General features: G+C 41.2%; 1 protein-coding gene and 1 non-coding gene across 2 annotated transcripts; both read left to right on the top strand.

The window, feature by feature from the left end:
* The first annotated feature begins 15739 nt into the window (after positions 1–15739).
* LOC148094093 (U1 spliceosomal RNA) lies at positions 15740–15901 on the top strand. Its single transcript, XR_015713674.1, has one exon. It is a non-coding gene; the product is annotated as a U1 spliceosomal RNA (small nuclear RNA).
* Positions 15902–29727: 13826 nt separating this feature from the next.
* SPESP1 (sperm equatorial segment protein 1) lies at positions 29728–35243 on the top strand. The gene is made up of 2 exons (XM_016198237.2): positions 29728–29797; positions 34243–35243. The coding sequence occupies exons 1-2, from the start codon at positions 29728–29730 to the stop codon at positions 35241–35243; spliced, it is 1071 nt and encodes a 356-aa protein (XP_016053723.2).
* The last annotated feature ends 25705 nt before the right edge of the window (positions 35244–60948 follow it).

The following is a 60948-nucleotide window of genomic DNA, read 5'->3' as shown; positions in this document are numbered from 1 at the left end:
ATACCTGAGCATTTTAAAGTCAAGAAAAAGGCATCTTTTCTTGGTTTTAATCTTGCATGGAGATCTTACCACAAAGGTTCAGGGAGATAGAAAGAAGTCATGCTCAGCATCTTCTATGAGCCCAGCTCCTAAGTTTTTCAAAAATCTTTATTTAGCCTATTTGCTTTGAGACTGGGGGCAGACTGATTTCCATGCATCCATACTTCCTTCCCGCCAGTAAATGTGGTATTGCCTAACACTGTAGTGCCTTTGCCTGCCCTGGGTCTCCTGGTAGAGTGTGTGGGGGGAGACGGTATAAGTAGGAGGAACCCTTGGAGCCTTTCCCTTTCTCCTTTTGCCAGCCCCTTTCACTCTTCATGCTCCATTGGAAAGACCTTAACCACTCTTGAAGCCTCCCTGATTCCCTTCTCCCAGGTGAGATTTCCACATCTGTCCCTTAAACTCCTTCTTCTTCCCAAGACTCAGGTCAAATGATCCAAATGTCACCATTTCAAATTCACCAAACCAAAGACAGAGCTTCACAGCCTACAAACCAGCTTTTGGTCCTTTTTGTGGATATTGGCTAATAGGATCTCCAGCTAGTTACTTAACCGGACAAGTTAACCTCATATATCATTTCCTTCCTGAGACCTTTCCTGTCCTCTCCCAGAGAATAAACTTTTCTCACTTGGGCCATCACGGCTCCTTGGCACCTTGGGCCCACACCGCTTAGAGCAACTCTCACTTTGGACCATGATGATTTGCTTACTTTTTTGTTTGTTTGTTTCTGACAAGATTGTATGTTCTTAGAAACCAGGGATGGATATATCAGGGTATCCCTAGCATTGACCATGATGCCTATAAGATGTTCCCATCACTTGTTCATTGTCTCGAAGCAAAAGCAATGCATTTTGAGCCTTAAATTTCTCCCTCACTGAGAAACTCGTCTTTAGAAGAGTCTCAAATAATATATGTAGATACCCCCACCTCCTACTCCAGGTATGGACTGGGCTTAGTGACACACTTTCAGAGAGTAGAGTGCAGGAAGGAAAAAAACAATAGCTTTACAGTGTAGAAAGCTTGCAAACACCACCTTAAGCAAGTGATGAAGATTAGCATCATCAGTGATGCCATGTGGATATCAGGTGCCCCCAGGTAGGAAGTGATAAGAAGGGCACTTCACCTGTGTTACCCTTCCCTCACACCTGTAACCCCAGTTCAACCATGAGAAAATACCTGACAAACCCCAATTGAGGAACATTCTATAAATACCTGACCTAGCCTCCTCAAAACTGTCAAGGTCATTAGAAAAAACACAAAACAAGGAAAGACTTGAGAAACTCTCTCAGACCAGAAGAGACTAAGGAGACATGATAACTGAATGTAATGTGTGGATCTGATAAAATCTAGAGTTTACTTAATGATAATGTGCTAATGTTGTCTTTTTAGTTCTAATAAATGCACCACGGTAATTTAAGAAGATAATATTTGGGAGGAAAATCTGGGTAAACAAACTATATTATATTTGCAACTTTTCTGAAAGTCTAAAATTATTCCAAAAATAAAAGTTTCTTTTTTGAAATTACTGCCCTATATGCTACACCCTCTGTAAAGGCCAGAAGGGTCAAACATTCTATCTAGGTATAAATGGAACCCAGTCAGTTTGATACTATGCAGTAGAATTGAGCAATTAAAGCAACATAATTTGTTTTTACTTTATATCGATTATAATGGTCTGTGGAAGCGAATGCCAACTGCCTGCATATCTATTCTTTACCAAAGACCCACACTGGCACTTAGTTGAATGGCTACCTTTGCTCCCTCCCCTGTAGCCTGGGGTGGCTCTGTGACTAACCAGAAGGTCAATGCTATGGAAACATGAGTGTTTGGCATTTCTGGAAAGTCTCCTTCAAAGGAAAGGGAGGCTCCCTTCCTCTTTGCTGCTTCTGGTAGGAAAATAGGACGGCCCTGAAGTGGGACACCAAGGCTCATGGAGCCACAGGACAGCATGAGCTGGGTCTTTGAGGAAGTCTTGGAGGTGTCACACCTAATCTTCAGTGATACCTGATCACACATCCAGTTTTACAAAATGAAAAAAAAAAAAAAATCTTAAAAAAATGAAAAAGTAGCCCGGCCGGGCATGGCTCAGAGGTTGAGAGTCGACCTAGGATCCAGGCGATCAGGGTTCGATTCCTGGTCAGGGCACATGCCCGGTTGCGGGCTTGACCAATGACTCTCTCATCATTGATGTTTCTATCTCTCTCCCTCCCTCTTCTTTCCTCTCTCTGAAATCAATAAAGATATATTTAAAAAAGAAAAAGTTCATGTTTTTAAAATGAGGGAAAACATAGGTGCATATGGAAGAAAATAAAAATGACCAGTAATTCCACCTCCTAGAAATAGCTTGGTGTGACATACCCAGTATCATTTATGAGGTCAATAGATACACATTCAGTTTTAAAAAAACCTCTTAGGAATCTATACATTGAATTTTTTTCATCTTACTTTCAAAAACTTAATATTCTATCATGGGTACTTTTATATATTTATTTTTTGAAAATATTGTTTGAAGTTTGTGTAATATGCATTATGGTGATGAATGACTATGATGAGTATGAATTTGGTGGTACACAGACTTGTGTTCAAGTCTCACTTGGGCCACTGACTGTGTAACCTCAGACAAGTGCCACCTCTCCATAAAATAGGAGTAAATGGAGGACTTGCCTTTCAGAGTTATTGGGAGAATTAAATGAGTTAATGCCTGGAAAATCTCTTCCACTGGGCCTGGGTCTTGGTAAGTTCTTAATAAACACAAACTACTCTGATAATTATTATCATCTTTAAACAATTCCTTTTTCTTGGACAGTTAACCTGTCAGGAGCTGTAAGAAATAGAAACAATATGAGAGAGCTTAGAACAGAAGGAGTTTAAAGCAGGGAATTGGTTACAAAGGTGATAGGAAAGCTGAGAAATAAAATAGGGCAAATTAAATTACCCATGAATTAGCAACAGCAAGAAGGCATTGCCACCGTTAGGTGTAAGAAGAGAGGGAAAGGCAGTGTAACCAGAGCCCAGGTCCAGGGTTACCTGGTAGAAGCTAGAAGCATGGCAGAGCTTCCTACAGAAGCTCGAACTGTGGAGGAAATGCCATCGGAAGTGAAGAGGGCTGGGGGAAAAATACCTGGATTCTCCCTTCTTCCCACTTTATAATCTTCCACAACCTCCCATTGGCCAAACCCATCTAGGGGCCTGGGAAATGGAATCTTCAGGGCTCAGCTTTGAAATAGAGAGTAGTGCAGGGGAAGAGGGTCTGGATGGAATGGATCTTATGGAAACAAACCCAGCACTGGCACAGTCCGCCCCTCTTAGTACTCAGCATCCACGCTCACCCTCCCAACTGTATTTAATAACCTCTTCTGCACACACTTTCTCCCTCTTCCTCTGACAAGAGGGACTGCAAATACCATCAGGCATTATGTTCATCTCAGGTCCCTGATCTACAGGTGGATTTCAGTGCTCTCTGTCTAGTTTAGATGTGGCTTCTCATGGCCTGGTGAATTCATTGTGAAATCAAGCACCAACAACACTCCTCATAAAATGCCAGGGGAACAAAGGGGGGAAAGATATCGATGGTTAATATGCCCATAAAAAGTATGTATAGATCTTTCAGGTCTTATTTCTTAACTGGTCACAAGGCCATCATTAGTGTTTTATTACTGGTAAAATATCCCTTTATCACTGATATTTTATTCCGCCACCCATTCCATGGTTCTTAGCACCTTGGCCAGTTGGGGTTATCTGCTTGATGAAAATACCTTCATACCTGAATGGTCTGAGTCCTTGTTACTCCATGGCTTCATTGGGTTACTTTAGTCTTCAATTGACCTTTAATATTGAATCTGCAATTACTATTTTTTAAAACTATTTCCCTACTCTAAGGCAATATTTCTCTATTCTAAGTGGCACCCCAGTGACACCCCTAGGTGCCAGATATGGTCCTTCCTGCACTAGATGTGTAGCAGCAACATAATTTCCCTTGATTATTGACACCAATAACTGCAGTACAGTTCTCTTTTCTCAACTTGTCAATTTAGTGGCCTTTGTAAAAGGAGAATTAAAAAATAATCCAGATAATTTCTGATTGCTTTTCAAAACAAATACTGTAGCTTTCTGCTCACAGCCTGGCATTGAACAGTGATAAACAACTATACACCTAATTATAGGCTAAATGGGTATTTCAAGTATATTATTGGATGTATAATATTGGCACCAAGTTTTGGCAGCCTTTCTTTCATGTCTTATTGATGAATCAGATAGAAGATACACAGAACACCCCAGCATTAATTCTCATTCACCATTTCTAGTATGTTTTTTAACTAGGACCTCTTCGTGGAAATAAAGTCTGGAGACGTTCAGAAATTTTAGCAACAATCTGCATACAACATCTTGTATACATTTATGTCAAATGTGATCAAGATTAAATAATTTATACACTCCGATTGACAGCAAAGGTTATTTTGAATTTTCTTTACAAAAGAGAAATTTCTCTCATGCCTCTTTTCTAAACTAACACACACATGGAGCTATTTAAGTGTCTTGACTTATACTGTCATAACTAACATATTAAGGCTTAACATATACTTGACGTGATACTGATGGTTAACAGTAGTGTGTGTGATGTATCTCTTGTAGTCGTCTTGATAAGTCTAAGCCTTTTTGTTTGTTTGGTTTGTTTGTTTTTTAAATATATCTTTATTGATTTCAGAGAGAGGAAGGGAGAGGGAGAGAGAAAGATAGAAACATCAATGATGAGAGAGTCATTGATCGGCTGCAGCCCGCAACCCGGGCATGTGCCCTGACCGGGAATCGAACTCTGATCGCCTGGATCCTAGGTTGATGCTCAACAGCTGAGCCACGCCCGGCCGGGCGATAAGTCTAAGCCTTTTTGGCTGATTATTTGATGGTTGCTGTCTTCAGCCTTGTAAATGGGCAAGAGATAGGTCAGGTTTGCCCTTTTTGTTCAATTGTGCTTGCTTTATTAGTGTTATCTTTGATCCAAGGCCGTTGAAGGCGCAACTTTACAACATTTTGGGAGGTTACATAAGTTAAAAAGAGACAATATAGTCTCTGAATCCATATAATCTAGAGACTGTAAACGGCCTTGTAGTGTCATGAGCTGGAAGAAAGGAAACTCACAAGGCCACCATTGTCAGCTGCTCTCGGTGGTAGAGCCACCTCTCATCCCTCAGCTCTCTGGGCCTCCCCTGGATATGACATGGCTGCCACATTGACCTTTTGGATTTCTTCTTTTGAGAAGTGCTTCCTCAAGACTTTGTCCATTTTTCTACTGGGTTTTCCTTTTCTTACTGATTTGGATTGATGATTACTTAAGAATTCTGGCACTTTTCTAAGTGGACAGGCACCCATGGACACCCCAGTATGACCCATTGGAAAGGAGATACAGCTTTCCCATCTCTGGAGTCACCAGCTATGCTTCTTTTCTCAACATGTCACTGGGAGGAATGGATTTTCTATTATGTTTTTATTATTGATTTCTATCTTAATTGCATTATAGCCAATTCTTTGAAATTGCTGAGATTTGATTTATGGCCTAGCGTACAGTCATTTTTGTAAATATTCCATGTGTGATATAAAGGATGTATATGTTCCAGATGGTTGTCGCAGGTCCATACATGTGCATAATGTCAACTGTGTTACTCATGCTGTTCAAATCTGTATCCCTTATTGATTTTTTTGTCTGCTTGTCCTATTAATTGCTGAGATGAGTATATTAAAATACTCCATTGTAATTACAGATTTGTCTATTTATCCTTATAATTCTGAACAATTTGCTTTACATATTACAAGACCATGTTATTAACCCAGCTTGCCATCGCAGGGAAGCAAAGCCCCTGTATCTGCCTGATAATGTGTCTTCAGCCCAGGTATCATGAAGCTTTTCCTTTCATCTCACATTATAATCCTATTTCTCTCACTTTACAGAAGGAAGGTAACTCACTCACCCATTTCACTTTTTACTATGCTCTGGAACACCAAACAAAGGGTACTCTGAAGTATTATTCGTATTAATCATGACACTGTAAGTGGAAGGCAAGGCTTTGTGTTTTCATTGGTTAGACATAGTTGTGTGAAGAGCGCAACGTAGCTTTAGGTCACTATGGGATTTTTTGACATATAACTCAAGGACATTTAAAGAGTTGAATTATTGCATAACAAAATTCCTTCCAGCTGAGCCCACTGATATATGTAAAACATGTTTTCTAATTACTTACATATATAGAAATTGAAATAGGAATATAATTTATGCTGAACCCTGTCTCATTTTAATAATCAGTAATATTTTTCAGATATATGAACTAACTGAAAATCAAAACCACAGCCATTACATTAAGAAATACATATATAATTTAATATACTGTAAATATATTTAATATAACATTTAAAGAAATATAAAAATGTATAATTATGGTGTTTTAATTAATTTCATATTAATAATAATTGCAAGGACAACTCAATCTAGAATTTTTAAAAAACATTTAGAGCTTCTTGGTCACATGAGATTTCAAAATTAAAATCAATTTTCCAATGTTTTAGTTGAGGAAGGATGATAGGTAATCAGGTAAAAACATTTGAAATATAAAGGTAGATTTTTATGGAAAATTATGAGTTCAAGGAGGAAAAAGAATGATGCAGAATTTTTTACTGTTAAAGGTAAGTTAGTCACATATGTTTTGAGTGGACAACAACAACCATCAGATTGCATGGTATTTATTTTCCATTGTGTACATTCAAAAGAACGATGTGATAGATTTCTTTTAAAATGTCAATTCTGCAACTTGCAATTAATTAATAGCATGATAAAAATCTTTGAGGACAACTTTTAAAAAGTGTAAAATTCTTTTGGGTAATATTTAAGCAGAAGCAATGAGAAGTGTCATGCTGTCCCAGTCCACATCCTGCCTTTGGGGCATTCAAACCCCATGGGATGTGAGGAGCCCTGCATTCCCTGGGCAGAAGTTTCCTCCCTCAGTAGAAGTGTTTCAGAGTCTCAGCACATTTACCACCTGGGAATTCTCCTGATCCTCCCCTTTACATCTAGGTGACGGTACTATAAGCAAGGGCTGTCCATTGCAATGCCTCCTGACCAAGAATTTTCCACCATCCATGTGCTAAAACAAACCGTGCAGCCCACAGAACTATGGGGTTCAGAACAAGTCACCCCAAGATGTGCCTCTGTGGTATGCAGTTTTTTCTGAGCTAAAGTCACCTTTAAACCTTGGGCTCAAGAGAAATACTTCTGCCCCTACTTAGAAGAACCTGAATTAGGGACCTTGCCCGTGATAAAAGATTACCAGGGATGACCTCTATTGACCTACTGTAGGGCAGGACGAACTTCTAAGAACCTGCTCTTATCATCCTGCAATGACCCTTTGAAGCCCCCAAGGCACCTTACCTCTCCCCTAACTCAGGATATCTTATATACCCATGTTCCTTTTCTGTCTCTCAACCTTTGGTGCATGTGGGGTCTCTGACTCTCCCACGCATGCGGGATTCCCATACATATGTATGTATTAAATTTGGTTATTTTCTCTTGCAAATCTGTCTCATGTCTACGTGATTATGAGACCAGCCAGCCAGAAGAACCCTGAGGGTACAGGACAGTTTGTTCCTGCCCCACAGAGCCCATTCAATGTGCAGCAGAGGATTAAAACCTCATGTTGCTTCACCCAGGTAGGGCAGCAACCACAAGGGACACCCTGTGCCCACTGCTCACGTCCATGTTTTTATATCACAAAGCAGTCTCAGCTCGAGACCCATCCTCAGTTTAGCTGCAGATCATATGCTTTAAACAGAAATGGCAAGCAGAAAAGCTTTGTTTAGATACCCTGGACTGAGGCAAATCTCACTTAGAGAGTGAGGGCTATTCTTTATTATTGTTGAATCACTGTTCATATAACCATCATGATCTTTGATGCGTTTGCTGTTCAAAGCATGTGTGTGTGTGTGTGTGTGTGTGTGTGTCCTGCAAAAGTAAAATCTGATAAAGAGACTGGTGTCTAAACTTTTCACTACAGAGATGAACTTATCAAGCAGGGAGAGTTCTTAGGTTGCTGTGTGTTCCTGGAGCTGCTGGTGTTGTTTGGGCGCCGCCTGTTGGCCAGTAACCTTCCCTGTCTCAGAAGTTCCTGGCACTGGTCGTGAGTTTCTTAACCTTGGCTACATGCTAATAATCACTCTGAGATTCTGATTTAAAAGTTCTTTGGGACTTTTGGTTTCTGGTTCTGAATGTAAGGAGCTCAGAAGCCGCCACTCTATCTTAACAAGTAAAAAGCTTAACAGACTGAAAAGCCAACTCTTCTAGGATCTGTAAGAGAGGTTAGAACACAGGGCACATGGCTGCCCCCATGACTGCAGAGGCTGGCAGGAGATTTCAGAGAGTAACAGCTCAATGGAGTGGACACTTGTGAGCAGAAACCAGTCCAGGAGCCGGTGCTGAGCAGGAAACCTGGACAATAGTTGATGAACTGCTGGAGGCTTAGAGTTGGGAACTCTGAGAGTTCAAGACAGACACGGGGGGAAGGGAGGAGCAAAAAACTATTGTGAGATTTACCTACAGGAGCTGACCAGATTTCCACGGTAAACATCAGAGACAAATTTTCTCATGCTTCTGGCAGGGGGAGGAGGAAAAGGAGCCACTTGAAAACATGCCGGAGCACTCTGTTCCTCTCAACACCTGCCCTCAGGAGAAACCAGGGAAGCAGGGCCTAAGGTGTTGGGGTATTTAGCAAAGCCCACCCAAAGAGGGGGAGGGAAATGCCCAGCTCCAGTCAGCTCCAGCATGGAGAACAGAAAATGCCCAGCTCCAAACCACTCTAGCCATCCTCTCGCCTAAGAGGGGAGAAAAGGAAATTAAAAACACTTGTGAAGTTCACAGTCCAGAGGCACAGGCTCACCGAAAGACTGAGGCACCATCATGGGACTGCAGAATGCTTCCCCTCCCCCAGCACACCTCACCACTGTATTACCATAGGCCAATTTACAGCAGTTCCTTTTATCTGGTACATCATGTCCAGCTCCCAAGAAAAAATTACAAGGTATACCAAAGGGCAAAAATTTGAAGAGAGGAAGCATTAGAACCAGACACAGCAGGGATGCTGAAATTATCAGCCAGGAATTTAAAATAACTATAATTAATATGCTAAAGGCTCTAATAGGTAAAATAGACAGCATGCAAGGGCAGATGTGCAATGTAAGCAGAGATGGAAATACCAGGAAAGAAACAAAAAAAATGCTCAGGATTAAAAACACACTATTATATGGGACATCTGTAATTCTTTCAACAACAAAGATAAATTAAAAATAAATAAATTCTGTTATAAACACACACTATTATAGAAATGAAGAATGCCTTTGATAGGCTTACTAATAGACTGGACATGGCAGAGAAAAGAATCTCTGAGCTTGAGGATGTCTCAATAGAAACCTCCCAGACTGAAAAGCAAAGGGAATAAAGACTGAAAAAGAAGTAGAACAGAATATCCAAGGATTGTGGGACAACTACAAAAGGTGCAGAATACAAGTAATGGAAATACCAGAAGCAGAGAGAAAGAAACAGAAAAAATATTTGAAATAATAATGACTGAGGATTCCCCAAGTTAATGTCAGATCCCAAACCACGAATCCAGGAAGCTCAGAGATCACCAAGCAACACATATGCCAACCAACCAACCAACAAACTACACCTAGGCATATAATTTTCAAATTACAGAAAACCAAAGATAAAGAAAGAAACCTGAAAGAAGCCAGACGGAAAGAAACACTTTACCTATAGAGGAGCAAAGATAAGAATCACATCCAGCTTCTCTTCAGAAACCATGCAAGCAAGAAGAGAGTGAAATATTTGGTGTTGAAAGAAAAAAAACCAGCAAAAAACACCCCATTAACCTAGAATTCTGTACCCTGAAAAATTATCCTTCGAAAGTGAAGGAGAAATGCCTTTCTCAGACAAAAGTGGAGGGAATTTGCTGTCAGTAGATCTGCCTTGCAAGAAATGTTTAAAAAGTTCTTTAGAGAGAATGAAAATAATATAGGTCAGAACTTGGAACTACATTAAGAATGAAAGAACATCAAAGAAGAATTAAGTGAAGGTCAAATAAAAACATTTGTTTTTCTTATTCTTAACTGATCTAACAGGTAACAGTTTGCTCAAAAAAATAATAGCAATAACGTATTTGATTGTGATGCTTATGTCTATTATATATGCTTATATATAGTAAAATGGTACTTGAGAAATCTCTGTACCTTCCTCTTATTTTTGCTGCGAACTTAAAAACTGCTCTAAAAAATGAAGTCCTTTATTTAAAAACAAAACAAAACAGGTCTATGGTAGGGATGGACACTGGTATTGTTTTTTAAAAAAACTCCACAAGTGATTCTAATATGCTAGGGGGGTTTCCTTTAGGACTAACAATTGATGGTGTTCTTTGATTCAAGTCACAAAATTATTATTGAGCTCCTTCTAGGTGCTAAGTACTGTGATAGAGATGAGGCGCGCGCACACACACACAGGACCTGTCCCCTGTCCTCATGTACATTACAGATATTAACAAAATAAGTATATAATTTTTCATTGTTATTAGAGCTAAGAATAGGGCAACCTGAGCTCATCTGGAGGTTAGCAAAGGATTACTTGAAGAATTGCCTTTTGAAGTGTGATCTGAAAAGTGAGTTGGAGTTAACTAGGTCAGGGCATTATACTGAACTTCCCAATTAATTGCCTCAGGTATCCTTGCCCTTATTGGGCAAATGGCCCATGAAGTTGGAGGAAGGCCCTCCTTGACTTGACTGTGGCCTCTTCCCCAAGTGAACAAGCATGTCCCTGGATGTTTTAAGATGATTACCTATTCATTTCATTGCGTTAATATGAGAAAGCATTAAAAGCAGGAAGTTGTTGATTCTAGGGAGAGTCAAAGGTGTGTGGGTGAAGAAAGTAGAGGAGGGAGACAAGGCGAAGAATTGAAAATCAAAGAAATGCAACTTAAGAAGTGCCACATTTTATCAAGCAGACTGACAAAGGTAGCTAATACACAGTGCTGGTGAGAATGGAAACTCTTGTCTCTGACCCAGCAAATTCACCGCTAGGAAGTCGCCCTAGAGGATTTTAGACATAGATATGGAGAGTCTAGCAGAGAAAGCGAGCATGGCTGGGCTTAAATAATCAGGATCCTAGCCTCTTCTGGAGGAGAGGTTTGTTTCTTTCAGAGGGAGGAAGAGAAAGTATTATGTGCGAAGTTGTCTCAGTGCCTGAATTTCCATTGATCATTCCATGTAGGATTATGTAAAAGCAGATCCATGTGTATAAAAATTTCTATATAAAAACTTCTCCCATTCTTTTAATTTTATTTGAATTCAGTACACGTAATGAGTACCTTCTGATGCAAGGCTTTGGCAGGGATGAAGAATTGCATTATGATGAGAATGGGTCACACCCAACTCTCCGCCCAGGAACATAGTCTAAAGGAAGGCTGACATGTGACAAATTCAAATACAGTAATTATAACAAAGTAAATATTATATTATAGGTATAAAACGTGTGTTTAAAAGAGTCATGAGAAGGAAAAGCACAATAAACTGTAATTGGTCAGAGGGAGAGATAAGCAGTACATTCTTACCATGCCCTCTCCTCAGGCTTCTGGATTAAAAAGTATTATTAGTTCTTAATGTTATAGGAACCATACTCGAGAACACTGTTAATTGGCTACTTTTCATTTTTCAGATTGCCTATTCATAACTCTTGTCCTTTGTTCTGTTTGAACTTTGACTGCTTCCTTGCTTCTACATATGAGGCCTTTATTTGGTAAAGATATTTACCATTCATCATATTTGCTGCAATTTTTCCAGTTTCTAGTTTGTCTTTTAATTTGTTTATTGTCTCATATAGACTTTAAACATTTTAATGTTGTTAGATCTACTGCCATTTTCCCTTTAGTTTCTAACATTTCTTTTAAACTTAGAAAGTTATTTCCCCATTTAGAGAGATTCTGTTTAATGAATACAACCTTATAGATATGTAATTGTACATTTTTCTATTTATGGCTTGATGTTTACGTATTTAACTCTTTGATCTATCTACCTAGACAATTTTGGTATAAGCTATGAAAACAGAATCTAACTTATTTTTCCCAAATAACAAACCCGTGGGTTGAACACTATATTGAATAATTCCTATTTTGTGTAATTATTAGTAAGTGAAGTTATAATGTCACCAAGACCTTCATGTTGCTTCTTTTTTTAAAAAAATATATTTTTATTGATTTCAGAGAGAGGAAGGGAGAGGGAGACAGAGATAGAAACATCAATGATGAGAGAGACATTGATTGGCTGCCTCCTGCATGCCCCCCACTGTGGATCAGGACCACAACTCAGGCATGTGCCCTGACAAAGAATTGAACCATGACTTCTGGTTCATGGACTGACACTCAACCACTGAGCAACACCGGCCGGGCATCCCCCCATGTTGCTTCTTTATAGCTGACCTAGGAAGAACAATTCTGCCAAAACCTAAATTGCTTTGGTCTTGATATATTATGTTCAATTTTGTTGTTTCCTTTCAGGTAAAAATGAAGGCTAGCTTTTTCTTTCCTCCCTTATGTTCCTGAATAACAAACGAGAGATAGACTTGCATTTTATATTACTGAATATTTTGCCTATTTCATTTTTAAAAATGTTTTTATTGATTTTTTTAGAGAGAGAGAAAGGAGAGGGAGAGATGAAACATCGAGGAGAGTCACTGATCAGCTGCCTCCTACACACCCCCAACTGGGGATCGAGCCTGCAACCCAAACATGTGCCCTGACTGGGAATGGAACCGTGATCTCTTGGTTCATGGGTCAATGCTCAACCACTGACCAGCACTGGCCAGACACCTATTTTATTTTTATTGTTGTTATTAATCCTTACCTGAGGATATTTTTTTCCATTGATTTTTAGAGAGAGAGAGAGAGGTGAGAGAGAAACATCAATGTGAGAAACATCGATTGGTTGCCTCCTGCACACACCCAGACTGGGGCCAGGGATCAAATCTGCAACCCAGCTATGTGCCCTTGACCAGAAATTTGAATCAAACCCACAACCCTTCGGTGTGCAGGCTGACACTCTAACCACTGTGCCACACTGGCCAGGGTGCCTATTTCATATTTTATAAGCTAACATCACTTAATTTTCACTAATAGCAATAAATTTTGACTTGTTTGCATGCACTATTCTAAAAATAAGAAAGCCAATTTCTTAAATTACTATAAGTGAAATCCTGACTGATTCTAGTTTAAAAATGTACTCCTAAAGGGAAGTTCAAAAAAACTTTTTAAAATCAATTCACAAACAGAAAAAATAAATAACAGCCAACATGTCTATTGAACTAATGGATCATGAAGAAATAAAGAGAAGGTATATTTTGTTGTGGGAGGAGGGGGACAGAGGGCCACCTGCCCACAGACAGTGCCAGAGTGGGCTGGCCAGACGTTCCAGAGAAGCAATCAAATCCAGTGAGAACCCAGCAAGGCCGGATTCTTGATGCTGCTGGTGTATGTTTCTTAACATATTAAAAACTCAGTGGTGAAGACATTGTCTGACTCTAGGTACACCACTGGGTTTAAATACCTTAAACGATGCCAAAGAAGGAATATATGCCAAGTTTACGTGAGCCCTCCAGCCATTCCTGTATGTCAGAATTGAGCAAGTAGTCAAGAGGCCACAGGGGCTAGGATTGAGTTAAAAAATAATTCAGAGTGAAGATAGCAGGGTTATATTATCAGTTGAATTATGAATACATTATTAAAATATTTCACTTTTCACACATCTGACATCTTGAGTTTATTCTTCTACAAATTAGTAAACGAACAAGCCAAATTGTTCAAGCTAAATTGTACAACCTTTTCAAAGATAAGAGCAGAAAATGTTCAGAAACTTCATTGAGGGCCTCCTGCTAGCTAGACCAGAATGTGTTCAATTAAAGCTAGAGTTCAACATGCACCCTAGTTTACCATGCTTTAGTAAGAGATATAAATTGTTTGTGTTGACATTATATTTTATGTTCCCTCCCCATGGGGAAGAAAACCCATAAATTCCCATCCTTGAAAGCAGAGAGTAGTAACATGTGCTTCAGATATTGGTATGATTCATCACTAAAGGGTAGAGCTAGCCTGGGAAGAAAATAGAAAGGTGTGGAACAACCGATTTCTTAACTGGACACATAAAACATCCTGGACATGTTCTTGTCATTAGCAGCATAATGGACCACTGTGTCACAATGCCTAGTGTCTACCTAAATATTGGACCAAGGGAGTAGAAGAATGTACCAAAAAGGGAAGGAAGCTGGTAAGGGTGTGGTGTCAAGCAAAGTCCCACAGGGGGTTTCTAGAAACAAGCGTAGGGTGACTCTTAAGAGTTATCCCCTTGGGGCAAGGGAACTGAAGCATTTATGCCTCTGCACCCCTCAGTCATCAGTTAAGAACTACTGTTTGGGATATAAATTCCCAGGTACTTCAGGCTCTCCCTGTGTACAGGCTTAGAAGCCTCCAGCAGCCTTACGGAAACCCTTTGACAACACTGCAGATACTAGCTGTCAGGAGTGAAAGCATGCTAAAAACCAGTGTGCACAAATGTGGTAGAGGGATACAAGGGATGGCTGGAAAAAAAATATACATACATACATACATATTGGACCAAAATGGAACTGGCCATGCAGAGCAATATAAAATCTTCAAGTGCCTGCTATGAGTCTCTCCCCAACCACTGCTTTTAACTCTTGGGATTATTTCTTGTGTGGGTCTCACCTCACCCATGAAGCCTGTAGGGATGGGGGACAAACCCCTGAAAATTCCTGATTCTGATCTAGTTCCCAACATGCTTTGCTATGTGCTCACTGAAGAGCATCCCAGAGGGGCCCGCAGTTCACAGAGGAGCTAGGTGGAAGGTCTCACAGACCTTCATTTATACTTGGAAAAAAAGAAATAGACAACAACCATAGCTACTTCTGGCCTTTTGAAAAATAGATTATTTTGCCACTGAACTTCTAGATCCAGGTCTTTAAGACTTTGAATTACAGTTGAAAAGAGAGCAAGGACAGATGCTGAAAGATGATTGTGTGGTTGTGGGAAGTACTGATGTCAGAGTCAGAAAAACAAAGTTTCTGCTGTTGTAGTTTCTGATTGTATGATGTGGGGCAAGTCACTTTACTTATAGACATAGGACAAAACCAAAGTTTTTAAAAGTTGATGTTAAAGCAGATACGTGTAAATACTAACATATTTAGCACGTCCTTTCTGCTATATGACAGTTTCTGTAATAATCAGTGATAATTTTCTTGATTTGTTCCTTAGTTTTATAACAACTATTTAAAAAAGAACTGATACACATTTTAAATATATTTCATGTATGAACTAAAATTTGTACTCACTGACAAAAAATTATACCTCACAATATATTTTTGAGACATATATCAAAACTGGCACATTATTTCACTGTTTTCAATTTTAAGTACAAGTAAAAACTCTCAGAGGTCACCAAGAATGATGGAATTGAATTAACCTGGGCTCTGCTTCCTCATCTTTACAACTGTGCCCCATCACTGCCTACATCAAATCTGTCTAAACGCAGGGATATGTCATTTCACAAGAGCTGGTGGCACACACTACACCAAAGAGCTCGGACAGTTGTGAAACGTTTGAACTCAACCTCAAAACAAAAGTGCAGAGGAGATACCATGATCACAAAGGTGGTTTTCCCAGAGTGAGTCTTATCCATCGCACTCCCATGTGCTGACCCCTGCGATTTCCCCAAATGTGGGGAACTCAACTGCATAGTTCATGGTAGTGGGGGACTGCATTCTCACTCTCCCATTTTATAAAAAAGAAAAAAGTGGGTCAGGGCCAACTGTATAGCTGGGAGTTCACCAAATTAGCCCTCACAAACAGGGTGATGTTTACCCAAGTATAAGTGATAAACCAATGTGCTAATTCACAGCTATCCTTACCTGTGCAGTGTTAACTGCTATTGTTTAGAACGTTAGACCAACCATATTCTTTTTTTCTTTTTAATATCTTTATTGACTTCAGAGAGAGGAAGGAAGAAGGAGAGAGAGAGAAACATCAATGATGAGTCATTGACGGGCTGCCTCCTGTGCGCCCCCGACTGGGGATGGAGCCCCGCAGCCCGGGCATGTGCCCTGACCGGGAGTCGAAGCTCAACCTCCTGGATCCTAGGTGGATGCTCAGCCACTGAGCTGCGCCGGCCGGGCCAACCATATTCTTTTCAGGGAGGAGTATTTTATCATTGCCATTTATTGGAATGGTCAACGAGTAGTGATAATTAAAAGCAGATCACCTTTCAGTTTATTATTGTATTAAAATTCTCTTCAGTGTCCCCCAGTGTCTGCACTAGGGGCAGGCTTACTTTGCCCAGACAATTCTCCCTCCTGAATCTCTTGCATTTTGCTCTTTAATGGCTAGATGACCACTGACTACCCCACCCCCACCCCTACCCCCACCCCCTCAGGGCCTATCATGGCCCAGGCCTGGCATTCACAGAGGGCCTTACATTTAGAATTTAGCCATATTAACTATCTGAGGCTATTCCTGTAGTCATAGGGATAGACCAACAAGAATGAAGAAGAAATAACTTTATATGCCCTTCTAGTCCCAAGATATAGCTAAATGGATGTTAAGGTCACCAAGAATAATCTGGAGATTGCCAAGGACTTGTTTTAAAGTTTGACTGATAATCCTGACATTTAGAAATAAATAAGATAGGAATATTTAAAATCATGTTTTCTTAAAAAAAAAAATGGAGGAAGATGTCCACTTTACAATTTTTAACTTGTGCCATTACTGAACTGCTATGTGTAAATTAATATTGTGAAAAATTCTGAAATTTTCTTGTGAATAGCTCAAGTATAATGAACTGTACATTCGAGGTGTTTTAAAATGAGTTATTTTATTACATGTAAATGTTAAAATGTGCCATAATTTTTATAACCATTTTGACATTTCTACAAAATGACAAAGTGATAGATGTAGTTGAGCCTGTTTGCATGGCTAGGGTGACCAATCCTCTGGGTTTTCCAGGATGCAGGACTTCAGTGCTAAAACTGGGACAGTCCTGTCTAGGCAAACCAGGATGGTTGGGCCACCCTGCCTAAGCCCTTCAGAGTACAGCACACTCTGATCTCATAGGATGTCTGATTTCTCACCAGCTGAGCCTGGGAGTCTTTTCTAGAGAGGAACAGAAGCTTGTGATTTCCCTTCATGCTCAAACAGGCACTCACGCTAGGAGCATTCAGCCAGAAGCTTGGGTGCCTCCATACACCACTGCCCACTCCTCCCCAAACTGACGTCTCTCTAACTCTAATAGAGCATTTATTGATGACAACAACAACAAATGCAATTATGTATATGCCACAGTAGTGTTTTTTACAAACTGAAAACAAGATGAATGTAGAAATTTTTAAGTTTCTGGCAGAGATTTTTTTTCAAAATCACCTGGAGGCTGCTGCCACACCCAAGTGATGTAAATTCATAAAGCCCTAGGTTTGGCATTCCAGGGCTGAAATTCAAAGTATCCAAGACTGTTGAGGGATATAGACTTTTGAATATGTAATGAAATAAAAGATTTGGAGAGTATATGGTCCAGCTAAAGCTGTACCCCCTGCGAGTTAAATAACTAAAAAATCAATATACAATGTTACTGACAACCAAGCTATTGCACTGTGGAGGTTTTGTGCTGAAACAGATAGTAGTAAAAGAGAATGATGGTGTTTTTCATGCATCATATGTTGCCTTCCAACCAATGGCATGATCTGGGGAATCCATAAATAATGATTTATGGCAGGACCCAAGCCTTGAAATAAAGTCATTTGTGATCAGGTTTGATGAACATCTTTGCCTGTTGTTATTTAAAAAGCAATAAAAGACTTCTAGACCTGAAAGATAATCATCAACATGTTAAAAGAATAAATAGGTTACAGAAACTTCATTAACTGAACCACTTAAATATTGGCCCTTTGCAGCACCAGGAAAATTTAAACTGCAGTGTCAGTCAAAACAAAGGGCACTGTAATTCATGAATGATTGAAAATGGATCACCTGTGTGAAAATGGAGACCCAAATAAGAAAGTCCTCCCCGACAAGGGCGTGGTTTGAGCACTTATATCTGTGTTTGTGGGAAGGGAATTTAGTACAGTAGTCCCCTGTTATCCTCAGGGCATATGTTTCAAGGCCTCCATGGATGCCTGAAACAGCAGATAGTACTGAACCTGATATATACTATTCTTTCCTATACATACATACCTATGATAAAGTTAATTTATAAATTAAGCAAAGTAAAAGATTAACAATAACGAATAGAACAATTATAACAATATACTGTATTAAAGGTTACGTGAATGCGGTCTCTCCCTCTCAAAATATTGCACTGTAGTCACCCTTCTTCTTGCTGTAATGATGTGAGATATGATGCCTCTGTGATGAGATGAAGTGAGGTCACTAATGTAGGCACTGTGACGGAGCGTTAGGCTGTTATAAGGGTTACTTGAACACAAGTATTTTGATACCACAACAGTTCATCTGATAACCGAAACAGCTACTAAGTGACTAATGGGCCGGTAGTGTACACAGTGTGGAAACGCTGGACAAAAGGATGATTCATGTCTCAGGCACAACAGAGCAGGACAGCGAGAGATTTTATCATGCTACTCAGAAGAGAGTGCAATTTAAACTTATGAATCGCTTATTTCTGGAATTTTCCATTTAATATCTTAAGACGTCAGTTGATTGTGGGCAACTGAAACTGCATAAAGTGAAGCCCCAAATAATGGGTGACTACTGTACAAATGTTTTAGAGGGAAATTTGGCCCTATATACACAATTTTAAATATGATGTCCTCTGATTCAACAAGGCCATTTGTAAGAATTTGGTGTGCTGAAATATTGGCACGTTTAAAAAAATATATGAAAAAGGAAAGCTCATTACTAAATATAGTATTTGTGAAAGTGGAAAGTTGACAACCTAGATTCTAGCAAGAGAGTTAAAAATTTTATTGTAGATTCATACTGTGACTACTATGCGGCCATCAGCAAGAAGGAGGTTAATTTACATGCACTGAGTTGGAAGTAAGTCTGGGATCTATTGGGGAGATGATAGCAAGTTGTAGAGCAGCATGCATAGTATAATTTTATTTTATAAAATAAATGTAAAAGAGCAATCTGAATACACATTCACATGTGTGCTCATAAATAATTCAGGAAATACTATATTCACAGCAAACTGTTAAGAATGGTTAATGCTTGGGAGTAAGAGTGCTTCATTTGAATTTTTTAAGATGTATTTACATTACTTTTTGTTTTTTAAGGCAGAGATTCTTTTAAGAACAATGGAGCATGTTGTCAGTTAGGTTCTGACTCCAAAAATCATTGTGTTCTCTCTTGCACTGACCACATCAGAGACCAAAGGCAGTGGTGATTGTATGTAAAAAGATACCATGGATCCTGTAAGTAAAATCAGGTCTCTCTATACCATCCCAAGTACAGGGATTAAAAAAAAAGAGCTATCCTACTGTATTTTTGGCAAAGCTTTCAATTAGGTAACACATTAAAGTCACTTATCAAACAAAGATAATATATTACTTGAAGAATTAAAATTACATATTTGTACCTATTCATATTGTTCTATTTTAAACTTGGAATATAAAGAATGCTTCTTCTCCTTCCCTAAGTTATTTCTCACTTCCTGGGTCTCCCAAGCCTACATCTGTCTCTTTCTAGACACCATTCAATTAAAGTAAATTTTAAGATATTTTAAAAATAGGATGCAGAAGCTGCCTGTTAGTGGTTCTAAAAGAAGTGGTATTTCTGGAAGTTGCCATATGGGCTAGGTAAATGGAGTGAGTCTGGACATACTTGTGGGATCCAACAAGTGACCCAATAATTATTAAGAGACTGAAGAGCAACTATCCAGAGATCAAGGGTAACTCACCAAGATGGCACTTCTGTTCCCACTTATTAACAATGCCTGTCAATCAAGTTAGTAATCTGTGAAAGCAACCAAAGACCTAATGGACAGTATTAAAACTGAAGAGAATTAAGGAGAATTGCTTTGAATAGCAGCTTAATCTTGGAAAACATCATTTGAATTCTTATAAAGGGATTAAAAATAAATTTTTAATTGAGATATAATATACAAAAACAAAAGTACACATTTAATAAGTATACAGCTTGTTAAATTTTCATAAACGCAACACTTCCATGTAATCAGTATCCAAATTAAAAAATACTAAATCAGTATCACAGGAATTCCGGTTTTGTTTTGTTTTTAGTGTCAGGTGACAGTGTATGTGTGGGTCTGCTTCTGGGCTCTCTTGGAAAGGACTGACATGAACATAATATTGAATTCTCCAATCTATGAACATGGTCTATCTCTTACAAAGGGAAACTTTATGATTCAGCAACTTCCTTAAGAAATGCAAGAAAATCAGGAAAAGAGTGACTAAGTTCATCAGTTTCTCTGGGGCTTCTGAGGGTCCCTGCAGGGAGATGTCCTGCTTTACCATATCCTCCAAAAAATATATTTTTTACCGATCTGACAAAAAACTTGGTATAATTTTGATTCATTCACACCAGACAGCTATTGTGCTGGCTGTTGTCATTTTTTAATTGGACAATCTATGGAAAAAGAAGTCACTGCCTCTGACTAAATAGTCAGGTATTGCATGTTTTAAAAATTCTTGTCACATACCAATTGAAAATCGCTGCTGTAACCTAATCCCCACCTTGCTTCCTCCCACCTCCATATAATCTTCCTTAGTTCCCTCCTTAATCTCAAAGCATAAAAGCAGCTGCAAAACTGTTATTCTCCAGAGCATTTGAGATCTTGTTCCCCAACAATGGTGTCAGTTTGACTCAGATAAACTCTTATAAAAATTCTCTACAGGTTTGGACATTTCTTACATCAACAGGTTGAAATCGAAGGACAGTAAGCAGTAACTCAAAGCCTTATGAAAAAATATAAATCTCAAGTAAAAGTACTACATGGGTAAATGTAAAAGCTAGTATTATTGTATTTTTGGTTTCTAACTCCACTTTTTATATCCTACATGATTAAAAGACAAAAGTAAAAACAATCATTATAAGTCTATGTAAGTGGGTGCATGTTCAATGTATAAAGATGTAATTTGTGAAAATAACAACCTAAAGGGGGAAATGGAGCTGTAGAGGAGAAAAGTTTTGCATGTTATTGAAATTAAGTTGGACTCAATTCAAACAAGACTGCTATAAATTTAGGGTATTATAATCCCATGGTAACTATTAAGAAAATATCTAAAAATTATACACAAAAGGAAATGAAAGGGAATCAAATGGTACATTACAGAAAAATTAGTTAATCACAAAAGAAGGCAATAATAAAGAAAATGAGGGATAAAGGTATAGGACATCAGAAAACAAATAGCAAAGAGCAGAATTAAGTTCTTCCTTATCAGTAGTTACTTTAAATGTAAATGGATTAAACTGCCCATCAAAAGGCAGAGATTTGCAGAATGGATTAAAAAAATGATACTACTGTATGTTGTCTACGAGAAAGTCATTTTATCTAAGGACATGCATGGGTTGAAAGCCAAAGAATGTAAAAAAGATATTCCACAAAAATAGTAATCAAAAGAGAACTAGAGTCACTATACTAATAAAACACAGACTTTAAGTCAAAACTTTTAAAAGGAGAAAAAGGACATTATATATTAGTAAAAGGGTCAGTTCATCAAGAATTTATGACAATTATAAACACATACACACCAAATGACAGAGCCCCAAAATATATGAAGGAAACAGTGACAAAATAGAAAGGGGAAATAGACAGTGCTACAATAATAGTTGGAGACTTCAATACCCCACTTGGAATAATGAGTAGAACATCTAAACAAAAGATCAATAGGAAATAGGATAATAATAATAATAATACACTATAGAACAACTAGACCTAATATACATATATAGGACATTCTGCCAACAATAGCAGAACACACATTCCACTCAGGTGCATATGAAACATTTTCTAGGAGAGGTCATCAATATTAGGTCACAGAAAAATCTCAATAAATTGAGAAAGAATGAAAGCATTCAAAGTATACTTTCCAAACACAATGAAAAAAACCAAACCAAACCACACAACTAAAAATCAATAACAAAAGGAAAACTGAAATATTAAAAAATAGGGAGAAATTAAACAACATATCCTTAAACAACCAATGGGTCAAAGAAAAAAATCACAAGGGAAATTACAAAATACTTAGAGACAAAAGAAAATGAAAACACAACATATCAAAATTTATGAATTGTAGTGAAAGCAGTACTAAGAGAAAAAAATAGACCTCAAATCAACAACCTAAATTTATAACTTAAGAAACTAGCAGTATTATTTACAATGGCCAAGATTTGGGAGCAGCCCAAATGACCATCAGTAGATGAGTGAATAAAACAGCTGAGGTACATTTACACCATGGAATACTACTTGGCCAAAAAAAAAGAAAGAAATTTAGCCTTTGTGACAACATGGATGGACCTGGAGAACATTATGCTAAGTGAAATAAGCCAGTCAAAGAAAGACAAGTACCATATGATTTCACTCATATGTGGAATCTAATGAACAAACTGAACTAACAAGCAAAATACAAACAGACTCATAAATAGAGAGCAGGCTGACAGCTGTCAGGGAGGGTGGGGCTAGGGGGGTGGAGGAATTGAGCAAAAAAGAAAAAAAAGAACTCATTGACATGGACAGCAGTGTGGTGATTGTAGGGAGGGGGTAAGGAGGATAGGTAGAGGTAGAAGAGGCTATGGGGGGGATAAATGGTGATGGAAAGAATTTAATTTAATCTAAAAAAGAAAATGAAACCCAAAGCAAGCAGAATGAAGTAAATAATAAAGATAAGAGCACAGATAAGCAAGAGAGAATTATCTATTCTATTCATAGAGATCATCAATGAAATAAGAAGTTGGTTCTTTAAAAAGACCAACAAAATTAACAAATTTTTAGGTAGAATTACTAAGAAAAAAAGGGATAAGACATAAACAAATAAAGCCAGAGGGGAAGGGGGTTGGGAGACTGGGTGAAAAGAAGACTAAGTGAGAGGTGAAGGGATTAAGAAGTACAATTTGGGAGTTACAAAATAGTCACCAGGATGTAAAGTACAGCATAGGGAATATAGTCAATAATACTGTGATAACTATGTATGGTTCCAGGTCGGTACTGGAAATATTGGGTGGAACACTTTGTAAAGTACATGATTGTCTAAACACTATGCTGTACACCTGAAACTAATACAAAATAATATTGAAAGTAAAAAAATAAAATAAAATCAGAAAAGGAAGTAGACATATTGATCTTTCATAAATAAAAAGATCATAAGAGAATACTATGAACAACTGTATGTCAACAAATAAAATAAAAATAACCTAGATGAAATGGACAAACTCCTAGAAACATACAAATTACCAAAACTGACTCAAGAATAAATAGAAAATATCAACAGACCATTAACAAGTGAAAAAATGTAATCCATAATAAAAAAAATTTCCAATAAATAAAAGCCCAGGACAAAGTGGCTTCACTGGTGAATTCTATGAAACACTAAAGAAGAATACCAATTCTTCTCAAACTCTTCCAAAAAAAGAAGAGGAGGAAATACTTCTTAACTCATTCCATAAAGCCACTATTACCTTGATACCAAATCCAGACAAAAATATCACAGGAAATAAAACTACAGACCAATATATACATATAGATATAAAAATTTTCAACAAAATACTAGCAAACTAAATTTAACAGTATATTAAAAAGGACTATACACCATGACAAAGTGGGATTGGCTTCTTTCACTCAGCATAATTCCTTGAAGATTCATCTAAGTTGCTGCATGTATCCATAGTTCATTCCTTTTTAATGCTGAGTAGTATTCCACTGTATGGATGTACCACCGCTTGCTTAACCATTTACCCACTGAATGACGACAGAGTTGTTTCCAATTTTTTTTGTTATTATGAATAAAGTTGTTATGAACATTTATGTCCAGATTTTGTAAAAACATGTTTTTAATTCTCTTGGATAAGTGCCCAAGATTGCAATTCTTGAGTCATACAGTTGTTTCATGTTTAGTTTTATAAGAAAATGACAAACTGTCTTCCAGAAGGACTATGCTATTTTACATCCCACCAGCAATTCATGAATGATTCTATTTTTCTGCATCCTTTGCAGCATGTGGTGTCACTATTTTTAGTCATTCAGATAAGTGTGCAGTGGTATCTCGTGGTGACTTTTTCAATTCCATAATAGCTAATGACATTGAACATCTTTTCATGTGCATTATTTGCCATCTGTCTATCCTGAGGTGAAGTGTCTGTCTTTTGCCCATTTTCTAATTGATTTTTTCTTTCACTGTTGAGTTTTGAGGACTTTTTACATATTCTGTATACTAGTCCTTTGTTAGATCTGTGGTTTACAGACATTTTCTCTAAGTCCGTAGCTTGTCTTTTCATTCTCTTAACAGGGTCTTTCTTAAGGCAAATGTTATTAATTTTGACGAAGTCCAATTAATCATTCTTTTTCTTGTATAGCTCATGCTTTTGGTGTTAAGTCTAAGAACTTTTGCTCAGTCCCAGGTCCTGAAGATTTTCTATTTTTTTCTTGAAGTTTTATATAGTTATATCTGTGATCCATTTTGAGTTAATTTTTGTAAAAGGTGTGAGGTTTAGGTTGAGTTTCTATTTTTTTAACTTATGGATGTCCAATTGTTCTAGCACCATTTCTTTAAAAGGGTATCCTTTCCCCATTGAACTGCTTTTACATTTTGTAAAAAAAAAGAATCAGCTGGGCACATGTGTCTGGATCTATTTCTGGACTTTCTATTCTGTTCCATTGAGCTCTGTGTCTATCCCTCAGCCAATATGACACAGTTTTGATTAGTGGTTATTTGTTTTTAAAGCTCTGCACTAACTCTAATGTGCTGTGAGGACTGAAATCCACTGCTGGAGACAGAAAAAGTATTTCAAGAGATTGACAAGTCCAATGATCTTCTAATCCAGAAAGGTTCAATGAAAAGTGTGTTAGAGTCAAAAGACCTGGGTTTGCAGTCCTATTGCTTCAGGATGTGGCTGGATGACCTGGCCAAACCTTTTAGCCTGAGCCTAGTTTTCTCATCTATGGAGAATGGATGTCAATATCTGTTTAACCTACCCTTAAAGGAAATATAGAGTCTATAAGGTTTAGACTAAAGCCAGTACTCAAATACAAAGGGTTGTTATTTGAGGGATAAAGAAAATGAGATCCCAGGAATTAAGGTCCTTCTAACCTGAGGTCACTTTCTATTTGATTTGGTGGCATCACCACAAAGTGCCACATGCTTTTCAACAACATTTACAGAGCCCATGTTCTTTAGGCACTGTAAAAAGTCCCTGGGACTTATTACAAACATAAAAAGACACGGTCCCTGTCCTTAAAAACCTTTCTTCATAGTATGGACATATTTCATTTTTCAAAGGTTAAGTGAATTCAAATTAAATTTATATTGAGGAATCCTTTAGAATTCCAGGACCTTCCTAGGTGGATGGATTCATGGAGCAATAAATCATTGTTCTGACATCTCTGTAAGTCACCAGCTACATTCTCAGATTTTCACGAGGCTACACACTGACTTTGGTAGACCCACAGGAATGAGGGAGGGTTTTCCTGGACAGAACTAAAAACACTCCAAGGTTCATATGCTTGCAACCACTTTCCAGCTATTCCCATTCTCGTTCCAGGATTTCTTTGCCACCTATTTATTAAAACAAAACAAAAACACCCCATGGGAAAACAAAACACCCATGGAGTCAATTCAGAATTCTGTATAGTGAATAAAAAATGCATTTTGTTTACCTTAAGTGGGGCAGAACCTGTTGAAAGAGGGCACTTCCAAGGGTCATCTTGCCTCTTCTGTGTGCTCCCAGGTCTCATTTTACAAACAGATTTCAGCCCAGGTCTGTCTGCAATGAGCTTCGTACGGAGCAGCTTTAACAGTCAGAGAAAGACTAGATGTGCAACGTTCCTGTAGACAGCCTGTAATGAAGAAAATCTCACTTGGAGAACAAAGGCTGTTGTTTTGAAACACTTTAAATATTATTACATTCTATTTGGTACATTTGGAATTTTACGTATGAAAGTAAAACAAAACACACAATAGCAAAACAAGCTTCAGCGCAACAAAATCAGAATCCAGTTCCTAGACTCACAGCTAGAGAGATGCTCTCAAGTAACTGCCAGGTACCATTTGGTCATTGGTGAGGCTCTGCTGCCCCCAGGTGGCTGAAGCCTTTCTCTGACAAAGCCACAGGTTCTCTGGTGCTGTTAAGTGTTATGGTGATTTTTAGAATGATGGAGTAGATGGATGGATAGGGAGATGAGTGGATTCACTTATTTGTCCATTCAGTTAACAAATATAGAATTTAAACTATTTTTCCAGGCATTGTCACAAGTGCTGTTAGGAAGTGACATTTGTGACATGACATTTGAAAACTGCTATGGATCAGAGCTACCCTGTGCATTGGTCCCAAGAAAATAGTGGGAACAGTGGCAAGTGACCTATGATGACAAGAGCAGGAATTCCCAAACATGCTTATTCCCCCAGAGGGACACATATATCTCATAGCCTATTAATTCAAACCCACTGGGCCCGGCTGGGCGTGGCTCAGTGGTTGAGCGTCGACCTAGGATCCAGGCGATCGGGGTTTGATTCCCGGTCAGGGCACATGCCCGGTTGCGGGCTCCAGCTGATCAATGACTCTCTCATCATTGATGTTTCTATCTCTCTCTCTCCCTCTCCTTTCCTCTCTCTCAAATCAATAAAGATATATTTTAAAAAAACACAACAAAACCCATTGGGAGAAAGAATATGAAGCAGGTAAATGTGAGTTTTAGATATACACTAAAAGAAATATTGGGGGATCTGTATGCAAACTGCAACCCCCCTTTTCTGCTCCCAGAAACTTTACCCTGGATCAGGGAAACAGACCTTAGATCATCTTAAATCTGCCCCTAACCTATGATTTATGCTCTCCTGTTCTCCAGGTTCCTTGGCTTTTGATACTCAAAGCTAAGCATGTCCACTAAAAACACAAACAAAACAAATAAAACTTTTCACCTAAACAGCACTCTTACTAAAGTGCTTTGACTTTTAAATGCACCATGAATTAAAAAAAAAAAAATCCAGCCCCTTTTTTAATGTCTCTGTTCAAGATTTTAGCTGTCTTTCCCTAAGGCAAGTGCATAAGGTGATCACTGATATCTCAGTGGTGGAATGAAAGGTAAGGGACAAGTAAGCTCAAGGAGGGTGAACCTCAGTTAATCTCTCAAATATGATCCACTACAGTGTGTGTCTCAGGACATATCTCCCCTTAATTTATATCATATGATTTATGTCATAGTATTTATAGTATGTTAAGGCTTTTGTTACATGTTCCAGACTGCTTTCCAAATAGTTGTAACTGTTCGGTTCTAGAAGGCTGCTCTGTTTGGATTAAGCCCTGGTTAAGCACATTAAAGACTCCTACCCTAACCTTGAAAAAGTTGTCTTCCCTAGCTATCGCCATTTCCTCACCTCTCAGTCGTCCCTCAGCTCACTGTGGTCTGGCTTCTTTCTGCTGAAACCACTCCACTGAAACTGTTTCTGCCAAGGATCTTGTTGCTAAATCTAAGTCCTCCTCTCATGTGACTTCTCAGAAGCATTTGCCAGTTTTGTGCTCCTCCCCCTCTATGAAGCTTCTGTTATCTCCTGGTTTCCCACTTCCCATTTTCAGTCTCCTTTGCAGGCCCATCCTCCCCTTTCTAGCCTACTCAGGGGTCTATCTAAGGCCCAATGACCTTCTCACTCTAAAGACTCTCCTTAGGCGATCTCATGCACCCCCGCCTCTAGTGGCTGGTGCCTCCTAAACCTCCTTCTCCATCTCAGCTCTTTCCAGGGCCCTATATCCATCTGCTCCTACACTGGCCATTCCAGCAGGTCGAAGCCCTTCTCAGTAGAGCAATGTTGAAACTAAACTTATCATCCTCCATCCCCTCCGCCCCTGTATCACCCATCTCATACCACATGAAACGGTACCCAAGCCAGAACTATGAGCACCATCTTCTTCTCCCTCATTCCTCACATTCAGTTTCCCAGCCTGGTTGATTCTGGCTCTAAATGTCTGTCAAATCTGCCCACATGTCCCGCGCCCTCTGGCACCATGAGCCCAGGCCCCTATTAATCCGTGCCTCTATTACTGGAACAGCCTTCTCATTTGGCTCCCTGCCTCTAGTCTGGCTTCCCTCCAACCCATTCTTTATGCTACAGGGAATGAGCCATCGGAAGTGCAAGTCTGATGACACATTTCCCAGCTCAAAACCTTGCAGTATGTCCACAATGCCTCAGAATAAAATCTAAGTCCCTTGCTTCTTGAGGCAGTGATTACAGGTGAATTTTAAGAAATTATCATACAGTAAAATTGATTCTTTGTAGTGTAAGGTTCTATGAATTTTAAGACATGTTTCGTTAGATTCTGTGGCCACCACAACTATCCATCACCCTCACAAAACTCCTTTATGCTCTTTCTTTATACTCATGCCCTCGCTCATCCTTAATCCCTGACAACCAACCACTGGTCTATTCTCCATAGCTACAGGTTTGTCTTTTCAAATGAAAAACAAAACAAAACAAAAGCCCTGCGGGTTGGCTCAGCGGTACAGCATGGACCTAAGATCCAGGCGACCTCCGTTCCATTCCCGGTCAGGTTGCGGGCTCAGCCGCCAGTAGGGGGCGTGCAGGAGGCGGCCGGTCAATGACTCAGCATTGATGTTTCTCTCTCTCTCCCTCTCCCTTCCTCTCTCTTAAATCAATAGAGACATATTTTTTAAAAACAACACAAAACAGGAATGTAACCTTTTGAAAAAGTAAAACAAAACCCGAACCCCTTAAAGTGGCTTTAATGCCTCTGCCTCCCTCACCTCCCTCAACAACTGCGCCCCGCCTCTTGCAATTACAGTGAACTATTTTCAGTTCTTGGGGAGCGCCAAGCTCTCCTCCAACTAGGCAACGTCCTCCCAGCTCTCTTGGAGAGGGGGGCACACAGAGGTGTGCTCCACAGTGCCTAGCGCTTCCTCCATCACAACCCCCCCCCCCCCCCGTTGTTGTAACGGCCAGGTTACCTGCCTCTTCCCACAGACAGTTCCTTACGCTCTGGGACAGCGCTTTGGGCACAGTTATAGGCCCAGCTCCCCTGAATGGGCCGAGGCCTGCCGCTCCCAATCGGCCGGAGCACCTGCACTCAGGGCGTCGGGACGTCGGGGCGTCAGGGCTTCAGGGTGTCGGGGCGTCAGGGCGTCGAGGCTTGCACTGCGCACAAAGCTCCGGGGGCATAAGAGAGCATGCGCAACAGGGCGGGGCGCGGCGGGCGTGGTCGCCCCGCCCCTGCACGCGGCCCCAGGAGGGGGCGGGCCTCGGCCGCTCGCGCTCCCCGCCCGGACACTGTCTGCGCATGCGCGCTGGGGACGACGGTTGCAGGGCGCCCAGGGCCCTGAGTCAGGATCTTCGGCCGCCGGGACCCTCCCCTTTGGCCCTGAAGTACCCGTCCCGGTGGCCCCAGGACGTTCCCATCGCATGGCGGAGTGGTGCGGACGATGCCCATGGAGTCCTTAGTCCTTCTATTTGCGCTGTTGACTTGGCCTTCGTTCGTGCCGGCGTATCCGAGTGAGTGACCGGCCTGAGGTAGCAACGACCCGGGGGACACTCCTAGGGGAACTCCGGGTTCCGGGGCCGCCGGAGTTTCGGCTCTTCTGTGCCTGGGTCCCACACTCCTCCCACACGCCACTGTCCAGGGTCCTGGCCTCCAACGCCGACGTTTGTCCTCTTCTACTCGCGGCCTCCTCCTCTCCGACCTGCGCGCTGCAGGGCTGGCCTGGCAACGCGGTGATGCGGACAGTGGGTCCCAGACTGACGGGGCGCTCCGGACGGGGCATGTGGGGCTCGCGGGTGTGACCTTGCCTCGGCGGAGAGGGTCCTTGATGGTCCGTGTCCCCCCGCCCCTCCCCCGTCTGAGAGTCACTGTCCGTGTGATAAGCAGGGGGGTGGGGCGGGCAAACTGCGGCCAGCGGGCCAAGGTGGCCTGTTTCTGGCGGCTGGACGGCTAAGAATGGTTTTTACATTTTTAAGTGTGAATATGAAATATGACCTTTAGTGACATGTGAAGAAGTATGAAATTCCAATTTCATTGTTCATAAATAAAGTTTTATTGGAATACAGCCCTACTCATTCCTCTATGTATTGTCCATGGCTGCTTTCCCTTGTCATAACAGCGGAGTTAGTTGCCACAGTGACAGTATGGCCTGCAAAGCCTAAAATATTTACTATCTGGCCCTTTACAGAAAAAGTTTAACCCCTGTGGTAAAGCATGGAGAACATGTGGGTAGTGGGCAGCGGTCTGGGACACTCACTGACCCCCTGTGCACTACTACAGAGCATCCTCGGGAGCACCGAATTAGAAACCTTTGTTAATTATGACTTTCGAACTGTCCTTCCTCAATAGCGGAAAATTAATAAGGTGGTCACCTTGAGGTATTTAAGTAGTGAAGTTCAGCGTCTGAGAGCTGATATTCCAGATACGACTTTCGGCTTATCCGCCTAGTCTAACTATAGTTCATCATAGCATTTGTAATGTTAGGGTTTGGTTTAACCAAATAAAATTTAATAGGTAGGTGTAAAGCACTAAAATTCATGCTAGTTATGCATGACTACATTTCAGAATTGTTAAAAGGTCTTAGTTAGAAATTATACTTTAAAAATGAAAATACAACATAACCTAAATCATGGATTAGTAGCTGCAAAAGTTCTGGATAAAGCGCCTTAAATAAGTTAATCCATTAAATACTAGTATTTATGATTGTTGGTTGTTTTAAACAAAAATCTTTGTAAAAAATGTTCTTTGCCATAAATGAACAGAACATGCTGAAGATGATATTATTTTTTCTTGAAGTCTGATGGTCATTATTACTAATACCAGTTATTGCATTTTGGTAGTTGTAGATTAGTAGGTCCCAACTGACTAACATATATGGAGAGTTTAGGTGACATTGATACATATAGTACACTCTGGGATTGCTGAAATGTTAAAGGGATTTCTTTAAGAAGAAGAAAGAAAAAAGGAACATTAATATAAATAATAAAATGGCAATAGATACTACCTATCAATAATCACTTTAAATGTAAATGTATTAAATGCTCCAATAAAATGACATAGGTTAACTGAATGGATAAGAAAACAAGACCCATATATAGGGTATCCCAAAAAAACGTATACACACACTTTGAATAATTATAAAGGCAGTGTTTATTAAAATACATTTCATTTCCAAAATTGAGCTATCAGCTGTTACAGTGTGTATACATTTTTGGGGACACCCTGTATATGCTGTCTATAAGACAAAATAAAAAAGGAAACAGCAGCCTTAAATGACACATTAGGCCAGATAGATTTAATTGATATTTTAGAGCATTTTACCAAAATAGCAGAATATACATTCTTTTCAAGTGCACATGGAACATTTTTTAGGATAGACCACATGTTAAGCCACAAAACAAATTTCAATAAATTTAGGAAAATTGAAATAATAGCAAGCATCTTCTCCAACCACAATGGTATGAAACTAGAAATCAACAACAACAAAAAGCCACAAAATACTGAAAAACACACAAACACATGGAGGCTAAATAACATGTTACTAAACAATAAATGGGTTAACAATGAGATCAAGGAAGAAATGAAAAGATACCTTATGACAAATGAAAATGAAACACAACTACCTAAAAACCTATGGGACACAGCAAAAGCAGTCCTAAGAGGGAAATTCATAGTAATACAGGCCTACCTCAAGAAACAAGAAAAACCTCAAGCAATCTAACCTTAGACCTAAAGGATTTAGAAAAGAAACAATGAACAAATTCCAAAGTGCATAGAAGGAAGGTCAGAGCAGAAATAAAATAGGGTCTTAAAAAAATATACAAAAGATCAATGAAATCAGGAGCTGATTCTTTGAAAAGATAAACAAGATTAATAAGCCTTTAACCAGACTCATCAAGAAAAAGACTGGAAGGACCCAAATAAACAAAATCAGAAATGAAAGAGGAGAAGTAACAACTGACATTACAGGACAAAAAGGGGGGAGGAGGGATAAAATACTGAAGTACATGCTACAATATAGGTGACCTTAAAAACATGCTAAGTAGAAGAAGCCAGTCACAAAAGAACACATTTTGTGTGATTTCATTTATATGTGATGTATAGAATAGGCAAATCCATAAAGACAGAAGGTAGATTAGTGGTTGCTTAGATTGAGGGATAGGGGCAATTAGGAATGGATTTATTTTGGGGGTGATGAAACTCTTCTAAACTTTTAGAACCTAGATCTTCAGACAAATCTAGTATCTTCCCACTCTCATATTGCCTCACTAAACTTTTCATTACCACTTCTTTAAAATTTAGAAATATGCATTCAATTTTGATTAAACTTCATCTGGTCTTTCTAAGTTGTAACAGAAGAGTTAAGGAAGAGAGGCAAAACGTATAAATATATAGTAGTTTTGGATTATTTTGTGCTTGCCAAACAGCCAAATAAAAAGTGCCTCCTGAACAAAAACTTTGTTACTACTGTATTTCATTTTGCCTGCGGGGTGGGGTTGAGGGTGGGGTGGGGGTGGTTCAGGTAGATGTTATGCATTAGAATTTGCTAAAACATGACTTACTTCCTTGAATTAAATCAATTTGTATCCATGACAGTGGCAAAAACCTGTTCAAAATTACATTCAATACAAAGTTCCAACACTTAAAATTTCAAACTCCTGACTAGGAGTAGGGAAGTTGAGCAGAATTTCAGAATATCTTATTCAGTAGTCTTTTTTGTTTTCCACATTGGAAATGAGAGGATTCACTACTCAGATGCTGCAAAATACCAGTACAAATAGAACTGTCATTTTTGTTGTAAAAGTGAAATGTTGACGTTTTAGAGAGGAATCTGCAAACTTTTATAAAGGGCCAGGTACTAAGTATTTTCAGCTTCTCAGGCCATGTGGTCTCTGTTGTAACTACTCAACTCTACTGTTGGAGCATAAACAAATGGGCAAGACTGGTTGGTTCCAATAAAACTATATTTACAAAAACAGTTGGATGAAGATGACCCACAGGCTATAGTTAGATCTTTTTTGGGTTAAAGGCAGTAGTATACTGGTAAATGTTTAACTAGCTTTTTGGAAAGAAGGGTAAGCCCTGATTTATAGCATTTGCCCCATCATTGCTGGTTTCAAGCCACTTACTTGACATCACTGAACAGGGAGGTAGAAAGAGATATACAGTAGCACAGCATTCTAGTGTTTCTACCATACAGATACCCTAGATATAAGTATCCTCAAGAACTAAGATAATAGTAAAATGAAATAAAATAAGAAAGTGATGAGTTTTGAATATTTATTACTTTTATTTTCAATACAATTTATTAAAATGCAAATTCAGATAATTTTTAATGATGTCTATGTTTAATATCTGGCTCACAAAGTTCTTAAAATTTAACAGTTGGCTCTGGTGAGCCAGTGTGAACCTAATTAAGCACACCACTATCGGAGGACATAAGAATTTTTTCATTGCTTTTCAGAGAGAGTGGAAGGGGGGGAGAGAGAGAGAGAAACATCAATGTGAGAGAGACACATTGATTGGTTGCTTTCCCGCACGCACCCCAACCAGGGCTGGGGATCGAGCCTACGCCTGAGGTACGCGCCCTTGGCTGGAATCAAACCTGGAACCCTTCAGTCCGAGGGCTGACGCTCTAACCACTGAATGAACTGGCTAGGGTACGACTTTTGTTTTAATATGTTACCTACTGAATCATCAGTTATATGGGAGAGCATTCGCAAAAAGAATTGTGTTAATATGCAACTTTTGCACTAATCTTGCTCATTTTAATAAGAATCTGAGAAAATAATTTTGTTCTTTTAAGTGAGAGTTGACTGTCAGATATGCTTTATTTCTTGGTGCTTTATTTTAACTTCTAAGTGGTAGCATATGAAGTAAATATGGGTCAGTAGATTTTGTCAATATATCACATATAATAATAAATGTTATTTATTGTTTGATATTTTTTCCCCTTAAGAAATAACTGTGACACCTGACGAAGAAAAAAACTTGAATCATTATGTACAAGTTTTACAGAAGCTAGTACTAAGTGTTCCCACTAAGAAGTCAGGCCATCAGAAAATTTCAAAGACTCCACATAGTGTTCATTCTGTGAGACCGCAGGCATCACAACTTAAGGAGTTAATTTCACCTGGCAAAGTTTCAACTGAGAATGGTATTTTAAGTTACCCTTTCAGTAATAAAGCTACACCTTTACCTACTAGAGACTTCCAACCGGCACAAGTGGAGGAAAGATATACTAAAAGTACACCATTCTGGTCAATTAAACCAAACAATGTTTCTGTTGTTTTACGTACAAAAGAACCTTATATTGAAAAAGAAGAGCCAGAGCCAGAACTAGAGTCCGAGTTACTGCCAGAGCCACGAACAGGGGCAGCAATGTTATGGCCAAATGTTACTGAATTACCTCCAAGTCCTTCAAGTAGGAGCACTTACTGGGAAACCTCCACAGAAATAGAAGATGTTCCTCAGCTCTCAGGCGAATATGATACAGCATTATTTGAAAATAACCCACTAATTGTGAGTAAAGAAATTTTGGACAAAATATCAAATCTTCGTTCGGAAGTGCAACATGTACCTCTTACTGAGAGCCTGAGGCCAGAATATAGAAAGGACATTCAAGCCTCTAGAGAGCACCTAAGACGAAGCCTTGCTATAGCAGAAGCAGCAGAACACAGATTACAAAAAATGTATAAATCTCAGGGATTACCACTAGAACGCAGTGGTTTTAGAATGGATGACATGGAAACTGTTATTACTATGCTGTATAATTCTAGATCTAAGTTATCTCAATATTTAAATATTAAATATGTTCCACTGAATATGAGACAAAAAGCTGCTATAGTAGTCCTTACATTGAAAAGAACATTATGTATAAGTCGACCACAAACTCAAAGCCTTATTAGGAGGTTATTAAATAATAATATAAAAATTTTAAACATACTTGATATCCCATGACAAAGGTGACTTAAGAAAACTGGGCCTTCATTCACAGGAGAAATAAGCATACTAGTGATCCAAAAGTTGTATAAAAATATTTTCTATTGTAGTTCAATGTGCTAGCATCTTTACAAGTCATGTGCTATGAACATTTTTCATACACACTAATATGCCTAAAATTTAAAATAAAATTTTGGTTCAGGAGTTTGTAGTTTTCTTTCATTAATTGATTTAAAAAATTATGAAGATCTAATCTTTAAAATGTTTAAACTTTGATGTTACTTGAATAAGTTAGTTAAATTCACCCATTTAATAAGAGTTAAGAGACTGTGCAATCTATATATGTAGCTTGTTTTAAATGATTGCATATAAATGTACATTTTTAGGATATATGGTCTGTATTACTCTTTCAGAGAATCTGAGTTTTCTGTCTGAATAGCATAGAGAAGTAGAGCTTGTTTCAAAACTACTTTTATTTGGATATATTTGTGCCTTCTTTGAAAGGTGGATGATATATTAAGATATCTCTTTTCCTTTGTTGGTAAGTACTTTTGGAGCATCAGTGAGGAACTGGTAGTGAAGTCATTCTCATTTATTCCTCCTTTTGTTTATTTACATATGTGTAACATTGAAGCTTTGCAAATCTTTTATTTGGGAGTATGATTAACGTCATTAAAGTTAACTGTGTGATATTATAATTATGGTACAGGTAATTCTGTTTCATGATTTGACCAATATTTAAATTTATTTATGTATCCATTCGTCAATCCAGTCATTTACAGTTTAATAAAGATGTATTGACCCTTTACTATGTACAAGGCAAAATGGTAGGTTTTGGGGATACAATAATAAGATCTAGTTTCTTCTTTCTTTGAGATTATATTATAGTAGAAAATACAGACACTAAACAAATAACTTTAACATTTAAATGTCAGTTGTGACAAGTTATTATGAAGGTATGAGAAAGTTGACCTCACCTAGACCAAGAATAATGGGAAAGTTACCCTGAGAAGGTAGCATTTAGGTGAGAGCTAACGATGAGGGTGTGGGGAAGGGGAGAGGAGGGGGTGTTCCAGGCAGAGGGAACAGTATGTGTGAATGCTCTGAGTTGAGAGTGAGTATGGCAAATTCAGGATGTTGCTGGCATATAGAGAAGGGCAAGGGGCTGCATCTCCAGATGGAGCCAGTGAGGGCACAAGGTCAGAAAGGCCTTTCACTGCATATTGAAGGTTTTAGCCTTTATCCTATGATCAAAAAGTCATTTGTGGATTTTAAGCAAAGGATGGGTGTGATGGGTATGATTAAATGGGTTTTTAAAAAATACCATTGTGGCTCCAGGTTTGGAGGAAAGTAAAAATAGAAGTACACTATACACAGGCCAAATTTAGCTTGGAATAAATGGAAAGAAGTGGCCATAAAGAGGTGGAATCAGCAGAATTTGATAACAGAATGGGTAGGGGACTGAGGGAGTAGTAGGGATCAAAAATAATTGCCACACAATCAGATATATTACAAAAAGGACTACATGGTTTTTGTTTTATAATAGCACTCTTTACTATTTACTGTTGCTCATTTTTAAAAATAATTTTACTATGGAAAATTTCAAACATGTGCAAAAGTAAACAGATTAATATAATAAACCCATGTACCCACTACCCAGTTTCAACAATTATTTACTAATGACCAGTCTTGTTTCTCTAAATCCCTACCCTTTCCCTCTTTTCTATTTTAATGTCGAAATAAATCTCAGACACTTTTTCATTTCATCTGTAAATATAACAGTGTGACATGCTATAAGCTTTATTAAAGCCACTACTACAATATCACCACACATAAAAATTTTATAACTCTTTAATATCATCACATATTCAGTCAATGTTAAAATTTCCAATTGTCTAATAATTTTTAAATTTAGAATTTGTATGAATCAAGATCCAAATAAAGTTCATACATGAGATTGGTTGATTTGACTCATAAGTCTCCTTTAATCTAAAGATTTTTTTCCAACTCTTTTCTCCTTGAAATCTATTTATCAAAGAAATTTGTCATTTGACCTATGGTTTTATACCGTATGGATTTTGCCGATTGTATCCCCTTAATGCCACTTAATGTATGTTTTCCTGTCCTATTTTCTGTAAATTGGTAGTTGGATCTAGAAACTATGTCAGACTCAGGTTTGCCTTTCTTTTTTCTTTTTCTTTCTTTTTTCTTTTTTTGTGAAGATAGTATATTTTACACATGGTTGTGTCTCCTTTTGTAATTTTAGCAGCCTTTGATAATCATTACCTAGATAGATTAATTGATCAGGTATTACAAAATGGAAATAGTGTTCCTTCCTTTATTAGCTGGAATATGTCTATAATAGAGAAACTTCTCTATTATTTGATTTCCAGTAATCCGGTGTGTATTGGAAATACATCAGATGCTTAAATATTTCTTTGTTTAACAATTTTCAAAATAATTAGTTCATAAATCCTCCAATTGTGACCTATTTTTAAAATATCAGATCTTTGGTCTTTTCAAGCAGTTGCAGGCTTAAAAAAAAATTGATCAGAAACTATAGAGTTTTCTTTCCTCCCCCATAGTTTCCTCTGTTATTTACATTTTGTATAAGTATGGTACATTTGTTATCATTGATGAACAATGTTGACACATTATTATTAACTGAAGTCCCTAGTTTATATTATGGTTTACTCTTTGTGTTGTATAGTCTATGGTTTTTGACAAACTTATATCCAAAATGAAAGGATCATACAAATAGTTTCAGGATCCCAAAAATCCCCTTTGTTCCACCTGTTTCTCTCTTCATCTTCCCCCACCCCTCCAACCCTTGGCAACACTGATATTTTTACAGCCTCTATACATTTGCCTCTTCCAGATTGTCATACAGCATAGTTGGAAGCACATAATGTATAGATTTTTCAAATTGACTTACTTCACTTAGCAATATGTATTTAAGATCCCTCCATCTTTTCGTTGCTTGGCAGCTCATTTCTTTTAGTGCTAAATAGTATTACATTGTATGGATATGCCACCATTTATTCAGCTTGTTGAAGGACATCTTGGTTCTTCCAAGATTTGGTAATTATGAATAAAGCTGCTATAAACATCTGTGTACAGGTTTTTGTGTAAACATAAGTTTTCAATTGTGCCAGTTTTTCCAGTTTTTTCATACTTTTGAACATGCAATATTTTAGCAAACATTTACATTTTGGCCAATCCAATAGGTGAAAAATGCTATGTAGTCATTGTTTTAATGTATATTTAATTATGAGTGAAGTTGGACTTCTTTTCATACTTACATTTTTATTTCTGGAAATGGTCTATTCATGTTTAGTTCTCTATTGGTTTGCTTTTTATTGGTTATAGAACTTTTTTATAGAATGAAGATTTGGAATTTTGTGTCATATTTTTATAAATATTTGGTCCAGTTTATTATTTGTCTTTCGACTTTTCCAGGTAGAAATTCAAAACATTTATAAATCAAATTGATACATTTTTTTCTTTGGGCGCCTTTATGTTTTGTGTTTTGCCTTTTCTACTCTGAGATTTTACAGTATTCCCCTGTTTTATGCTAGTGTTTTGTTTTATCTTTTTTAAAAAATACACTTTATTTTTTAGAGCAGTTGTAGGCAAATTAAGTAGAAGGTACAGAGATTTCCCATATACAGCCTACCCCTCACATGCATAGCCTCCCCCATTATCAGCATCCCCACCAGAGTGGTGCATTTGTCATAACTAATGAACCTACCTTGAAACATCATTATAATCCAAAGTCAGTAGCTTACATTAGGCTTTGCTTTTGGTGGTGCACAGCCTGTGAGTCTGGACAAGTGTATCACGACATGTATCTGCCATTATGGTATCACTGACCTAAAATTCCTCTGTGCTCTGCTTATTTATCCCTCCTTCCCCTCTAAACACTGGCAATCACTGATATTTTCACTGTCTCCATAGTTTTGCCTTTTCCAGAATGTCATTAGGTGGAATCATACAGTATGTAACCTTTTCACATTGGCTTTTATCGTAGTAATATGCATTTAAGTGTTTCCTCCTCGTCTGCTCATGGCTAGATAGCTCATTTGGTTTTAGCTCTGAATAATATTCCATTGTCTGAATGTACCACAGTTTATACATTTGCCCACTAAATGATATTTTGTTTGCTTCTAAGTTTGGGCAATTATTAATAAAGCTTTTATAAACATTTATATTCAGGTGTTTGTGTGAACGTAAGTTTTCAGTTCCTTTGGGTAAATACTATGAACACTGAGGGGGGGGAAAAGATACCTACTAAGAAGGGTTCCTGGTGGCTTGCTGGCCTCAGTTTCTAAAACAGAGCCTAGTAGTCATTTCTGCACAGGGGCTGCTCATGAAAACTGCATTTTACAGAGAAGCCTGCACTGAACTGCCTGTCTCGGCGCTGCATTTCTTCTAGCAGAGTCAGCCTTATACAGGAGTTCCTGGAATCCAGTTTGAACCAGTAGGACTGAGGCTTTCCCCATCCCATCAGAGCTGTGGAGCTTGGGTCATCCAGAGCGTTCTACAGTATGCTGGGTTTTTTTGTGGGGTTTTTTTTTGTTGTTGTTGTTTTAAATATATCTTTATTGATTTCAGAGAGAGGAAGGGAGAAGGAAAGAGAGATAGAAACATCAATGATGAGAGAGTCATTGATCGGCTGCCTCCTGCACTCCCCCAGCTGCGGATCGAGCCCACAACCCGGGCATGTGCCCTGACCGGGAACTGAACGGCGATCTCCTGGATCCTAGGCCCACGCTCAACCGCTGAGCCACGCCCGGCTGGGCTCTACAGCGTGCTGTTTTGACAGCTGTGCTCTATCACAGTTGAACTGTTTTGCACTGAAGAAAGTTTCCTTCTTCACTGCACCCCAAATTGGGGATTCCTGTTGGAGTTGAATTGGCACCAACAACCATCAGTTGACAATACCAAGGAGCACAGTAGCTTGATCTTACATCAAGAGTATGCTTAGTTTTGTAGAAACCATCAAATTAGCTTCCAAAGTAGCTGTACCATTTTGCATTCCCCCCAGCAATGAATGAGATTCTTCCACATCCTCATCAGCATTTGGTTGTCAGTGTTCTGAATTTTTACTATTCTAGTGAGTGTGTAGTGGTCTGGTGGCTGTGACCTACTAATTTTTAATTAAACTTTTATTTTGTGATAATTATAAACACAGGGGTAATATTACAAAGAAATCTATTTAATGTATTTTTCACCCATTTCACCCAGTGGTAATATCTTTTTAAACTATAGTACAATATCACAAGCAAGATATTGATACAAGATACAGAAAGTTTCCATCACCACAAGGAATCCTCAGGGTGCCCTTTTATTGCCACACCCACTTCCCTCCGGCCTTCATCCCTCCCTAACCACTGGTAACCACTATTCTGTTCTTCATTTCCATAATTTTGTCATTTCAAGAATGTTACACAAATAGAATCACACAGTACATAATCTTTTGGGATTGGCTTTTTTCACTCAGCTCAATTGGAGATTGATCAAGGTTGTTGCACGTATCAGTGCGTTCCTTTTTATTGCTGAGGAGTATGTTTACCCATTCACCTCTGGGTTATTTCCAGTTTGGGGCGAATACAAAGAAAGCTATAAACATTCATTTAGAGGTTTTTGTGTGAACATAAGCTTTCATGTCTCGGGATAAATGCCCAGGTGTCAGATTGCTGGGTGGCATGGTAGCTGCATGTTCAGTTTTCTAAGCAGCTGCCCACTGCTTTCCAGAGTGGAAATGGCTGTGCCGTTTCCTACGCGCACCAGCAATATGTTTCTCTGAAACCTCACCAGCATTTGGTGCTATCACTATTATTTATTGTTTATTTATTTTAAAGTATACAATTCAATGCCTTTAATATATTCATAACGTTTTACAACCATCTCAACTATCTACTTCCAGAATTTCATCCTCACAAAATGAACCCCATACCCATTAGCAATCACTCCCCATCCCTCTCCCCCCCAGCCCCGGCAACCACTAATCTGTGTTCTGTCTCTGGATTTGCCTATTCTGGACATTCTATATAGTGTAATAATACCATATTGTATGATCTCTGTGTCGCTCTGCAGTCAGGCAGTCAGCAGTGGCAATAACTGGATTAGCCTTGGTGAAAGGAGCTTATGCTGTTGGTCCAACGCAGGGCCTCACCAATGCCACTATGACCATTCCATTTGCGGGATCACTTTGCAAGCACTGAGGTAGCCGAAGGCAGAGGCTGGCTGACATGCACGGGGTGAATCATCCTGTTCACTGGGTCTATCCATGCCCTACTGAAGCGATACTCTCAGGTGGGCATTGATTGAGGACAAAGTTCCACACACTTATGCCCACCCTGATGGGTCATTTCCCAGAGCTCCTAGTCTCCACTCTTCCTCCTTTCAGATCATTTGTTACTATACAGGCACCCATGTATACCTTTAATTTGGGTCATTACTCGCTCCATACAAAACTGATGACTGTTCTCAAAGCTCTACGCACGGAGAGGGTTCCCCACCACGCAGCGCTGTGCCCTAGGTACACCCGAGTGGGGATGTGCTGCAGCAGCAGTTGGCTCATACCAGCATACCAACCTGACCCATCCATGAATCAGACCCAAGTTTTTCCTCCTTCCTTTATCTGGTGGCACGAACCTCACAAGGTTTGAGGTAAGGTGTTGCTGCAAAGATATGGGAGTCTCGGAGGTTTTGCTCACTTGCTTATGTAGCTTATCTGTGTCTACTTGAGCCCAATCCTGAATATATCATTTCCACCATACAAAAGATTACTGCTGCACTGGTCCATCTCTTGACATGGTGAGCCTGACAATATATACCTCTTAATGAGCAACTCGTTTCATAGTTACTTGATGTTCCACAGTTAGGTGCTCAATCTTTACTAAGATTCCCTTCAGGACCTCCTTTTGAAATAGGACCTTCTTTCTTAACAGGATCTTCTTTTCTGCTGCAGAAGGCATGGCTTTGCTCTGGAACCCGAGGTCTGAATTATAGGTGTCTTATTGGGACTTGCCAGAGACTCCTCACAGTGTACTTACCTACCATGGATATCTCTAGCACCTTGCCTAGCCTGGATCATATCTTCTATATGTCAGGGCTGCTCAACGCCTGGACTTGCAATAGAGTCCTCTCTTAATCTGAGCCTCACTTAAAACTGACAGCCTTCCAAGTTGTCCAGTAAATGGGTTGTAGCATTATTCCCAAAAGAAATACATGTTGCCCGGCCAGGCGTGGCTCAGCAGCTAAGCGTCGACCTAGGATCCAGGCAATCAGGGTTCGATTCCCGGTCAGGGCACATGCCCCAGTTATGGGCTGCAGCTGATCAATGACTCTCTCATCATTGATGTTTCTATCTCTCTCTCTTCCTCTCCTTTCCTCTCTCTGAAATCAATAGATATATTTAAAAAAAATGACACACATACACACACACACACAAAAAGAAGTACATGTTGTCTCCAAAATCCAGAAACCCATCAGGTGCTGTGCCTTTTTCTTAGTATTAAGGGGTGAGAGATACACAGAGTTGATCTGATGAATGAGTTGGCAAGGTTAGACTATTCACGGGATCCGACAGCCTCCCGAATCTCGGCAGGGTTAATCTCTTACCCTCCGGCACATCTCCTTAGAACATCTCACTTCCTGTTTACCAAACCTAATTAACGTGACATTTTATCAATATAGTTGGCCAGCAAGATACACTGTGGAATGTTAAAATGATCAGAGTCCCTCTGGACTGTATTGTGACCGGGAACAGGAGCTTGGACATAGCCCTGGGGCAGGACAATGGATGTGTACTTCTTTCCATGTAAATATTATCATCATTTGCTCTTCTCTCTGGATGAAGATAGAAAATACTGCATTTGCCAAAACATTAGTCACCAAGTATTTGTGTGTTGTAGCAAACCTGTAACACCTGGCACAGCAGCTGTAATTAGAGCTGCCGCGGGGTTGAGTTTTCCGTTAGCACACCATCATCCCCCACAGTCTGTGGTTTTGCAGGGGGCACACAGGTTAGTCAACTGGGGGAAATAATGGGGATTACCACCCCAGCTGTGGGGAAAGTGAAAACACTTAGGTTTTCCTGCCGCCCCCTCTCGGGGGAGGGCCCCGGAAACATGGCACAGCGTGGTCATAACAGACGCCATGCTAGTTGACTGGTGCCTGACCTATCCTGGGCTGAGAGCCACTGTTGTCCTGGCCCCTATCAGGCAGGCCCGGGACTTTCAGAGGTGAGGATTGTCCCCGGGGTGTGGCTTGTCCCCACGTACGTTCGGCCGGCTGCAGCTGAATAAAGCCGCGTCTCATCCTCCTTCGGCCCCGCAGTTTTCCTTCAGGCTGTCTGGATCTAGCGTGAGCCTCCCCTGCCTTGATCTTTGGCATTCCACCCCCACCCGGCCCCCCATTTGTCGAGGGCAGCTGCCTTGCGATTCCAGGCCGAGAACTACCCAGGGTGGGCCAGTGCCCCTGGCTTAGGAGAAAGCCGGGGGCAGAGCAGCGCTGAGAGCGAGGCAGGCATCTGGGGTGGGAGGCTGAAGCGGAGGTGGGCCGAGAGGACGTGGCATTAGGGCACCTTTTGATCTAGCCCACCAGGCCACACCAGTGACAATTATGCCGCTACCATATGCCATGCGTCACTGGCTGACCGACTCTCCCAGGTCAGGAATATAACCTTGTGCTCCCCAAATAGCTGAGCAATCCAACCCTGGGATCCCATTTCAGAGCCTGTTTCTCAGGGCCATGTTCCATCCTCATTAGGAAAACAGACGGCACTCTCAAAGGAGGGAGCCTGAGGGGAGTCTATAAGGAGACTTTACAAAGGTGTACGGAGGGCAAGGAACAGCAGGGACACCATTCTATCCTTTAGCCTGGAAGGGGGAGGGGAAGGAGATTTACCAAAACCTGGACACAGAGCTATGTGCTAAAGGGGGCTGTGCTTCCACTATCGCCCCACGGGAGCAGTTTCCAACAGTATCAATGATAAAATGTGCAGCCTCCGCCGTGACAGCCTGGCCACTTGCATGTATCCGCATGGGCCACGCAGGCAGGCGGGCTGCGCAGCTAATGTGAGCCTTGAAAGGCGGCTTTGGAACCTCAGGGAACGCTGGAGAGTGAGGAGCCTGGGGAAGCTGCCTGGAGGCATCCCCCCTCCTCACCTCCCCTGGGAGGCTGTCGTGGCTGGTTTCTCATCACCTCCTGGACTCTGATGAGGCGTGGGTGGGACTTTCCTCCCTGCCCGCCTCAGAGTGGAGCTGCAGAACACAAACCTCCTTAGAACTGCCTCCCCAGCAACTCTATCCTACAACGCACAGTGCAGTCATCTGGCCCCGTTTGTGTTAGTGCCATGCTTTGATGGCACTAACACAAAAGGGGCCAGGGATCGTGGGGCAGCTGGCACCTTCTGCTACTCTCTCTTTCACTGTCTGTGTAAGGGATGAGCTGCCTGAATCTCTGTATTTTTACCAGAGGAATCACTTCGGCTTTGGCCTTGGCCTTGTCTTGTGTTTGCTTGACATGAAACATTCCTTTCCTCCCAAAACTCTTCTATAAGTCCAAGTGCTAAGCCATTGCTGTGGTTCTGTTGAGTTTTAATATTATGTAAGTTTCCAAATGATCACTATTGTATTATCTTTTAATAAACAGTATATGCTACATGGAATTTAATTTGGAGAACTCCCAGTAATACAATGGGCTGAGAAAAGCAGACTCAGCTACACACATTTGTTTTGAGAGGAGTTCTTAACAATAAGTGATAGTAACAGCAGTTCTCAACAGTAAATTTTTAACAGTAAATAATTCTTTTCTTTTTTTGTAAGCACAATATTATACTTTATTTTGCTACTTTCAGTGAAAACCCCAGAAGATAGTTAAAATTCAACAATATCAAATAGTATCAAATGTTAGTGCAACAGTATCAAATGACTAAAACAGATACTTGGGGGAAAGAAAAATAGAGATTGCCATACCCTTCTTCCCTTTCTCACTGTTGTGGTGTAGCCTACTCTGCCATCTTGACTGAGTTCAACAATAGATGATTTTTAACAGTTCTTAGCAAACTCGAAGAACACACTGCTCTAAAGTTCACTTGCCATTCCTCACCAAGAGGAGTCGCTTGCTAGCCAGCCTCCTCTTTGGCCTCAGCTTGCCACCACCTTCTTGGACTCTCCACAACCTCTTCACAACTCTCTCATCTCTAGCTGCCTGATTTCAACCCAAAATCCCAGCGCCTTCTAGCTTGGAACCCAATTCTACCTCAAGTTCGGGGTCCACCTTCACATCTCAAAATGCATAAAAGAGACTCTGATAAGCATTTGTCAGTCTCCTTGGGGTTTACATTTAGCAGCACAAAGAACTGGCAATAGCTTTGACTCTTTAGATTTTGCTTTGCTTTGTTTTTAATGTAAACTTTTTTTAGGCAAGGTACCTTTCCCACTATGGAAGCAGATTTTCCTCCTCTGTGGGCATGTTCCAGGAGTCATGAGGAGGGCCTGGTTGCTGGGCTTCATCATTAACTGTAGCAGGGGTGAGAGTCTCCATCATCTCAGCATTAGCTGGAAATCTAATACTAAATTAGATCAGGAGCAAAAGCAGTGTTCATTGCCAAATAATCTGGCTGCTATGGACATCCCTGCGCTCTTGTTTTGAAGAAATGATTAGGAGTTGGAGGCAGGATTCTGAATTTGTTTGTTACAGTAGGTTGGGGTGCTTCCATCTTTAGCCAGCTCTGGAGAAGCTAGCTGAGCAGGCAACCAACCCTGGGTGGCCATTTCCATTGACCTGGATCCCTCAATCCTGGATACTTGGTCCCTATATAGGTGGCAGGAGATGGGGAAAGGACGGAACTTTTTGCATTTGTTTTTCTTCCATAGCTTCTCAGAGGCCATGCTGACATTCTTGAAGTGGGGGTGGTGTGTGGTGAGGTGAGCTTTCCATTGCTCCAACTAAGATAGGATCTGAAGGATGTGTCAACCAGTAGACTTTAGGTTTCATTTTCAGACACAAAAGGCCCTTCCCTGCCCAGGTTCCATAAATCTGTGCCAGTGTGGTGCTGAAAAATCAACATGTCCTTCAGAAAGCCTAAAGTAGGACAACTTTGGGAAAACAAGAGGATGCCCCAACTCACCAGCAAACACAGGAATTCCTTTTTAACATCAGCACGAAATCTCTTAGACTCTCAGTGTGTTAAAATTGGAGATCCACAAGGCAGGCTGCTCTAAGACCCTCAGTTTATAGATGATAAGACTGAGGTCAATAGAGGGGAGGGCCTTGAATCGCCCTGAAAGTGATAGTGGGGAAGGGCACATAATAAGAACAGAGCCACAGCTGTTTAATAATTATTCACCTTACTAACTGTAGATAAGTTTTCTTACAGACGCTGGGAAACTGGAGGCTGCGCCGCATGAAGAAAAACAGAGCTGTGAAAAGATAAGAGACACCTTGGGGCCTGGATGGGTCTGTTGCTCAGAAAAGAAAATGCATTTTGAGAATAGACAAAGGTCGGAGTGCACTTTGACTTGGTTGCTGTGCCTGGACGCAGGTCCCCTCCTAGAGTTTGCCTCAGGAAAGCTGACCATTCTCAGTCCCAGGAACTGGTGGGGCTGGGTTTTAACACCACTGAAAATTAACTACTTTATTATCAGACTTCAAGATCCTGGAAGGAGACGCGGGGACCACAGGCCCTGTAGGCACCCCCGCCCCCCTTCCCCTTTGCACGCAGCCTCTCTTCCCTGTCCCTATATAATCAGCCGGCTAGTAGGAGATGGGGGAGCAGAATTTTCAGGGTGACTGCCTGCTCTCCCCGTACTGCCAACATTATTGGAATAAATGCTCATTAATGATTCAACCTTGTCTCTGCTTAATTTGGCTCAAGTAGTGACAGGCAGCCCGGACCCATTGTGTCCGGCTTCAAAAGCCAGCAGCACAGCCAGGACTGCCCTCACCACCAAGTGTTTAGAGGAAGGTCAACACGCTCTCCTTTTTTCATTCTTGCTGCCCCTCAGAGCTCATCTTTTAAATGCTGTGTCCATGTTCCTTTTTATCTGGTTCTACTGCCACTGTCCTAGTGAAAGCCTCTTTTTCCCTTGCCAATGTGGTGGTGATGATAACAGTACCAATAACAGCAGCAGCTACCATTGATGGAGTCCTTCCTCTTCATCGGGCCCTCTTCTGAACTTTAAAAGTATGAACACTTAAATCTAACAGCCCTTTGAGGGAGATACTAGTATCACTCCCATTTTATAGATGAAGAAACCGAGGCACAGAGAAGTAAAGCACAAGGTCACAGAGCTAGTAAGTAGGGAGCAGATTTGAATCTGGATAGCGTGACTCTGGAGTGCGTGCCCTCAACCATTTTGTTGAACTTCCTTTAGTGTATATTAGCATAATGGATGACATTATTACCCCACTTTACAGACCAAGAAACTGAGTCATGGTGAGATTAAGCAAGTTCATAAGGCTAGTAAGGAGCAGAGTTGGTTCTCAAACCAAAGCCCTTGCTCTCAAATACTAGTTGTATCTTCTCCTTGTCATAATAACCTCCCCACATCAAATGGGCTAAATCTAAATCTCCAACAGGAGATCAGAATAAGCTGTATTTTTAACAAACAAGTTTAGGAACCACTGCTGTGTCGATGTAAGAACGTCCAAACCTGTAAAGAATTTTTATAAAACTTTGAGTCAAAAAGAGGATACGCCTGAAAGCAAGTTCTTAACAGACTGAGAGATAAATGCTCCCAAGAATAACAGTTTGCAGTTTAATGAAGGAAAGAAGATTACATGAAGGTGGGAGGAAGCCCTGCAGGGATGGGATTACAGGGTAGTTAAGATTAGGTGCTCTATTAAGGGGTCTGAAAGGGAGCATTTCAAAGGTGTGTTAACGCAGCTGCAGAAACAGTGGAAGGGCTTGTTTATGAAAGAAGATTTATGCTTGGGGTAGGTCTGAAAAAGGGGGTTGGGCAGCCTCTAGTTGCCATGGCAGCTGTTGCTCTTGGTGATACAAGATGCAGGCCTGGCCTTCCCAACCTTCTGTCTAGGGGGCCTGGACAAACCAACCCCCCGACCCCCAGGCAATAGCATTTTCACATCAACCTGGGTTCTGAATATTTAAAAATCGTCTCTAACACTAGTGTGTGAGTAAGTCAGCAGTGTTATTTCAGGAAGACACTATGCTCAGTGCTGTGTGCTGCAAGGTGTACACTCTCTAAAGACAAATGTTCTTTATCTAAAAATGTCTTTATTTTGGAGCACCAAGTGCCCATTCTCCTCCCCTCTGGGACAATCTGGCTTAATTGCCTCCATTGTTTTCTAAACATAAAGTCCCATTCAGAGGTTGTCTTCAGGGCAGCTTCTTCTCACACCAGGCTCCCTCCTGGCCCACTCAACTTCCTCTCTCAGACCCAGAAGTAGGAAGAATTGTTTATTGCTCTTTAGGGACTAGAGAACCCATAGTCTGTAAGAAGAAAATTAGGCTACTCTCCAAGAGGTGGGCTCCAGAAAGCTTTGGTTTTTCCCTGGTGAGTCAATAAAAACAATAAATGTCATAAGTTCATTTCTTAATAAATTATTGTGCTACATTAAATTCTTAATAAGTTCTCTTTCAGTTAAACTATCTCTGGATAGAGTAAAAGTAAAGTGGAGTGAGAACTAGAGGAGAGAACTAAGTTAGGTCTCTTGAGAAGTGTGCTAAGGGAACATTTGCAGTGGCCCTTGAAGGTTATGTAGGAGTTCACCAAGTGAAGAAATGAGGAGGGGAGCTATGATACGCTTGGTGCTAAAATCCAGGGCCTGACTCTGGCTGGAAATTTCCCAAACTGTACCATGCTGCTGTAGCCCCAACCTCTCTATATCTCCAGGATTTAAGAAGCAGGTCCAGGTGAGCTCAGAGCCTGGAGGGAACTAATGCACCCTTGTCAGCTGGCTAGAACGTGTTTGGTCAAAATGGAACCTGTGAGATGACAATATGCACTGAATCACCAGATGTCCCACTGCTTCTCTGGTGGAACCAGTGTTCTGGGAATAGGCTGAGGTCGCTGCCCTAAAATAACACTTTGTCGTTCATGTTGTGATTCCTGTGGGTACAAACTATATGGAGTTAAATTAAGAAATGGGAAGGCGGGTAATGGAAAACACATGGCAAAGTAGAGAAAGGCAGGGAAAGGCGAGTCTGCTTTGGTGAACATCTTTGACCATGACCTGCCCAGTTAAGAATTTATGACCAGATCACCCTGTGAGGTTATTTTTTCACCCACAAAGCTCATATTTTCTTCCTCTGGGACTCCCAAAGCCTGATGATTCTTGGCACCTCTAAAAAGCAAAGGGCAAGAATAATAGTTTTATTTCTTCCAAAAACCAACCCTTATTCCAAGAACCAATTCTTAGGAAACCAGATAAGGCAAGCTGACAGAGTTCCTGGGTCTGCCTAAGAATCTTTCCCCACTCACACTGCGAGAGCTCCCCCTGCCTTTTGGCTCCTTACCTCTCAGATGCAGAGCCAAGTTTCACATTTCACAGTCACCTCCCCAGTGTGGAGGCTGGTGGGAAGGGCCCTACATTAGGGGACCAGGGTTCTAGCCCAAGCTTGAACAACTCCTGAGTTACCTCCAGGAAGATACAGCCACTCTGTGGGCCTGAGTGTCCCCATCTAGAAAGAAAAGGTTGCACTAAATCTTTCATAGAAAAAAAAAATCAGCATACACATTTCTGAGGGGAGAGTGTCAGTTAAAATTCTATCCACATAGCTAAAAATTAATTTTAAGTGTTTGAAAGCCACTGGAATAAATCATTTCCAAGACTGTACTCAGACTTAATTTCCATAAGTCTCTAGACTTGAAGAGTGAAAGTGGAAGTAGAGCTGGAGGATGGAGGTGGGCCTCTTTCAGCAGCAGGGTCCCCACAGCAACCCACTCCCATCCATTGCCCCTTTTGACAAAAAGAAGTGTGTCTCACACACACGTCACCTGTCTCCTGAGCTGAATGGTGGTGGCAGTGGCAGCTGGCCCTCGCCACATGTGTTTCCAGTGGTTGCAGAGGAAGTGGGGCCCCTGTGCTAAGGAGGCAGAGGACTGGGAGGGAAGTGGGCGGCCTCAGGACTCTGCCCCACAGTCTGAACCAGCTCCCCCAGGAAGGAGAAGGGGAGGGGGACAGGAGCTAGCACAGCCCCAGTGCCACCTGCTAGGGCTGTGCTCGTGGCATCTCAGAGAAGCCCAACAACTTCATGGATGTGGGTCTTACCCGGTTTTCCTACCTCCATACAGATAAAAAAAATGGGGGAACAGGGAAAGGAAGCAGGTTGGCCTCAGGCATCAAGCGGCGGACCCAAGTGCCGGTTCTGTGGGTGGTTAGTGAGCTGGGCGTCAGGGCCTCTGGGCGGGCAGTTGGGGTCCTGTGCGCGCAGTTCTTTCCGCTTCATTAAGGTTCTTTCTCTGGAACTTGGGAAACAATGGAGGTGGTTGAGAATAATCGGAACCACCTTCAGAATGAGTGAAAGTGGACTGAGTGTCTGTCCTGGGCCAGGTGTTTCCTCCTCTGGTATTTCACTCAATCCTCACCACTGTGGCCTGGTAGGCAGGGCGGACGTGACCCCCACCCTACAAAGGGCTCAGGCTTAGTGAGGGTGAGTGGGCTGCGAGGGAGGGCAGAGGGCCTTTCAGGGCCAGCCCTCCTCACTCACTCACTGGTCTCACTCCCATCACGGGGCCTGCTGGCCACGCTTGCCAACCAGCTGTCTCCTGTGAGTTCCTCGAGCATAGGACCATGTGTAAGTCACCCCCTCCTTCCTGCCTCTGGCCCAGCGTGGGTGCAGAGGTGATGCTCAGAACCAGAGCACGAGTGTTTTCCTACTATTGTAAGATATTTGAAGTTGTGAATTTCCCGCACCCCCAAGCCTCTCTCTTTTCCACGTCTATGCTCCCGTGTACTAGAATTGCTCCCAACAGCTAAGTAGGAAAACAAGTCTTTCCTTTAGCAGGAAATCATACCTCAGTGGGGTCCTACAAAAGAGCTCTGCACTGGGAGCCCAGTACCAGAGCAACCACAACCCTCTGGGTGCCTCAGTTTCCCCATCCGTGCCATGAAAGGTTCCCCTGGTAAGCTGTAGGCCTCTGCAGGGCTTAAGGGCTCCAACCTTTTTATGGGGTAGGGCTCCCCATATGTCATGGGGGCAGGGCCCAAAAGGAATTCTTGTCTCGGCTTGTCATCCAGAAGCTGCCCCTCACAGGCCCTGCCTCTGTGGTCCTTCCTGTTTTCTGCTTAAGAATAGTTCCCACTCAGCTTTGATCAGATCAAAGGGACACATGTTGCTGCAACTTGCTGGCCAGATGCCGTCACTGTTAACTCTTGCCTGACGGTCATAGGTGGGTTTTACCGGGTCCTGTGGGGGTAAATAAGGAACATAAACGCTATGAGGGCAGGAACCATGTCTCCCTTGATCATTGATTTATCTCTTGAATGGCATAGAATATTTCTTGAAGGAAAGAATGAATGAATAGGGAATGAGTGAAAATGGTTCTTGCCTACCTAGAGCTGACAGGCTAGCTAGAGAGAGAAGAGGTACACACAAAAAGTTAAAGGATGACAGAAGCACCAAGTTACCACACAAAGCAAAGGTATGAGATGTTGCAAGACAGCATGGGTTCAGGCCAAATCTGTGGTGTGGACAGAAAGGGCTATAGGAACACAGTGTAACTCTGGGCTGGGGACAGCAGAAAGGGCCTCCAGGAGGAGGTGGGCTTTTTCCCCTGCAAAGTCTCTGTGCTAGAAATGAGCAAGGCATGCTCAAACTCTCCAACAGAGGGTAGGTCTTTGCTACTGACAGAAGGGACACTGGGCAGCACTAGCTTGGCTCAGAGCAGTCTGGTCCAGGCCATGCCCCTCCGTTTATTTGTCTGATAAACAGATTCAGAAGCCCATCGCTTATTTGTCTGATGAACAGATTCAGAAGCCCATCGCATTGACGTCTGGTCGGGAGCTCCTGGGCCGTGTTCGCAGAAGCACCTTGCAGTTTGAGGTGTTCTGCAAATGCTCACTGCAACCCCAGGCTCCCTGAGAAACCTGCTGCTCGAGGCAGACACAGTGTTTGCTCTCTGCACACTTTCCTCCAGCCAAGGGACAGTGACTAACCCAGGAAACTGACCAGGACCAAAATCAGCACCCACTGATGGAGCAGCACCCACTGGTCGGCTGAGCCCCACAGAAGATACAGGAAGAGGAAGGTGGGCCCCAGCCTTCCAGGGCTTAAATAGGAGATACAAAAAACTGGTGAAACTTCACTTCCTCTGAATTTCATGTATCAGTCAGAATGCTAATGAAACTTGCAATGATATTAGGTGACCTTAACTGCCCTGCTTTCATGAGCTCATTTCAGCCCAGAGGGGTGGGGAATAACAATATTTCATCTCATTAGAATAAACCCTAGTTATGTCAGAGTTCTGCTTTTCTTTTCTTTCTTTCTTTTTTTCTTTCTTTTTTTCTTTCTTTTTTTCTTTCTTTCTTTCTTTCTTTCTTTCTTTCTTTCTTTCTTTCTTTCTTTATTTTATTTTATTTTATTTTATTTTATTTTATTTTATTTTATTTTATTTTATTTTGTTAACCCTCACCCGTTTTTTCCATTGATGTTTAGAGAGTGGAAAGGAGAGGGGGAGGAGGGGAGAGAGAGAAGCATCCATGTGAGAGAGACACAGAGGCACATCGATTGGCTGCCTCCTGCACATGCCCCGACTGGGCAAGGGATCAGACCTGCACCCCAGGTCGGTGTCCTTGACTGGGAATCGAACCCAAGACCCTTCTGCCTGCAGGCCAACACTCTAACCACTAAGCCACACCGGCCAGGACCTGCTGATTTTTCTTGACCCCAGGAATACCAAAACTGGTAGACAGGACTTCAGGGGGATAATTATCCTCAGCAAATGGCTTATAAATAGCTCCTTGTGGGCCTCTCTCCTAGACATGAGTTGCACAGCGTGGAGGACAACTCCTTTGGCTTTAAAAATACCGGTCCCTCTCTGCTCTGATACTAAGTCCTGGGACAGGGAGTAGAGAGGAAAACATCTCCATCAAGCAGGTGAGGGACTGGGTCCTGGAGAGAGGAGGTGACTTTCCCAGGCCAGGCAGTGAGTTGGCTGGGTGTAGGCGCCACCTTTCCTGATTAATGCCTGGAGCTGGTTGGTCCTCTGTTCCTGCTGACATCCCTTAGAACGCAAGTGGGACATTGTGGATGGTGGACTGGAGTGCAGAGCTTCCTCTATGGGACGCTGATGTAGCCAGCCCTCCTCAGCCATTTACTAAATATTGATGGGTGACTACTATAGTCCAGGCACTCTTCTAGTCTTTTGAGATTCAGCTGCCAACGAAACTGACACAAGTTCCCAGCTTCATGGAGCTGACATTCTAGTGGGGGGGAGGCAGACATAAAATAATAAATGTAATAATGAAGCACGTGATATAGCATGTGAGAAGGTGATACATGTCTGGAAAGAAGAGAGGAGAGCAGGGTGATGAGAATCAGTAGCTTGGGGTGAGGTGAGACCCAATTTTAAAACAGGGTGCCCTGGGTACACTGCATTGAGGAAGTGTGAGACAAGCAAAAGCTTGAAGGAGATGAGGGAGTTAGCCAGGTAGGTCTCTTGGAGAAGAGTACTCCAGGCAGAGGGGATAGTCAGTACAAAGATCCTGGGGCAGAAGCATGCTTGCTTGTTCAAGAAATACTGAGGAGCCAGTGTGGTTACTAGGGCAGACCGACGGAGGGAAAGCAGGAGATGAGGGCAGATGAGTCATGGGGTCACGTTATAAAGGGACCATGGGGGGCTTTGGTGTTTATTCTAAGTGGGATGAGAAAGCATCTGAAGATGTTAAGCAGAGGAGTGGCCTTATCTAACTTAAATTTGAATAGAAATTCCAGGGCAGCTGAGTAGAGAACAGACTAAAGGGGCTGAGGGTGGAACAGTGAGGTGAGTTAGGAGGCTGTCAGAATAGTCTAGGTGAGCGGCGATGGTCGCTTTGGCTGGGGTGGTAGCTGCAGAGAGCCATCAGATTCTGGATCTATTTCTAATGTAGAAGCAACAGGATTTGCTTGTGGGTTGGATGTGGGGAAGAAAGGAATAGGTGGTTCTCCATGGTTCTTTTTGTTGTTCTTGATAAAATGTTTTTATTGATTTCAGAGAGAGGAAAGGAAAGGGAGAGAGACAGAAACATCAATTAGCTGCCTCCTGCACACTTGACCTGGAATCAAGCCGGCGACCTCCTGGTATATGGAATGAGTCTCACCCAACTGAGCCACACTGGCAGGGCTACTCCATGGTTCTTCCTCTGAACAGTTAGGTGAATGGGGAGCAGGTCATTCGCTGAGATGGGATACACAAGGGTGGTTCAGAGTTAGGGACACCATGAGTCCACTTTGGGACATGTTAGGTTTGAGATGCATGTTGACATTCAAGTGGAGATGTTAAGTAGACAGTTGGATCTATTAGACCACAATTCAAGGCCAAGGTTGGGCTAGGAGACACGTTCTTGTTGATGCACTTGAAAACCATGGAGCTAAATGAGCTTAACGAGGGAATTAATCTAGATAGAATAAAGGAGACCTTTTCACAGAGATGGCGCTGCAAGTGAAGAAGGAAGCCCCTGCTCCTCCCAAAGCCGAAGCCAAAGCAAAGCCTTTAAAGGCAGAGAAAGCAGTGCTGAAAGGCATCCACGGCCACAAAAAAAGCAGATTTGCATGTCACCCACCATCTGATGGCCGGAGACACTGAGGCTCCGAAGGCAGCCTAAATATCCTTAGAAGGGTGCCCCCAGGAGCAACCAGCTTGACCTCTATGCCACCATCAGGTTCCCCCTAAGGACCGAGTCAGCCAAGACAGAAGACGACAATACACTGTGTTCGCTGTGGGCGTCAAGGCCAACAAGCACCGGGTCACAGGCTGTGAAGCTCTATGACACTGACCTGGCCAAGGTCAATACCCTGATCAGGCCTGATGGAGACAAGAAGGCATGTGTTTAACTGGCCCCTGCCAACAAAATTGGGATCATCTAAACTGAGTCCAGCTGGCTAATTCTAAATATAAACATTTTACACTAAAAAAAAAAGGTCTGAACACTGAGCCCAACTTTCAAAGGTCAGATAAAAGAACAGGATGTATCAATAAGTCAGGACACTGAGAAGGAGTCAGCGAGTTAGAAAGGAAACCAGGACAGGGCAGGATCCTGGAAATCAAGTAAAGACAGAGGATCTGGAAGGAAAGATACTCACCCTTGTCAAATGCTGCTGAGGACTGAGAATGATCACTGGGCTTGGCAATGAGGAGGTTATTGGTAATCTTATTAAGGAAGGTTTCTTTGGGGGATAGAGTCTGATTGGGGTAGTCTCCCTGCCCCCCCCCCCAAAAAAAAAAGGAAATGAGGAAGTGGAGACTGAGTATAGGTAACTCTTTCAGGAAATTTTATTATTAAGGAGAAATTGGTCAATAGCTGGAGGGTGAGCAGAGAAGGGGAAAATGACACAGAAAGCAGGGGGATAATTGCAGGTCACAACCCTTGAGTGGATGAGGGAATGAGGGGGCTCCAGGGCACAGGCAATGGGCAGCCAGCCACAGGCAGGAGCACAGGCAAGTGACCCATTGTCTTCCGGCCTTCGTCACACTCAGTTGCTTTTCTTGGCTTGTCTGACTGAGGAAAGTGGCCATAGCAGTATCTCCACACTACAGCAAGCAGGGGAAATCCATGGGCTACAGACTCAGGACTTAAAATCAGGTCCAAGAATAAAGGAACAATCCAAGATAGGGCTAGAGCAAAATCCTTTGTAATGCCTTTGACAAAAAGAAAAAAGTACTTTATTCTAAAAAGCAACTCATTGGACTCATGGCTATCTCAAAGAAGCTCTGTATCACCATGTAGAAAACACACTCCACTTCACCCAAGAAATGAGGAAAAGAAGATTTCACGATTTTTTTTTTGCTATGATGATGTTTACTTTGTATTTGATTCTCCAGCTGCTCAGAATTTCCTTTTCCATCTGGAAAACTCCGATTAACACCCTAAAACCCACCTCAGATCAGTCACTTCCCCTGGGAAGTCCTCCTGTTGCTCTCTCCTTGGCTCTCTCCACCCTGTACGTGCTTCTGTACCTGCCTCTATCGTGTTGGATTATTTCACTCATCTTTGTGTGCCCAGACCTGCACGTGGTATTTCTTTTCTTTTTTTTTTTTAAATATATCTTTATTGATTTCAGAGAGAGGAAAGGAGAGGGAGAGAGAGAGACAGAAACATCAATGATGAGAGAGTCATTGATCGAGCCCACAACCCGGGCATGTGCCCTGACCGGGAATCGAACCCCGATCGCCTGGATCCTAGGTAGACGCTCAACCGCTGAGCCACGCCCGGCCAGCCAGTGGAGGCTGGTCTATTCATTCCACGAACGTATGTGAAATGCCCACTGTGCTGAGGACAGTGCTAGTTTCCTGGGACACAGAACTTGCTCACAGTCTAGTGGAGTAGCCGGGGGGGGGGGGCACATACAGTGACGATGACAATGTGATACAGGCAGCTCTGTCACACCTCTTCTTCTTCCTCTTCTTCTTCTCCCTTAATTGGCCATAACTTGAAAGCATAATTCATATTTACTGCTTGGCTCATTTTCTTCAAAAGAATTTTCCATTTTCTATACTTCATTTCTGAAATTGTGTAACAGATTGTTTTTTCTCTATTTCTGTCTTCACTCTAGTATGAAGACTATTTGAACAGTCAGAGTAGCCCCTCCCCATAGGTTGTTTTTCAAACAAGTGAGCACCCTGTGACTGGAGGCATGCAGGTCAGGACCAGCGACCACAGGTGTGCTTGGGAAGGGCGGGAGAGGGACTGCAGTGGAAAAAAGATTGGTTGAAGTCTGTGACCTTGAAGGGCTTTCCAATCCTGATTCTCAGTCCAACAAGGCAAGCTTAAGCTAAGACCATGAGGCTGAACTCCTCAAATGCTTGTCACCACAGTGCAAACCCTTGTGGGGGGAAAGAACAACGCTCTTCATTCTTTCTGATACTTTGTTTTAAACCATTTGGATCTAATGGATTTAATCACTTGCCAAGTCAGAATGAGAGGATTCCCCGAGATCATCAGATCACCCCAGTCCTGCAGACTTTATCTTGCCTTGGGATTGGCCCAAATGAGAACCCTTGAGCCTGTGAGTAGGGGAATGTGGGGGTGACAGCAAAGGGCCTTCTGGTGGGCGCCTGTGGGCTCAAGAATCCTGAATTGACTAGCACCTAAGGAGCCCTTTAAAGTACCCCACATGGACTGCAGAATTGGAGAAATTTCTTCTATCAGTCTGCTTTAAAACAAAATGAAACAAAACAAAAATTATTTTCTTCATGTTTTGAAATTAATCAGAGATATCTAAAATCACCAGTAGGAGGTCCTAATCTTCAACAGATGTCCAGGGTTGTCAGCCTGAGCTGATCTGTTACCAGGCAGGACAAATAATGAAAAGCACTTTGAATTTTAATTGCAAGGTGGCCTTATCTAAGTAATTGTATAATTTCTCCTAGATTTTTAACAAACAGAGCTTGCAGACCTTCTTTCTTTCCCAGGTTCCTTGGACCGAAAACCTCTACACATGGCTGTTCCAATATATTTTTACACAGTACACTGTGGCTGAGTTTAGCTCCCTGCATAGTTAAACGCAGTCTCCAGAGTCATTCCAACATGGGTTGAATTCCTGCTAAGCCACCTGGACCTGTTACCTCACCCCCTGAGCTACCCGCTCCTCGTCTGTAGAATGATGATGTTGATGCCCATCAGCATGTCTTTGTTGTTTAGTAAATTGAGCAATATATGTAAAGTCCTTAGCACAGTTCTCAGCTCAGAGTAAGTACCTCAACATTCTTGCTGGTAACTGATGTTAATGTGATCAGTGAAGTCTCACGGAGCTTGTTGGCACCAAGCAGTTGGTGATTTTTTTCAGGGTGCATTTCTAGATCTCTTACATGCCCTCTCTCCTCGAGGGAGAGAAAGTGAAAGAAACTGGGCCAAAAGAAAGACAACCAACATTGTCATGAAATTCTTGCCCCACCCCTGCACCAGGTTTCCTTACTGGAATTTCTCTGGACCAAGCCAACCACCAGCAATCACATGAATGGCAGAGGGGATGTGTCTGTGACAAGCTATTTAGGAAAGTCGGGAAATGGAGGAGTTGGGGAGAAGTGAGCTTTGGGCTCTACCACCCAGGCTGCTATATGGACAACAGCTTCTCTGGAACTTGTGGTCTAGAAGACAGGAGAAAGGATGAGCCTGCCAAGCGACGCAGCCCAGCCAGACCCTGAAGGCTGCAGAGGGTGAATGGTTCATTTGTCAAGCTTTCCATGCCAGGGAAGAGGGAAAGGCAAGGGTTCTTTGCCTTTTGGTGGATCTACAAAGGATGACTGTGTCTACCTGGGACAGAAGTCAGGAAACCTGAGCTCTGCTCTTGCCTGGTTACTAGCAAGCTGTGCAGTCTTGGGTAAGTCACCAGTTCCCTCTAGGCCTGTTTTCTCATCTGAAAATAAAAGAATTGGCCATGCCAGACTAATAACAAGAGCTAGCATTTGTACAGTGCTTGCCAGCTGCACTTTGCTGAATGCATCTCACTGGGTCTTCAGGGCAGCCCTTGGTTGGAGGGACGCTCGTCACACTTGGTAGATGAGGAAACTATCGTGCAGTGGGGTGAGTTACTCGGCGGGAAGCAAGGCTGGACCTAAAATCCTGGTCTCTTGGGGACAGTTCTGGCCCCTGGGAACTCATTGTTCCCTGGAACTCTGGGCTCTGAAGATGCCCAGCTCCCGTCAGGCTTCTTGTCCCTCGGGGCTGCCTCCTCCCCCCCATGCCCTCACCCCTACCTGTTGCCAGCTGTCCCAGTCTCTCCCCCACCCCCTTCCCAGAGTCCCTTTCTCTTTCTGCAGGCTGACGCACTCGTATTCCTGAGAAGAGGGAACTGAACACCACATACCCATCTCCACCCTCCCGGCATTAGCACTTGCATGCCGCTGATTTTCCAGAGTTCTCTCTGCTTTGTGGACTACCTTCCTGCGGGGTCCTGAGAGGTGAAAAAAGTGGGGCTGATTAACCCTTAAGGCAGCATTTTTCCGGGTATGAGCCTGGACCGCCCGTGATGGGTCACAAACATCCAGGGTGTTGGTTAAATGTGCAGATTATTGGGTCCCACCCCAAAGTTGCATTTTAGCAATCTCTCCCTGTTTCTGACAGGCACCCATCAGGGAGCTTGGGGACCGCTATTTTTTTTTAATCTTTTCCTTTTTTGGGGGGGATGGGAGTGGGGGGACCACTATTCTTTAGCAGGCTGCACTGTTGGGCTGCAGAGGACTGTTGATAGATTTCTTAATAGTGACTCATATCCTTGTATTACTAGACTAAGCTTTTCCTGATGAAGGATTATTATTTTTTAAATTTGACTTCAGGATTTAGGTTGGTTATATTTTAGTTTGAGTTTTGCATCTCTGTAAGTTAAATTTGTCTAGAATTTTTTTGTATACTATCTTCATGGGGATTTGGTTTGCTAGTTTTGTAAAATAAGTTAGAAATCTTATCATTATTTTCTACATTCTGAGATAGTTTGATTTTGGACTTATTCTTTGAAAATTAGATAGAACTCAGCTATAAAAACAAGGTGGGCTTAACAGTATTTTAAGTGGTTGACATTTAACTGCCTGTCTAATTTCTTGAATGATTATTGCTCGGTTCAGGTTGTTACTTCTTGAAATTAGTTCATTTCTCTAAGTTCACCAAACATTTGTACTTGATACTTTTACATTTGTATAGCCCTCCATTTTCTGGAGTTATGTTATCTTTGTCAATAATAATGTATTTTTTTCATTTTTTTTCTTTAATCCTGATTTTCTATTTAGTCTTTTCAAAGAACCAACTTTTTTCCCCACTATATTGAAGCATAATTAATGTACAATAAGCTGCATATTTAAAATTAACAATTTAATGAGTTTATACATGTAGATATATCTGTAAAGCCATCACCATAATCAAAATAAACATCACTTTGATCATTTTTTGAGTTTTCTGTTTTTTTTATTAGTTTATCCCTTTATTTGTGTATATGTGTATTTTTTTCTTTTTTTACTTCCCGAAGTGGAAGTTAGCTCATTTATTTTTAATCTTTACTTATAAATACAGTTAATTCTTTTTTTAAATCAATTTTATTTTTCTGTATGTTTAAGTTAGCTGCAACAAATGAAGCCATTTTCATTTTAGGAAAAAAAGTACTGGAGGAAAACATGGGACAGTTAAAATTTTAACAATAATCTAGGTTGTTGTGGTGGCAACACCAGAAGCCCCTTCTTTGGTCACCCAGCCTGGTCTCCTACCAGTCAGAGGGAAATAAGAACTCTTTCTAATTGTTTAGCCCAAAGTGGCTCCTTTTTAAATTGGCACTTCTCATGCAATTGCAACAGTTCTGATAGAGGGAACTCCTAAGCTTTGGGTCCCTGGAATTTACGAGTCTGGGTCTGCCATTTGCAAGCTATGTTCTTTTGAATAGGGAACCAACCTCTCAGGGTCTTTGTTTAGTCACTTGTAAAATTTCTCATTTTCATAGCTAAGAACATTCATTGTTGAAAGACCAAGGCTTAAGACTTGGCCTTACCTCCCAAGAGCCTGTAAGGCTGAATGAACCTCACAAAGTTCAAGTCAACTGGGACCAGAAATCGTGCACTACCGA

This window comes from Miniopterus natalensis, chromosome 1, assembly GCF_054644295.1.
Source record: "Miniopterus natalensis isolate mMinNat1 chromosome 1, mMinNat1.hap1, whole genome shotgun sequence".
Lineage (NCBI taxonomy): Eukaryota > Metazoa > Chordata > Mammalia > Chiroptera > Miniopteridae > Miniopterus > Miniopterus natalensis.
The sequence above is the reverse complement of the archived record's forward strand: the minus strand, read 5'-3'. Positions and strand labels throughout refer to the sequence as shown.

Coding starts and splice junctions, on each gene's coding strand:
- SPESP1 (XM_016198237.2), top strand. CDS start 29,728: ATGCCCATGGAGTCCTTAGTCCTTCTATTTGCGCTGTTGACTTGGCCT. Junction 29,798..34,242: donor GTTCGTGCCGGCGTATCCGA/GTGAGTGACCGG, acceptor TTTCCCCTTAAG/AAATAACTGTGACACCTGAC.